General features: G+C 42.0%; 1 protein-coding gene, 1 non-coding gene and 1 pseudogene across 2 annotated transcripts; 2 read left to right on the top strand and 1 right to left on the bottom strand.

Annotated features, from left to right (window-relative positions):
* Positions 1–17,427: 17,427 nt before the first annotated feature.
* On the top strand, positions 17,428–17,568 carry LOC135274324 (U4 spliceosomal RNA). Its single transcript, XR_010342175.1, has one exon. It is a non-coding gene; the product is annotated as a U4 spliceosomal RNA (small nuclear RNA).
* A 933-nt stretch (positions 17,569–18,501) lies between these two features.
* LOC105707310 (transgelin-like) lies at positions 18,502–19,107 on the bottom strand. The gene has a single exon (XM_064374488.1). It carries the CDS (start codon positions 19,105–19,107, stop codon positions 18,502–18,504), a length of 606 nt encoding a protein of 201 aa, XP_064230558.1.
* A 4,493-nt stretch (positions 19,108–23,600) lies between these two features.
* Positions 23,601–51,137, top strand: LOC110569177 (putative transmembrane protein 183BP; annotated as a pseudogene).
* The last annotated feature ends 737 nt before the right edge of the window (positions 51,138–51,874 follow it).

Raw genomic sequence — 51,874 nt, 5'->3', positions numbered from 1 at the left:
TAACAAGCCCTCTGGAGAATTCTAATGTACCTTAAAGGTTAAAGCTACCACTGTAGAACACCACACCATCCCTAGCCTTGATTTGTTGATCTCCTTATAATCACAAAGCCACTGAGTTCCAGTAAACTATCTTGAAATTGAGAAACAGTGGACAAAATATACTTTAAAGTGTATTTGTATATCTAAAAGCAAAATTATGATTAAATAATGCAATTTTACAATTAAAATAGTGGCCTTGAAGCTGGTGTTATACATACCAGCTATTGCCAAGTTTTCATTTGTTTCCCCTTAAAGGAGACAGGAAAGATCTCTGAGAAAGTTTTGGAAGTAATCCCAACCTTTCTAACACAAAGGAAGATGTAAACATGGATAAAATTCCAATACCACATCAGTTTCCACACCAGCAAAGATCTGCTATGGTTTAATATAAAAGGATTAACTGTAATGAGGGTGAGGCGGATGGGGAAAAATGGAAACTAGAACCAGATACATGCATGCAATTGGAGGCCAACCCAGCTGGCGTGATAAACATTCAGCCAGAATGCGGTATCTGGAGGATATGGAACCGGCAGCGGGCCAGGAAGGCAGCCGGCATCAGGCCTGTTAAACAGAGAATGTGGGTGTTGGAAGCCAATGGACAGCTGGAACACACAGCCTTGGAAAATCCAGGAGTGGGCAAAAATTGGGAAATCATGGCAAGCCTTGAGAAAATGCTTATAGCAAAGCCCCAGCTTCAGTGCTGGGGTTTTCTAGGTCTGCCCTCTAGTTTCTACAGGAAACTGATGAGAATAAATAGAATTCAGATCTTAGCGCTACTAGGCAAGTTTGGGGACCCAATAGAACAAATATCCAAAGGCTGGATCTGGGGGGACAGAGTGAGACTTACAAACAAAGTGGGAGCTTGATATCTAGAACTAGGACCGAATTTCACACTGATTATGGTTGCCTTATGCTGAAGTCCCAAAGTGTTAATATAAAACTCTAGTTGCCCTCCAAAATGACTGGGATTGATCCCAGAACCTAGAGGTGGGAGTCATATGGCAATAGCCAGTGAGTGAAAAGGGGTTAGCAGGATTGGCAGGCCCAGAGAGTGGAAAAGGTAGTTAGAGACTACATCTTTCAGCTCTGGACTGGTAGGAACATATTAGAAAAAATGCTAATTAACTGACTTAGTAGCAATTGAAAATATCCAGTGAAAAAGCTGACCTTTCCAAATGACTGACTCAGTCACTGGGGTGAGGGGGGAGAGAAACAATCCTACAGTGCTCTCCGTAGCTCTCAAAATGTTTGTGAATGCTGCCACACAAACTTCGTATTTTATAAACTAGAAGCTAAGGCACAGAGAGGTTAAATGGTTTGTCTAAGGTAGCACACTCTATCATGCCCATAAAAAGCAGGACAAAAATCCAAGGAACTAATTTTGCTAAGTGTTAACCCTCTTAGCCGTGCATAGAAGCCATTAATAATGTTACACTTAGCATGTCAAAGTTAGCAGCCATGACATACTACCAAATCACCATTTGACATTTGCTCATCTTCAGCTAATCCTATTAAAATCATATTTTCTGACTAGCTCATAGGCCTCCTGGGGACTGAGAGTATTTGACAGCAGATGCTCTCTCCTGCCTGAAAAGGACAAAGCTGAATGTACAAAATCTAATAACCCTACCCAAGCCCACCTTGGAGCAGAGTCGTGCAAACTGCAGCTCTGATCAATTTTGTGTGTCAGTTATCTACTTTGGACATATGGCCCACATGTCCTGCCAATGATCCAGATGCAGTCAGTATCCATGTCTTCTCCCAGACTGACCCCTTTTCTTTCTCTTAGTGAAACCAACATTTCCAGCTCACTCAGACTTGGAACCTCATATATCCTTCCCATTGTCTATTCTCCGCAGTCTCTTCTGCTCAACCCTTCCTTTAGGTTGCCAGATCAACCATTCTGTTGATCTGGCAACGTAAGATCAACTCATACCCAGTAGTCTCCTATTACTACCAATGTCTCCTCTTCTAAGCCATTCTACCTTCCACCAACAAATTAATCTCCCTAATCCACTCTTAAAAACCTTTAATTCCCTTCAGGACTAAAGGGATACTCCTTAGCCAAGCAAAGTCCCCAGCAACCTGAATCACTTTATTCTGCCATTTCCCAGCATGAACCCTTTTTTTTGGTGAATATCAGTATAACTATATGTTTATCAGCCCACTCATTTATTAATTTCTGCCTCTGTGCTTTTACTGACACCATTTGCCTTACTTAGAAAACGTTATCCCTCCACCTGCCTACTAAAATCCACTATGACTACTCCAAACCCATTTTTCTATTTTTTGAACAGCCTAGAGCACTCACATGTTCCACTCATTTAGCACTTAATTGTGTGCTACTTCGTATCCCTCCATCTAAACGGTACATTCCTTGAGGGCAAGGCACTTCTCAGCATGTCCCACAGGGCCTACCAGAGAAAGCTGTTAGCATCAATTAACACTCAGTTCATATACATTGATGAAATAAAGCACAGAAACCAATGGCTTTCCAATTAGAGATTTTAATCTGTTTTTGTCATTCATTTGATAACTCTTCAACATTTCAAAGCATTTTACCAGTTTAGAAAAGCAGTTCAAGGAAGGAAAAAAGAGTATAAAATGAAGGTAAAGAGAATTTGGAAGAGAATGCTGGGCGTGGTGGCTCACACCTATAATTCCAACACCTTGAGAGGCCTAGCTGGGAGGATCACTTGAGCCCAGGAGTTTGAGATTAGACTGGACAACATGAGCAAAACCTCGTCTCTACAGAAAATACAAAATAAGCTGGGCATGGTGGCATGTGCCTGTGGTCTCAGCTACGCAGGATGCAGAAGCGGGAGGATCACCTGAGCCTGGAAGGTCAAGGATGCAGTGAGCTGTGATTGCACACTCCAGCTTCAGTGACAGAATTAGACCCTGTCACAAAAAAAAAAAAAGAAAGAAAGAAATGAAATGAAAAAAGGGAAGAAACAAACAATAAGAGAAGTGCCTTAGAATTCTTCCCTGGATCTCTTTTTGCCATTTGCTGGGTACTGCTTTATATCACATCAGGACAATAAATATCAAATGGAAACTTCCCAAATCTCACATAATATAATTATAAAATACCATCATCTGGATATGGAGCTAAACAAGTGAAAATAAAAGACTTTCTTACTGACTAGGAGATGATTCTTCTTGGAAATCTCAACCCAATCTCTCTTTTTTTTTTAAATGTCAACTCCATGTGATGAGTAATTTAAAATACGTTTTTAGAGACACCAACTAGTTTAGTAATTCTTGTTACAGTTTTGTGTCATCCTGAGAGTGTCTTCTGTTACGTCTCAAAAAACAAATTCACTTCTTAAACTTACCACACTTTGGGAGCAGGGCAATGAAAGGAAAGGGGAAGCATACAAGATATTGCAAAACTCCCCAAATATTGTGAATCCCTAAATTAAAAATAATATACGCAAGCATTGTTTTTCATCTTTTCTTTTTCTTTTTCTTCTTTTTTCTATTTTTTTCTTTCTTTCTAAAGAAGAATGTTTTTCATCTCTTGACATTAAAAGATTCTTCTATGTCAGTTTGATGTCTAATGTGGTTAACTATATCGTATGACAGAGCTTATTTATCTTTTTTTTTTTTTTTTTTGAGACAGGTTCTCATTCTGTCACCCAGACTGGAGTGCAGTGGCACGATCTCAACTCTGCAACCTCGGCCTCCTGGGTTCAAGTGATTCTTGTGCCTCAGCCTCCTGAGTAGCTGGGACTACAGATGAGCACCACTACATCCAGCTAATTTTTTTTTTTTTTTTTTTTTGAAGCAGTTTCGCTCTTGTTACCCAGGCTGGAGTGCAATGGCACGATCTCGGCTCACCGCAACCTCTGTCTCCCGGGTTCAGGCAATTCTCCTGCCTCAGCCTCCTGAGTAGCTGGGATTACAGGGACGCGCCACCGTGCCCAGCTAATTTTTTTGTATTTTTAGTAGAGACGGGGTTTCACCATGTTAGCCAGACTGGTCTCAAACTCCTGACCTCAAGTGATCTGCCTGCCTCAGCCTCTCAAGGTGGTGGGATTATATGTGTGAACCACTGCGCCCAGCCTTGTTTATCTTTCTATTTCAGCTAAGGTAGCAAAATTCCCGCAGGACCTACTAGGCCAACTTATGTGGCTGGATGATTCTCTGAAGAGTTCACCCCCTGTATTAGTAGCTACCAGTGTCATCCAAAGCACCTTCCTGTAGTTAAGTAGAAATGAGAGTTGTCACCTTTGGAGGCCAGATGTCTGGCTCCTCTGGCAAGGAGCACCAGGAACATTCCTTGGTGGGAAGGTGATGTTCATAATGGAAAGAGCCTGAGGACTGGAATCAGATGAACCTGTGTTTTAATCCACCTTCTGCTACTTTCTAAATTAGTCCTAGCCCCAAGTCAAGGAATCCAAGCAGAATTGAAGAGTCCTGGAGAATTCAAGGTTGCAGACTCATTGCATTTCATTTTGATGGCTGGAGCTTTTTTCTAATGACAAAAATGAACATTCCAATGACATCATAAAAAGATCTTTCCCTTGGAGACTTTTCACTGCTTCCTTTATGGAAACCTTGACAGTCCATGGGAACATATTTCCTACTTGTTTTTTTTGTTCATTTGTTCAGGGTTTTTGATTTTCAGCAGGGTTTGGTTTTGTTTTGCCTCACCTACTATCACGAGGATTCAGCAGCTGTTAATATACACAACTATTTTCTAATTATGTACAAATAATATATTTTGTATATACAGCATAGGAGGGTGATATGTAGCAGTATAAAATCTCTCAAATCAGAAAAGAGCATGACACAAAGTAAAACCTCCCTGTTCTTGCAGTTTTCTTGCTCCGTTTCTGTCAGTATTTCCTTCCTGTAAACTCATTATATTCTTTTTTTTTTTTTTTTTTTTTGAGACGGAGTTTTGCTCTTGTTACCCAGGCTGGAGTGCAATGACGCGATCTCGGCTCACCGCAACCTCTGCCTCCTGGGTTCAGGCAATTCTCCTGCCTCAGCCTCCTGAGTAGCTGGGATTACAGGTATGCGCCACCATGCCCAGCTAATTTTTTGTATTTTTAGTAGAGACGGGGTTTCACCATGTTGACCAGGATGGTCTCGATCTCTTGACCTTGTGATCCACCCGCCTCGGCCTCCCAAAGTGCTGGGATTACAGGCGTGAGCCACCGCGCCCAGGTACTCATTATATTCTTAAGTCTTATGACAAGTGTTTCTCAGTGTGTGTGTAGTCCATGGATAACCCCAAGTCAAAATCTTCTGTTAACAACAGACTTCTAGCCAGGCACAGTGGCGCGTGCCTGTAGTCCCAGCTACTTGGAAAGCTGAGGCTGGAGGATCGCTTGAGTCCAGGAGTTCTGGGCTGTAGTGCACTATGCTGATCGGGTATCCACACTAAGTTCAGTATCAATATGGTGACCTCCCGGGAGTGGGGGACCACCAGGTCACCTAAGAAGGGGTGAACCGGCCCAGGTCGGAAATGGAGCAGGTCAAAACTCCCGTGCTGATCAGTAGTGGAATCGTGCCTGTGAATAGCCACTGCACTCCAGCCTGGGCAGCATAGCGAGACCCCGTCTCTTAAAAACAAAAAAACAAACTTCTGGATCCAGGTGCCATGATGCATGCTGGTAATGCCAACTACTTGAAAGGCTAAGACGGCATGATCACTTGAGCCAGGGAGCTGAGAGTAGCTGAGGCAACATGGTGAGACCACATCTCTAAAAACAAACAAACAAACAAACAAACATATAATCTAAGTTATGGTGCTTTATACATAGGGTATGGAAAAACTTCCTCAGTGTTTAGGTATCCCTGAAATAAAGAATTAGTATAAACACCTATTGTTTTCTATCTTTTGGTATTAAAAGATAGAGTTCCAAGCATCCAATAGAATACTGAAGTATCTTTTAATGAACTAATAAAGATTGATCCTTAAAATATATGGTGAAGTGGCTCGGTGCTGTGGCTCATGCCTGTAATCCCAGCACTTTGGGAGGCTGAGACAGCCAGATCACTTGAGCTCAGGAGTTCAAGACCAGCCTGGGCAACAAGGTGAAACCACATCCCTACCAGAAAAAAAAAAAAAATACAAAAAATTAGCTGGGTGTCATGGTGCATGCCTGTAGTCCCAGCTACTTGGCGGGGGGGCGGGGGGGCTGAGGTGCAAGGATCATGTGAGCCCAGGATGTCAAGGCTGCAGTGAGCTGAGATCATGCCACTGCACCCAAGCCTGGGTGACAAAATGAGACCCCGTCTCAAAATAAATAAATAAATTATATATATATATATATATATATGTAAGGGAAAAAAGTATAGAACAGTATGTGTCATATGCTTGTATTTGTGTAAAGAGAAAAGAATATATTGTATGTGATTATATATGTACTGAATGTCCCTAGCAGAACATGTGAGAAAATGGGCAGCAGGAATTGCCACAGGGGTGAGAGACTTTACTTTTGATTGCATACCTTTTTTCTTAATGAATTTTACATCATACACATGTTATCCCTTTTCTTTTTTTTTTTTTTTTTTGAGACAGAGTCTCACCCTGTCCCCCAGGCTGGAGTGCAGTAACACAATCTTAGCTCACTACAGCCTCCGCCTCCTGGGTTTAAGCCATTCTCATGCTTCAGCCTCCCAGGTAGCTGAGGTTACAAGTGAGCACCACCACACACAGCTAATTTTAGTAGTCAGAGTTTCACCGTGTTGGCCAGCCTGGTCTCGAACTTCTGACCTCAAGTAATCCGCATGCCTTGGCCTCCTAAAGTGCTGGGATTACAGGCCTGAGCCACTGTGCCTGGCCCATGTTACCCATTTTCAAAAAGTAATAACCAAACAAAAATAAATAAATAAATAAGTAATAACCTGGGCCGGGGAGTGGGAGAGCCAATTCCTACATTGCACCCAAGGCTTGCTAAATTGAAATCTCTCACATGAAGCCCGGAGACATGCATTTTTAACCAGCTTCTTTACTCTTCTGCAAGCTGGTATTGAGAAGCACTGTCCTTGGCCTTTCCTTTTTAAACATTTCTTTCTTCTTTTATTTCCTCTGAGCTTCCTACCATCACCACCACCACCTCTTCTCCTCCCCTCATTTCCTCATCCATGGTAGATCTCATAGTTTTCCAACTTAATATATAGTCATCCTTTGTTTTCTTCTTTTCCTTTTGAGGTGTCGTTCTTGCCTAAGAAAATGACTTCATCTATGCTCTCTACCCCACCACCTAAACCCTACTGGGTTTGTTAACCTTGGTCCTTCAGGTACCACCAGCTTTCCCTTTCTACTGGCACTTTCCTCCAGCCCACAAACAGGTGCTCTTATCCTGAGGGCTACTTCCTCCTCTCCCTTGCAGCCAGCTTTCTTAAAACAGTGCCCTTCACCTGCCTTGACCTTCACTCTCATCACTGCTTGTGCCCACGTCATCAACGATTTCCTAGTTGCCAAATTCAGCAGGCAATTTTCAGTCTCCGGCTTATTTAATCTCTTTGCTTCTAGGTCACTACTCCCTCTTCCTGGCTTCCTCCTCTCTAATTACCCTAGACTTGAGTCTCATTTATGGAATCCTCATCTTCCTTCTACTTCTCAGAGTTGTCAGAAGATAAATAAGGGGGAAGAAAATCCCATCATCCATTTCCGGATTCTTTTTGATCCAGAAGATGCTGCAACATCCTCCCCACCTGAATTATGTAGTGGCCCTCAGCCTGTGGAATGACTAGGAAATGGAAATAAATTCCTTATGAGGAGTGATTAGAAATATGACACCTCAAAAATATTTGTAAAAATCACTGTCTGAAGAACAGAAAAATGAGCTCTGCCTTAATCATGACAGCTGTATTCTAAATTTGCTTTTTGGGTTTTGTTTCAAATCCCTCAGTCCTGATAGCCTCGAATTTACTAGGAATTCTTAAACTTCCTAATCTCTAATTTATGTAGAGGTTTTATAAACATTTATTTATCTATCCATTCTTCCTTTGGACTTGCATTTTGAAAACCTGACAACTTATTGAGAGTTTGCTCGGGCCAGCCTCTCTACCATTTTTCATCCAATTGGTCCTTCGTATTACTTTTTCATCCTAAAAGTAACACATTCATGGTATTTTTATACGAGAAAATATAGGAAAGAGAGAGAAAGCTTAGTTAATAGGCCCACTACCCAATCTCGACCAGTGTTAATGTGTGATAATGTTTGCCCTGGTCTCTCCAGCCCTTTTCCCCTCTGCTGCTGTACTCTATTCTAATAGGAGTTCAGAGCCTGATTTGGAAAGTTTTTATATCAACACATGCCATGTGCTTTGGCAGTTTGCTAAGTCTGAGAAACTTCAGAGACATTTTTTCCTTCTGACTTACCCATGTGTTTCACTTAGATTCTTGGAAACATTCTCTGTGCTACATGGCTACTAGCCTGCAGCTTCAAGTAACAGAAAATTCTATTCAAACTCACATCGACAATAAGGAAAATGATTGCTTCATACAACTGGAAGTCCAGGAGGCAGGCAGGCTTCAGGAGCAGCTAAATTTAGTGGCTCTGGATCTCTCTCTCTGCAGTGCCCTGTGATGACCTCTTATGTGTGTTGGCTTCAGCCTTAGGGGGCTTCCCTCATGGAGGCAAAATGGCTATAGTCATTACAGATTTCACATAGTGATGCCATCAATTAGCAGTTCACCTAAGAGCAAGGAAATTTCCCTCCCAGGAACTTCCAGTATACGTTTGGTTACATGTCTATTCTTCTTCTTTTTTTTTTTTTAAGACAGAATCTTGTTCTGTCATCCAGGCTGGAGTGCAGTGATGTGATCTCAGCTCACTGCAACCTCTGCTTCCCAGGTTCAAGAGATTCTCCGACCTCAGGCTCCTGATAGCTGGGATTACAGGAGCCCACTACCACGCCTGGCTAATTTTTGTATTTTTAGTAGAGACAGGGTTTCACCATGTCGGCCAGGCTGGTCTCGAACTCCTGACCTCATGATCCACCTGCCTTGGCCTCCCAAAGTGCTGGGATTACAGGTGTGAACCACCGTACCCAGTGTCTATTTTTGGATCAACCCCTGTCCTCAGGCCACTACCATATACTGACTCATTCTGGCCTGGGTTCCTGAACCAATTACTGCGCAGGGGAATGGAATTACCCTTAGACCAGTCAGTTCCAGATGTGAACTGAGGTGTAGGGGATATGCTGGGAGGGATAAATGCCTACATAAAACTGGATTGTGTTAGGAATCAGAGAGGAGGAACAGATACTGAGTGCCTGTTTCAGAACACCCTCATCAACAATGCATGTTGTCAGATTTTTGGATCTTTGGTAATTTGATAATTGAAAAATGATGTCTCAGTATAGCTTTAATTCGAATTTCTCTATTGTGAGTGAGGCTGAGCCATTTGCATGTGCTTAGGAGCCATGTGTACTTTTTCTCCTCAGGTCCTGCCTGTTCATATTCTTTGCCCCTTTTTCTTTTTTAAAATTTTTTTTTTTTTTTTTTTTGAGACGGAGTTTCGCTCTTGTTACCCAGGCTGGAGTGCAATGGCGCGATCCCGGCTCATTGCAACCTCTGCCTCCTGGGTTCAGGCAATTCTCCTGCCTCAGCCTCCTGAGTAGCTGGGATTACAGGCATGTGCCACAATGCCCAGCTAATTTTTTGTATTTTTAGTAGAGACGGGGTTTCACTATGTTGACCAGGATGGTCTCGATCTCTTGACCTTGTGATCCACCCGCCTCAGCCTCCCAAAGTGCTGGGATTACAGGCGTGAGCCACCACGCCCAGCCCCCTAAAATTTTAACTCTTATTTTGGATTCAGGGGGTACATGTGCAGGTTTGTTTCAAGAATATATTGCCTGTTACTGCAGTTTGGTGTATGATTGAGCCTGTCACCCTGGTAGTGAGCATAGCCCAGTAGACAGTTTTTCAGCCCTTGTCCCCCTTCTGCCTTCCTCGCCTTGTAGTCCCCAGTGTCTATCATTCTCATCTTTATGTCCATATGTACCTAATGTTTAGCTCCCACCTATTAGTGAGAACATGTGGTATTTGGTTTTCTGTTTCTGTATTAGTTGGCAGCTGTATCAGTGTTCCTTAAAAGGTCATGATTTCATTCTTTTTTATGGCTATGTAGTATTCCATGGTATATACATAGCACATTTTCTTTATCTAGTCACTGTTGGTGTCTTTCCCCATTTTTCTATTGCATTGTTGGTCTTTTGCTTTCTGATTTGCAGGAGCTCATTATATGTTAGGGAAATTAGTCTTTGGTCTGTAATAGAGCTGGACATATTTTAGCAGCTTGTCTTTTTTTGACTATGTTTAGGGTTTTTTCTACGCTGAAAATTTTGATGTTCAAAGATTGAATGTATTAATCTTTTCTTTTATAATTCTGGATTTAATGTCATCATTAGAAATGCCTTTTCCACTTAAAGGTGAATAACCCTCTTTTAGTTTTTTCTAATACCATAATGGTATCATTTTAGGAATTTAAATATTACTATCCATTTGGAATTTATCCAGGTCAGGTATAAGGAATAAATTCAATTTTGGTATTTTTCTCATTTGATTGACTTTCATTTTATACTGTTCCATGATGATGGCTGCTTCTTGTTTTGTGACACTCACGTTTTGCCAATATTCCCTACAGTGGTTTTAAACATCTAAGTTTTCATTGACTTTAATTAGCAAAACAGTAACTCACAAAGTTTCTGTAAGTTACTGCAGGTCATGATATATTTTAGAGGTTTGGGAGGGGATAGGGTAAAAATGTCTTGAAATAATATAAAGAATAATACTTGTTGCATTTTAATAATCATTGCTATTTGGAAATGTACTTACTCAGGTCCTTTACTCACTATAAAAATCATTAAAAACAATAAAGTATGGTTCCATGATTTAAGTTACTTAAAATTGGCATATTAAAAGTTCTACTTATCAACCTAGGCCCTTTTTAGTTGTGGAATGATGAGTCTTTTTACTCTCCTATAGGCTTGCGGGAGGTAGTGTGTTCTTGGTTGCATTCTAAGACTCTGCTGAGCCCCGAAGTCTTTTGTTGTTGTTGGAGATAGAATCCTGCTCTTTTGGTCAAGCTGGAGTGCATGGTGCAATCTCAGCTCACTGTAACCTTCCTCTCCCAGGTTCAAGAGATTCTCCTGGCTTAGCTTCCCAAGTAGCTGGGATTACAGACATGCATCACCATGCCTGGCTAATTTTTATATTTTTAGTAGAGGTGGGGTTTCGCCATGTTAGCCAGGCTAGTCTCAAACTCCTGGCCTCAAGTGATCCGCCCGTGTCAGCCTCCCAAAGTGCTGGGATTGCAGGCATGAGCCATCATACCTGGGAAGCAGCAAAGTCTTAATCAAGAAGCAGCCCACCATGGGGAATAAAGCCCCCTTTATGACCGTACAGGATAGGGGAGCCCACCAGCAAAGACAAACAGAGACAACTCTCTGTTCCTTAAGCTGTGAATTTTGGCAGTGGAACTAGCCAAATCCAAACACTCATGAATACCCAACTGCCTTTCACTGCAAGAAGAATGCAATATGCATTGTGATTCTCTAGTGGATAGAAACTAATGTCTATCCACAACAACAGGATGTCATGGTCACTGCTGAGTAGAAATCTTTTGACAAGTACAGATAGACCTTGGCTGTAGCACTGTCACATTGCATTATAGTTATTTGTTTACTTTTCTGTCTTTCCCAGGAGCCTGGGATTTCTTTAAGGGCAGAAGCTCTTTGTCTTCTTTGAACCCCTATAGCTTAGTACACTCACCCCTGTCTGTCTGAATGTGCTCATTGCATGCTCTTTCTCTATGTGGGCAGTCTGCCTTCGCATCCCACTCTTTAGTACTCGCTGTTGAGCAGCTACCATGTGTCAGCCACTGAATGAAGGCACTTCACATGCACTGCCTTTTAAAAATTCTCACAGTAGTTCTCTGGGGTAGGTACTTCTATTTTCCCCATTGTAATAGTGAGGGAACTAAGGGACAACAGATAGGTCAAGTAACTTACCCAAGGTCATGCGGATAATAGGTGACAGAGCCAAGACTCAAACCCCAAGTGGTCTCACTCCAGTGCCCGCTGCTCACAACAGCTATACTACATTGTTTCTCTCCAGTGTGTTGGGAAGAAAATAAATCCTATGTAAAACAAGTACTTACATTTTGCCTTCTAGAAGAGTGGCATAATTTATCTCCTGGGTTGTTTTTGTGATTGCTGTTGTTTGTTAGAAAAAATGTTTTGATGTTCCTATTTCAGTAATCCCACTCCCACTCCACCCAGGGCAGGGGAAGAAGAGAGTGAAACAAAGAAGGCTAAATTAGTTTGTGTGAGAAAGAAATAGGAATTTGTGGGGTTTTAGCTGGCTACTCAGAGAGACAGCCTAAGGATCTGAAAAAAAAGATTGAGACATGAGAGGGTGGAGAACTCTGGCCAACCATGGGCCAGCTAAATCCTACACAAGTTCAAGGGCAACATGAAATTTCCTTTGGTGAGGAAGACTTGAGGAATTCAAAAACAACCCTGGCCTATCAGCAATGGTTTGCAACCCACAATAAGCATACGTAAGAGGGATTTTTCAGGGAGGAAGAAAGAAAAATCATACCCAAAGTGAAACAGAATCATCCTGGGAGTCAGGGGGAGGGCAGCAGAGGCAGGGGCTGAAAGCGACAGTTTGGAACAGGCAGTGGCAGTGAATCAAGCGGCGTCTCTCAGCCCACAACTAAAACAAAGTCACCCATAAACCTACAGGAAATATTGTAAGTAACTTTCCACCATGGGCTGGGGGACTTGAACAAAACTGTCTCCCAGGCCAGGCACGGTGGCTCATGCCTGTAACCCAGAACTTTGGGAGGCTGAGGCCAGTGGATCTCCTGAGGTCAGGAGTATGAGACCAGCCTGGCTAACCAACATGATGAAACTCCATCTCTACTAAAAATACAAAAATTAGCTGGGAGTGGTGATGTGTGCCTGTAATTCCAGCTACTGGGTAGGCAGAGACAGGAGAATTGCTTGAACCCAGGAGGCGGAGGTTGCAATGAGCCAAGATCACGCTGCTGCACACCAGCCTGGGTGACAGAGTGAGACTCCACCTCAAAAAAAAAAAAAAAAACAACCAACAACAACAAAAACAAACAAACAAACAAAAAAAGACTGTCTCCCAAAATCTGAGGACACGGAAATATCTGCTTATAGTAACACTCTTTTTTTCCCTTCTATAATTGAACCCCATTGCGGTTTGCTCAGTTGCATCAGATAACAATTATCATTTTAGTGTCAGTGTAGATTAGGGCTTCGTTCACTTCAGCCCTGTTAACATTTTGGGGTGAATAATTCTTTACTGCAGGGATAAAGGCTGGGCATTGCAGGATGTTTACCAGCAACAGCATCTCTGGCCTCTACACACTAGATGCCAATAGCTTTAACACTCCAGTCCTAAACTGGGAAAATCAAGGTCTCCGGATGTTGCTGAGTATCTCCTGAAAGATAAAAATCTCTTCTCTCTGCCAATGAGAACTGTTATATAGATGTAGATCTTCATTTAGTGCACACTCATATCCTGTGTTCTTGCATCAAAACATGCCTTTTTTAACCTTCAAGAAAAGAAACAGCACAACATCACAAGTTTGCGTAAAAATGGCTCCCACCAGTCTGGCCAACATGGTGAAATCCTGTCACTACTAAAAGTCCAAAAATTAGCTGGGCGTGGTGGCTGGTGCCTGTAATCCCAGCTACTCAGGAGGCTGAGGCAGGAGAATTGCTTGAACCTGGGAAGCGGAGGTTGCAGTGAGCTGAGATCGCACCACTGCACTCCAAGCCCAGGTGATAAGAGCGAGACTCCATCTCAGAAAAAAAAAAAAAAAAAAAAAAAAAAAGGCTCCCAAACATTTCGAGTGTTTCTGTTATCATGCTAGGTTGTCCAACCTCTGAATTTCTCAAAAGTTTTTCAAAAATGTTTACATTTTATTTGTGTTGTAAGAATGTTACAGTTTTCTATTGCTTGTATCTACAGACATTGTAGTAGTATCACCATTAACAGAACACTGCAGTTTTGACCTTATATAAAAATAAGAATTGAGAGTTGGTTATACAAGCTTTCCCTATAAGCAATAGCCTATTAGAAGTTTCATTATAAGCAAAGGGTATGTGTTAGGGATGTGTACCCAGTTTGATGCATAGCAGGGCTGAAAGGTAGTATGTGTACTACCACAGTCAGATCAGGAAGGCGGCACAATGAGCCACAGTCATTCTCCACTGGTGTCTTTCAGAGATATTCAAAATGGATGATATTCACACAAGCAGGCACACAGTCATAGGAAAACTCAGATTCAAACTTCGGTGAAACCTGGTGTTTTCCAGTGAAGAAAGCAAGGCAATAACTTACAATCATGACAACTATTATTATCTCCACCAGCCATGGTCTGTTAGTACCATTGCACAGATCTAATTGACGTGTGTGATTCCCCAGATAGCTTATTGCAATTTGACCTATTCTTCCTGCTCCAAAAATCCACTTCAGGCTAGGGGCAGTGACTCATGCCTCTTATCCCAGCACTTTGGGAGGTCAAGGCAGGTGGATTACCTGAGGTCAGGAGTTCGAGACCAACCTGGCCAACGTGGCGAAACGCTGTTTCTACTAAAAACACAAAAATTAGCCTGGCATGGTGGTGCCTGCCTGTAATCCTAGCTACTAGTGGGGCTGAGGCAGGAGGATCGCTTGAACCTGAAAGGCAGAGGTTGCAGTGAGCTAAAATCATGCCACTGCACTCCAGTGAAAATCTGTCTCAAAAAAAAAAATAAATAAAAATAAAAGCACTTCAATACAAGAAAATGAGAGACTCTGATTTATGATTTTAAATTATCACTATCAAATATAATTCTTTTGTTAATGATGAATTCTTGTGTGAAACATCTCACAACTGATTGCCATACAGTGAAATAGAACCTGTTTACTGGGAAGGGTATAGGATTGGGATTCAGAGAGACTATATTCATTCTGGATTGTAACTCACTGCCTGTTGCTTAAGAAAGCAAGTCTATTTCCTCATCTGTGGAGTGCATAAAATAACCCCTTTGTCTCAGGCTTACTGAGAGAATTAAATGAGATTTGAAACAGTATGCTGTAAATTGCCAGACAAGTGTCAATCATTGTCATTGTCTCCCACAACTGCCAGTTCCTTGCATGGGCCACCATGTCTGTAGCATAGCCCTATCAAGTGTCTGGATTTTTCCTGCTATAAGCCCACAAAGGAGCCTCCTCAGTGATGCAATGTGTATGTTATTTTCTTGAGGTTAAAAAATAATTTCTCTAAATTGAGGTGAGTTGATACACTTTTCCAACCCAAATATCAGGTCTACTTCAGCAGCTGGTAAAGGAAGGAAATTATCCTTGCTCCTATTTCTCTCTGCTCCTGCAGAGTAAAACAGTGGCTAAAAATCAAGATTCTCTGAGACTATTTCCTTTTTAGCATTATCCTGGTGTCCTGGGATCTGACATTGACCATTAGAAATTTCTTAAGCAGCAGCAGACTGGGAAAAGCAACTGCCAGTAGCTAAGGAATACATTAAAACTCTTAGAAGAAAAGAAAAAGTCACAAAGATAGATGAATATACTGAGTTGACTCATACTCTTCAATAAAGAGTAGTCATCTTGATGGTGACATTCATCCTGACTATGCTAAACAGGTGACCTATTCTATCAGTGATGGCGTCCAGAGCCATTAAAACATAATGTATATCATTATGTCATATATGAGGGGAAAGTTGACTTAAGTTTCCAAGATCCCAAGGGTTTTATTTAATAGGAAAATTTGATTCAATAGTAGTCATTAAAAAAATGGAAGGAAAACAAGGGGAGGGAGTGATAAGAGTGGGAAGCATTAGACAGGAAGCTTGTAGAAAATGCCCTGAAGGCTTGAAGTTGGCACTACTATAAGTCAGGGCCAGATTAGCTAGGGGACTGGAACAGACAGCCATAGAGGAAGAGGCTGGGAGCTACCAACACAACCATTCTAATAATGTTCTTCTCTTATCAAGCAAACTCAACTTCCTTTCTTTATCGTCTACTGTGTTTTTTTGGTTTTTTTTTTGAGACAGAGTTTTGCTTTTCTTGCCCAGAGTGGAGTGTAATGGCTAGGTCTCGGCTCACTGCAACCTCCACCTCCTGGGTTCAAGCAATTCTCCTGCCTCAGCCTCCTGAGTAGGTGGGATTACAGGCATATGCCACCACATCTGGCTAATTTTGTATTTTTAGTAGAAATGGGGTTTCTCCATGTTGGTCAGGCTGATCTCAAACTCCCGACCTCAGGTGATCCACCCACCTCGGCCTCCCAAAGTGCTGAGATTACAGGGGTGAGCCACCGCACCTGGCCTCTATTGTCTACTTTCTAAGTGCTCACTAGTGGTTCCATTACCCTTGTAGAAATGAGAGGCTCGACTATTCCTGTTTGGGTGGAAATGATGAGAAAAATATGTCAGGATATTTCTCACTCTCCTCTCTCCACCCCCATGAACATCTCCCACCCCCAGGGCCCCAGTTCTGCTTTTCTTCACTTAAAAAAACTTCAGACCAGGTTGGGTACAGTGGCTAACGCCTGTAATCCCAATACTTCGAGAGGTTCAGGTGGGCAGAACTCTTGGGCCCAGGAGTTGGAGACCAGTGTGGGCAACATGGCAAAACCCTGTCTCTACAAAAAAAGATAAAAAATTAACTGGGCATGGTGGTGTGCATCTGCAGTCTCAGATACTCAGGAGGCCGAGGTGGGAGGACCAACTGATCTCTTGAGGTCAAGGCTGCAGTGAGCCATGATCACACCACTGCACTAGTTTGGGTGATGAAGTGAAACCCTGTCTCAAAAATTAAAAAAAAAACAACAGAAAACCAAAACCTTCAAATCATCCCTCTTCTGTGAAGCCCTCCTTGACCTCTCCAGCACATACTAATTTTTCTTTTCCTTAATACCTACAACTTGTACGTAACACAGTAAGTGGACACAGTAGACATATTTCTGTCTCATGTGTGCTGACCTTTTCTTTCCAAATAGAACATAAACACCTTGAGGATGGGAGCCACATTTTACACTTGTTGAAATCACCTGCCAAATGCTGTGATTTGGTGATTAGCCCGGCGGGGACCAACTTAGGCCCTAGAGTATCTCTATAGTCTGGGAGAATGTAAACAGCTTTGGAGGTACTAAAAATGCAAAAATGCAAAGCAGAGTATGAGTTTCTCAATGTGATAGCATCAAATCAGCCTTGCTATTGGACCTACACAAATCTTTTCTCTGATTCTAGTAGCCAGCCTTATTCCTGAACATCAAGTCCCTAGGTCTCTTTTCAGTGACCTTGTTGATATTCCATTTCCTCTAGATTGTGCTCTTTCTCTTGCTAATCCTTTAAAAAAAAAAAACCCAAATCAGCTTTGTGCAGTGGCAATATCACAGCCAATGAGGTTTACCCGAGGCGCAATTATTGCTAATTGAAAACTTGCCCCAATACCCCACCATGACAGCTTGAAATATAGTTGGCATTGGCAATTTTGGGCAGTCTCTACAGGGACTGAATTAAAACAAAAAGAAAAAATAAAACAAAAATCCACATCTTGCCTCTGAACCTCGAGCTCTGAGGTACAGTCTCTGCCACCCACTATCCTGAGCAGCCCAATTGGATTTCATGACTGCCCAGACCTCTGCAGTGTGTGGGTTGTGCTCCACCCAGATGTAGTTAATCTCACACCCTCCCCAGCACTGCTTGGCCAGTCTGCTTCTTTGTTCTGACTCTTTCTGCCAAGATCTTCTGGAAACGCCTGCCTTGCTCCTGGGCTCCTGGCTGGTCTCTGCACCCTTTCCATTTTGCCATCAACTGAGCCATCATTCTGAGATTTAAGAAAAAATTCCCCTCAATATTAAAGACACAGCAGACAAACACACGTGCAAATACCCATACTCACATGTTCCTTTATCACTGAGGAAATTTCTACTACCTTCCTAAATTTATATTTTCCCTTTTCAGGCATTTAGCATTGTCTCTAGGTCTTCCAATGTTATGCTTGGAATTTTCTTTTGAGAAAAGATTGATGTATTTTTTTTTCCTTTTTGAGTTTCAACCCCCAAAAATAATCCAGGAAAAGATAGGGGGAGGCTGGGCTGGTTCTTCTTCAACAGGCTTTTGCTGCCAAGGAGGACAGTGGATATGACCTACATCCAGGCTACCCCCAGCCCGCTTCTCCCCTCCTTTGCTCAGGGGCGAGACAGTAGGGGTGGCGGGGGCAGCTGGGAGGGAAGGTCCAGGGCAGTGATGCTTTGGGATAAGAAGTTGAGCTGGGGGAAGGGGAAGGAGCAGCCCATGTACAGTTACCATTGCTCAGTGACAGAGCCTTAAAGCTTGGCAAGGGCTGAAGGTACCACACGGCTGTGGGTGAGGCAGGCTAAGTGGGATGGCTGCAGCCAAGGAGCTGGGGGAGGGCAGAGCTTGGGGCTGGCCCTCTCCCCTCTAACTGATGATCTGCCAAGGTTCTCCGTAGCCTGTCATGCTGGCCTGGGAGGCCCCTCTGTTGCTGCCCATCTGAAGGCCAATGACATGCTTTCCCTCCTGCAGCTGGTTCTCTGTGAATTCTCTCTTATGCTCCTGTGCTTTCTTCATAAACCAGTTGGGATCTCCACAGTAGTGTCCATCATTCTTGGTCACTGCCAAGCTGCCCAAAGCCTTCAGGGTCCTCTGCACTGCTACCATGTCTTTGCCTTCAAAGAGGTCAACAGTCTGGAACATGTCAGTCTTGGTGACCCCATAGTCCTCAGCTGCCTTCGGGAACTGGGCCACCTGCTCCATCTGCTTGAAGACCCTGGAGGGCAGGTTCTCAGGCACCCTCACAGACTTGGAGTCATCAGGGTACAGGCTATTCACCAGCTTGCTCAGAATCACGCCGTTTTTTAGCCAGACCTGGAAGCCCAGGTGCCCACGGTCTGGGCGGCCCACATCAGGGCCACACTGCACTGTGATCCACTCCACCAGCTGCTCCTCCAGCTCCTTGTCATACTTTTTCTCGATTTTGGACTGCACTTTGCGGCTCATGCCATAGGAAGGACCCTTGTTGGCCATGTCTGGGGATAGAGGGCTTCCTTCGGACTCGCAGGAAGGAGTGAAGACTTGTACCTGGGCTTGGACAGACAAGACAGGGCTGTCTTTAAATAAAAGAATTTTCTTTATTTTATTTTAAATAAAGGGGAATTTTCTTTAAATAAAAGTGGCCCTTAGAGGTCATTTACTCCAACCTTCTTATTTTACTCCTAGTCTCTACTACCCTACGCATCTATTTGGAAGCTAATGGCACAGGATTTTTGCTAATGATGCCTTTATCAAGAAATTCTCTTTGTCTGTTAGTAAATTACCATGATCCTAGAAGATTTTATAGAAAGTCTCAGCTTACATTACAAAGGATCCTCATCAGGTATGAGCAAAAAAAAAAAAAAAGAAAGAAAGAAAGTCTCAACTTAGTAATCAGTTACCATCAAAATACATTTTTCTATTATTAAGGGAAGACAATTTCCTTCTCAGCCCCAGAAGGGAGGCACACACGCGCGCACACACACACACTCACAATATGATCAGCCAGCTCTCTGTCTGGAACAATCAAAATACCTCCCAGCTGGAATGACAGCATCATTTTATTGACACTGAAATAGGAGGGTGATAAAGCAAGTCTCAGTAGGCATAGCAGAAGTGCACTGCTTTTATGATTTATATTTCAAAAATGATGCCATGGGACCAAAAATGCAAAGCAGAGCTTATTATGTGCTAGCAAAAATGGAGTGAAGGGCAGTCACCTCAGTTGTACCTTTTAAGCTCTAAAGGAAGCAACACCACTACCAATTTTCCCTCCTCACCCTGAGGTTGCAATAGACATTTGGATTTTCCTACAGTCATCACTTCATTGTTCTCTATGCTGTGAGTGGGCTAAGAAAATGACGTTATTTCCTGTGTGATGATCTTGCTAGAACTTTGGAGGCATTAAGGAGAACTTCAAAGAAACAGAATCACTAGGACAGTCATCCTTCAGCCCTGGTTGGGGGCAGAGTCGGGAGAGATTCCTTCCAGGACCCCTGGATACCAAAATCTGGAAGATGCTCAAGTCCCTGATATAAAATGGTGTAGTACTTGCATATAAGCTATGCACATCCTCCCATACTTTAAATCATCTTTAGATTATTTATGATACTAATACAATGTAAATGCTATGTAAATATTTGTTACACTGTATTACTTTTATTATTTTTATTGTGTTTTTTGTGTGTTTTTTATTTTTGTTTTTTGTTTTTTTAAACAAATATATTTAAACATTTCTAAGTAATTCTTTTTTTTTTTTTTAAAGACGGGGTTTTACCACATTGGTCAGGCTGGTCTTGAACTCCTGACCTCAGGTGATCCACCTGCCTTGGCCTCCAAAGTGCTTGGATTACAGGCATGAGCCACCACACCTGGGCTTTTGAGTGTTTTTGATCCTCAGTTGGCTGAGTCTGTGGATGTAGAACCTGGGGATATAGAGGGTCAACTTTGTTGTCCTCCTTAGCTCCACCTCTTTATGAGGGGCTGTTGTTGGCTCCTGCAATAGACTGAATGTCTGTCCTACCAAACTTATATATTGAAACCTAATTCTCCACATGAATGTATTTGGAGGTAGGACTTTTGGGAGGTGATGAGATGTAGCCCTCATGTATGGGATTAGCGCCCCCATAAAAGAGATCTCAGAGAGGTCCTTTGACCCTTCTGCCACATGAAGACCAGGAAATGAAGAACCAGGAAATGCTCTCACTAGACACAAAATCTGCTGGCGCCTTGGTTTTGGATTTCCCAGCCACCAGAACTGTGAGAAATACATTTCTGTGGTTTATAAGCAATTCAGTGTATGTTATTCTGTTACGGCAGCCCAAATGAACAACATGGCCACACTTTCCAAACCCAGAATCCACAGGGTATGTGTGTTGCTTCTCTCTCTGCTTTGCTTGGGGAGAAAAGAACTCTCCCCTCTATAGAGAACCCCTGGGAATCCTCTCTGCCTGGAGGTTTCCAGCTGCTTGCTTTCGACTTTAACTTCTCTTCTGTCACATGCAAGTAAGGAAAACAATACTGGGTAAACATTTTCTAAGATATACAACCTTAGGGCTGTGTCACTGGAAGAAAATAGACTAGAAATCAGAAAAGATGGGCTTGATTCCTGTGATCTCAGTCAGATCTTCGACGTCGAGATATCACAAACTCTCCTTCTTCAAAGTGCAGGCACTGTTCATCAGCTCATGTCATCCGTGGGCACTTAGAGTTCCTTGAGTAAGAAGTACTGCCTTCTATAAACATCTCAGCTTCTGGAGACTTATTTCCAGACATTCCTAATGAGTCAGTGAAAAACCCCAAATGATCTATGTATCAATTTGTTTTACACTTTCAGTTTATACAATAAATGAGAAAAGGGCTAAGCTCAATTTGCTGGAAGTTGACAATCCTTTTTTTTTTTCCTGTCAACTTTAAGACAATCCATTTTTATTTTGAAATCATTGTTGGTAAATTTTGTACCAAAGGAGAGGCTTATAGCAAGAGAGCAGAAATGAAAGCAGAAATTAGAAAGCTTATATAGTCTCAATTTCCACGACTCTAAAAACATTGATCAATCAACAACACAGTCATCCAGGAAAACCAAAACGCTTTGTGGTAGGCAGAATTCTAAGTTGGCCCCTAAGGTTTCCTGCCCCTGCAATCTGTAAGCCTTCTCCCACTTATTCAATCAAACACTAACCTGGGTTCTGCTGTGAAGGGATTTTGCAAATGTAATTAAGGTACCAAGATAGGGAGATTGTCTGGGTGGGCTTGATCTAATCATGTGAGCCCTTTAAATCTGAGTCTGGAGGTCAAAGACAGAAAAAGTCAAAGAGGTTTAAAGTGTGAGAAGAATTCAACAAAAGGGAGATTCTCCATTGCTGGCTTTGAAGATAAAAGGAGCAGGTGGTAAGAAATGTGGCAGTTTCTAGGAACTGAAAGTGGCCCCTGGCTGACAGGCAGCCAGGAAACAGGGGCCTCAGTCCCCTAACCGCAAGAAACTGAAGCTGTGACAACGAAAATGAGCTTTGGCAAGGCTTGAGCTCCAGATAAGAACACTGCCCAGCTGACATCTTTTTTTTTTTTTTTTAAATAAAGATAGGGTTTCACCATATTGGTCAGGCTGGTCTATGAACCCCCAACCTCAGGTGATCTGCCCGCCTTGGCCTCCAAAGTGCTTGGATTACAGGCGTGAGCCACCATGCCCGGCCCCAGCTGACATCTTGATTTAGCTCTGTGAGAAGATGAGTGGAATCATGCCCTTCCCAGTTTTGGGGGAAAAGCTGTAAAGTAACACATGGGGAGTTGTTTTAAGGGGATAAATTTGTGATGATTTGGTATGCAGCATAGAACTAAAATCCATGCTTCCTGAATGGTTCTAAAGCTTCTTAACCTAACCCTAAGACCAAAACCCAACCTCCTTCAAAGAGAAACCTGCCAACCACTGTGAACCAAATCTATCAGACAAGCCTCTTGTGACTCAAAGTATGACCCATGGCCCGACAGCATACATGTAACCTAAGAAATGCAGCGTCTCAGGCCCCATCTGGATCTATGGAATCGAAACCTTCATTTTATTTTATTTTTATTTTTATTTTTATTTTGAGACGGAGTTTCGCTCTTGTTACCCAGGCTGGAGTGCAATGGCGTGATCTCGGCTCACTGCAACCTTCTCCTCCTGGTTTCAGGCAATTCTCCTGCCTCAGCCTCCTGAGTAGCTGGGATTACAGGTACGTGCCACCATGCCCAGCTAATGTTTTGTATTTTTAGTAGAGACAGGGTTTCACCATGTTGACCAGGATGGTCTCGATCTCTTCACCTCGTGATCCACCCGCTTCAGCCTCCCAAAGTGCTGGGATTACAGGCGTGGGCCACCGCGCCCAGCCAAAACCTTCATTTTAACAAATCACCTGGCGACTTGTATGCAAATTAAAGTGTGAGAAGCACCAGTTAGCATTTTAATTCAGAGCTGGAGATCTGGAATCAGCAAAACCCATGCTCCCAACCTGGCTTTACAGTTTTACTAGCTATGTGGATTTAGACAGGTTGCTTAACCTCTCTAAACTTCTATTAATAGGTAGAGTGGAGAAGATAATAGTAATGGGTGTATAGAGTTGTGGTGAGGATTAAATGGGACAGTATGTAAAGTGCTTGAGCCTTACATTTTGGCCTGTCATCAGCCTGGCAAACAATAAGTGCTTAATAAATTGTTGGTTATTGTTTGATTGGGCACTAATAGCATGAATTGAATGTAGAGGGAGCTGGTAAACCGAATCAAGTGGAAACATGTAGGATCACTGTGGCCGGCATCCTCATCTGATGAAATATGCTGTCACATGGCTCCTCAGAGACTGCAAAAGGTTGTGACCTTGGTTTTCTACCTAACACTAGGCTGGGTCAGCCATGCCATCCCAACTCCCGTAACCATCACTCTCTCCCGTATCAGCGTTTAACCTCCCTGGGCTTGACCTCACTTAGCTAATGAGATCTGGCCGGAAACCATAGAGATGGTTGTCAGCAACTCGGGGCAGGTGGTATCCCTGAATACCAACGGCAGCTCGCTCCACAGAAAGGATGAAGAGCTATCCCAGAGGCAGAACACAGCCTGTTAGCTGTTTTAACAGAAATCTAAGCTTCTTCTTATTTTTGTTGGAGGGAGTGATGGCAATGGTGACAATGGTGTTGGTATCACTGAGTATAAGAACAAATGCATAAATCAACAGTGACAACTGACTAATACATAAGCGAGAGAGCATTTGTGATCAATTCTGCAGAGGCCCACTCCCCCTCCTGGTGGTTTCTCTGTTCTTGGCAAAGCCTCTCACTTGCTTTATTTCTCAGCCTGAGCCAAAGCAATCCCTATAGTTCAATATAAATAATGAGGGTAACAGTGATAATAACAATAGCTCTCATTTATTGAGTGCTCCAAATGCTAGTCACTCTTCATATATTATTTATACTTCTTATAACAACTCTTTGAGGTAGTCATTATTATGTTCCTTTTTAGCCAAGGAAACAGAAGCCTCAGAGAGGTTAAGTGCCTTGCCCAAGTTTACACAGCACATAAGATAGTCTTGGACTCACACCTGAGTCTGCTTGACTCTGAAACCTGTGCTCTCTTCACTTTGTCTCTACGACACAGCTGTGATCCTTGACTGGGCTCTTGGCCCTTTGCCTGGACACTGTATCTAGGCCTTGGATGCTACTTTCCAGTCAGCTCCTGAGCTGCCTTGCTCCTGTCCTTCCCAGGTTTGCACTGCTTTGGCTTCTGTCTTTGCTAAGATGCTCACCTGTCTGGCCCCTGGAAACATATGGTGCTCACCTATTTCTTGTCAGTCCACATGGTTCTGCCCACAGGTTTTCTAATCTGACTGCTCATAAGCTTGCTTCCTGGGCCTGACTGATGAAGGAGTGACTTGATGCTCCCAGACTCTGGGTAACTGCCCCTCATTCTAGACCTTCCTGCCTCACAAGTAGAGTCTCCCATATCGTCCAGCCTGGCTCACCATTGCAGAAGACTGTTTCCTGCCTGTGTCAGAGAAACCAGCCCACCCAGGTTCTTCTATCTGCTCCTGCTGTGCTCTGTCTTGAATACTCTTCTTTTCCTTCAAAACCACATTCTATTGCCCAGCTCACACCTGACTCAAAACCCAACATAATGCCCACAGAGTAAGACCTCAACCTGAAATCATATCTTTTCACTATGTGACCTCACCGACCCTTTCAAGTTCCAACCTTATTTTCCAGCCAATTGTTTCCCATCCTTTCTCTGTGATTTTCTGCTAGGCCTTTTCTCCTGCTCTTCTCTGCCAGGAAATCTCATTTCCTCTGTGCTAGCTCAGGAGCATCCAAGATCTAGCATAAAATCCATCTTCTTTACAAAAATGGCCCTAATCCTCCCAGCTGGAAACGGTCTCTTCCATTCATTGATCTACTGTGGCACTGTATTTAGTGACACTTAACAATTTTCTGCATTTTGCCATTGTTAATTATGTACATATTTTTTCTCCCCTTTTATAGTATAAGGTCTCTGAGCACAACGAGCATCTGATATTTTTTCTTTTTGGTGGCTTTACAGTGCCTAGCAAAATGTCTTGTTCACAGTGAGTGCTTGATAAAAATTTACTAATCCATCAGATGGATGGATGGATGGATGGGAAGAAATTATAGGAATGGAAACCCTGGCTGAGTTTTTTCAGTCAGGTAGCCATGACAGGAGAAAGGCTTCACCTTCAGGGAAGCGTGTGATCGTAATCACCGATGGGAAAGAATAGCTTGAACCAGTTAACCACGCTGCAGGTAAAATCAGGCCATGTGTGTTTACCATGTTTTATGTTTACCAGGCTGCATCAGTAGGATGCTTTAAAATGTGGGACAGAAATCCCAACTCAACTTCAAACTAGCTTTTATCATAAGAAATGCATTGGCTTCAATATAGGATGTCAAAGGTTGGGTGGGGTTCAGCACTGGTGGATCCAGTGGCTCTTGCCAGCTCTCTGCTGTGCTATCCCCAGTGCTGACTTCACTCTGGGGAAAGATATCTGAGTTTTGGAGGGCTTCTAGTAGTTGCTGGGTTAATTGCTTCCCTTTTCACCTCCTACTAACTTCCTGCGATTCTTTCTGAAGGGTAAGAAAGCTTATTTTCCAGAAGTGCTTAGAAAACTCCTCTTTATGACTCATTGGTCCCAATTGGCCTTGGTCTGCCTACTCCAGGCCCGTTTACTAGCAAGGGGATGGGGTGGGGTTCAGATCACTCAGGGGCCACCTTGGAGCTGCAGTAGAACCTGTGAAGGAGAGTCACTACAACACCCCTTACACAGGAGACAATTTTATGGGGGCCACTTCAATGAAAGGTTGGCTCTTATGACCTCACTTTAGACAAGCAGTAAGCAATTCAAGAAGTGTCATCCAAGAGATCTCATTGTCATGAATTTTACAATATATCTGCTGGCCTAAGAGTCTTTTAGTGCTTCTTGTGCAAATCCATTGGTTAGTCAACAGGGTTTACGGAACACATGCTGTTTAGATAGTGTTGTTCTAAGCACTGTACAAAGTCAGGAAAACAAGACAATGTACTTACTTTTAAAAAAAGTTTTTTTTAGAGACAAGGTCTTGCTATGTTGCCCAGGTTGGCCTCAAACTCCTGGGCTCAAGCAATTCTCCTACATCAGTCTCCTTAGTCACCGGGATTACAGGCATGTGCTGCACTGCCTGGCTTATTTTTTAACAGTAGAGAGAGCATTGAGGAAAGTACTCCTATTTTGTTAATTCTGCTCAATTATTTTCCAGAGTGTAGAAACTGCTTGATGTCCTTCCTCCTTTCTTTGTCCCTCTCATTCAGCTCTCCCTTTCTTGTCACTAATTTACCCTTTTCTTATTCTTTCCTCATTTCAGGAAAGCAACATAGCAGAGATTAGGAATGTAGAATCTGGAGTCAGATTTCTTGGGTGGGAATTTTCACTTTGAGTTCTAGCTGTGACTTTCCAGCCATTACTTCATTTCTCTAAGCTTCTATTTTTCACTGGTAAATCATACCTAAAAATTATGCCTACCCTCCCTGGGTTATTCTGGAATTTAAAAAAGGAAGCACATTAAAAATGATTAATAATGGTTAATGATTTTTATTTTATTTATTTTATTTTTTTATTTTTTGAAAAGCCTACAGCATCCGGTATTCCCAGGCAGTCTCCCACCCAAGTATTTCATTTTCTTCTTTATTCTTTTTTAATTGTGTCACATTTTGTGTTCTCTTCCTCCCTCCTACATCCCACAGTGATAGGCTGATAGAAAATATTCAGAAATAGAGTGCACAGAATCAACTTCCTAGTGAGAAATGGAATGGAACCATTTCAGTTCCTTCTCTTTTCTTCATTATAATTCGAGTATTTAAAGAGTGCTATATGAATACATTTAAGGCAAAGATGGAAATGTACAAAACCAGTTGAGAGGAACACATATGTGATACATATGGAAGCAGAAGCATGAATGTTCTGTTCTGCGTAAGCATCCCCCAGCTGACAGTTCCAGCTTCATAGAGGCCTAGTTCATTCAACTGGTTAGAGCACCTTCTGATGTAACCAAGATCAAGGTTTCAATTCCAGAATGTGGTGAGCCTACTTTATCTATTTGATGGCTGCAGCCTGCTCTCCTGAACCTGGCCAGCCATCATCTGTAAATGCATCCATTGTTCAGAAGATGACCAATCAGAGGAATGTGGTTGAAACAATGCAAATGGATCACCTTACTAGGAAACCACACGGACAACAAAAAGTACATACTATCATGGGCGTGGGTTCGTTGTGTGATGTTTGTACATGAAAAAGGCACAGACCAAGACATCATTATAAAGTTCATGGAAAACCGATAGGTTTGAAGCTATAGGTTCCACAGCAATTGACAGCCTATAAAAAAGATTACTGCTACATCTCTTGTTTTTAATGCCCCTGCTCTCCTTAGAGACCATTTGGAGAATAACTTTCTGTTCCTGTAGACTAGACTCAATTGCTGGAAGTATCTCATATGGGAAGATTTTCCTGACATCTCCTTCTCCTCAACTGAATTTCTCTCCAACCCCCACCCCTTCTAGAGTTATGTGCTCTCTTTACTATGCTCCTTTTCTGTCATATTATGTTGGTTACTAAGTCAGCTTGGACTGCTGTAACATAACATGTTATGGCACTGGGTGCCATAATACCCAGTCTATGTTATGGATTGAGTGGCTTAAACAACAGAAAATTATGTTCTGACATGTCTGGAGGCTGGAAGTATGAGATCAAGGTGCCAGCATGGTCAGGTTCTTGTGCGGGCTCTCCCCGTGGTTTGTAGATGACTACCTTCTCTCTGTGTCCTCACATGGCATATATATGGGGGTGGGGAGAGAGTGAGAGAGAGAGACTGCAAGCTCTCTGGTGTCTCCTCTTATAAGGGTACTAATCCCATTATGAGGACTAATATGGTTTGGATGTTTGTCCCGTCCCAATCTCATGTTGAAATGTGATCCTCAGTGTTGGATGTGGGGCCTGGTGGGAGGTGAATGGATCATGGAGGTGGATCCCCTGTGAATGGCTTACCACCATTGCCTTGGTGATAAGTAAGCTCTTGCTCTGAGTTCACATGATGTCGAGGCCTTTAAAAGTGTATGGAGGCCAGACACCATGGCTTATGCCTATAATCTGAGCACTTTGGGAGGCTGAGACAGGAGGATCACAAGGTCAGGAGTTTGAGACCAGACTGGCCAATATGGGTGAAACCCTGTCTCTCCTAAAAATACAAAAATTAGCCGGGCATTGTGGTGGGCACCTGTAGTCCCAGCTACTGGGGAAGCTGAGGCAGGAGAATCGCTAGAACCCGAAGGGTGGAGATTACAGTGAGCTGAGATCGTGCCACTGCACTCCAGCCTGGGTGACAGAGTGAGACTCCATCTCAAAAAAAAAAAAAAGTGCACGGAAGCTTTCCCCATCTCTTGCTTTCACTCACACCATGTGATGTGCCGGCTCCTCTTCCTTTCTGCCATGATTTTAACTTCCTGAGGCCCTGACCTGAAGCAAATGCCAGCACCATGCTTCCTATACAGTCTATTGAACGGTGAACTAGATAAACCTCTTTTCTTCATAGATTACCCACAACTTCAAGTATCTCTTTACGGCAACACAAGAATGGCCTAGTACAAGAACCTACCTCATCACCTCATCTAAACCTAATTCCTTCCCAAAGGCCCCATCTTCAAATACTATCACATTGTGGGCAAGGGTTTCAATATATGAATTTGGGGAACACAATCACGACATAACAGTTACAATTCTTTTTGAGGCAATGCATGTTCCTTTGACATGAGTGATACTCATGTAACGTGGAAGTCACATTAATTCATACATGATTTTCCCGGCAACTTAGTATCAAGGTAAGCTTTTCCACATTTGCAGAAATAGCCTTAGCCATATATGAATACTTTCAGAACAGACTGGAATTGATAGTACAAGTTCTGCTTGGTTTAAGGGCTTTGAGTATTGCTGTCATTTCCACCAGGTAAACTATTCAAGGAAGCTAAGAGTAGAATGATGGAGCTGAGGAAACATTTCCCTCTACAGACACATTGAACAAAAGAAAGAGGCTACACCATGGATCATTCACAAATTTGATGAAAATGATCTAGAAGCTGTCTGGCCTAAAGCTGCCTCTGTATATATTTTAAGTCTGACCTAAAGGTTTCTCCATACACAGTGAACTGTAACCTAATTTGATGCATAAACAGACTGGTAACTGAGTCTCAGCCAATCACAGCAGCCAAATTTCAGTTAACCACAGTCCGCCAACTGTTCACACCAGGTTCAAATAGGGCAAATGCCCAGCTGTAGCCAATCCAGCCGTTTCTGTACTTCACTTATGTTTTCCACAGGTCACTTTCCTTTTTCTGTCCATAAACATTACCTGACCATGTGGCAGCCCTAGAGCCACTCTGATTCTGTTTGGGTTCTTGTGACTGTTCAATTCAATAACTTTTTTATTTTTTTGAGACAGAGTCTCGCACTGTCATCCAGGCTGGAATGCAGTGGTGCAATCTCTGCTCACTACAACCTCCGCCTCCCGGGTTCAAGTGATTCTTCTGCCTCAGCCCCCTCACCAAGTAGCTAGGACTACAGGCACTTGTCACCACATCCAGCTAATTTTTTTGTATTTTTAGTAGAGACAGGGTTTCACTTTGTTAGCCAGGCTGGTCTCAAACTCCTGACCTCATGATCCGCCTGCCTCGGCCTCCCAAAGTACTGATATTACAGGCATGAGCCACCGTGCTCGGCTGAGAATTTTTATTTATTCAATTAAACTTCGTTAAATGTAATTTGTCTAAAGTTTTTCTTTTAATCGATGGCATCAGAAGTGGATCCAAAGTAGAAAATTATAGTGAGATTTTCAAAATGGGGACAAGATCAAAGAAGAAAAAAAAAGACAAAGTAGAAAATTAGCTGGATGTGATAGCACGTGCCTGCAGTCCTAGCTACTAGGGAGGCTGAGGTGAGAGGATCACCTGATCCCAGGAGTTCAAGGCTGTTGTGAGCCGTGATTGCACCACTGTACTCCAGCCTGGACAACAGAATGAGACCCTGTCTCAAAAATAGAAAAAAAACCAACAAAATCCCCCACAAAGTAGAGCTTCTAATTACCCCCAGGAGGATGGAGTGACCAAGCAAGGTGCCCGCTGGGCCCGTGGTGTCCACTGCTCTCACAGCAACTGGGAATCCTGGACCAGTTCTGTCTTAGATTCTGAAGTACCACAGATGTGTGCTTTGTGCTATCTGAGTTTGAGCAAATTTTTTTATCTGGATTTGGTTCAGAAGTCACAACAAAAACTGGAGTCGGTCCAGGATCAAATCAGATTTGATAATTAACTGGACTGGATCCAGTTAGAACCCTCAGATGTCTGACTGGGTCAATGGAAACTGGCGGTAAATGGCAATTAGTGTTTTGTGTTCTTTCTCCTTTGTTTCTTTTTCTTACACACTTGGGTAGGGAAAAATCATGGGCTAACTTGGCCAAGAGGATCTTAGAGCCAAAGCCAGGAATCAACATAAAAATAGGATCTTTGGCTGGGCGCGGTGGCTCACACCTGTAATCCCAGCACTTTGGGAGGCTGAGGCAGGCGGATCACGAGGTCAAGAGATTGAGACCATCCTGGCCAACATGGTGAAACACGTCTCTTAAAAAAAAAAAAAAAAAATGGGATTCATAATTTTTGAAAAACTGAGTATTTCAAAACTGAGATCCCACCATTGCCCGAGAGCCTTGGCGACAGAGCGAGCACTCCACCTTCCTGGTATGCCTGCCTTTATGTATACATAGTATATAAGTATTAGGCAGCAGCGAATGCTTGCAAAAATGGAGAAATCTTGCTAAAGATGATTTAAAATTATGGTGGATCATTCAAATGAACAACACTGCACTTTAAGAAGTGCATTTAAAAATCAGGGCTCCTGAATTAGGTTCACCCGGGATGCCTATCGAAGCTTCTAAAAAAAATTTCAACATTTTCATTGCCTCTTTTAAAGGCTCTTTACAATAGACAACTAAAGGTCTCAAATGACTAATCGATAAGGGAAATGGAATTTGTTAACATTTTGGCTTAGTTACCATCCTGCCCCAAGGTGGAAAGTAAGCTGAATAAAGTGCTTATAAAAGGTAGGGCCTCAGGTAAAGTAGGCTTGTTTCTGTTTTTCAAAGCTATCCAGGCTGAGTCCAGGCATAGAGAATGCTTTCTCTGTCCTCTTCATTAATGGACACCACTCTAAACTCAGTAATTTAGCTAAGCAAGAGAAGCTAAGTTAAAAAGACCACCTATTGAACTAAATCCTTTCTGGCATTTATCTGGCTATTTTGAAACCCTTTTGTAAAAGAAAATCACATCTATGAAGGAAATCTCTATTTGTAAGAGTGTCTGCCTCTGTGCAACGGAAAGAGACAGAGAGAGCTAAGCCTCTGGAAACTCTTTAAATTGAAAAGGCATTGATTTAAATTTATCTAACAAGGTTTACCTTTGTTTAAGGTGCTTTTCCTGGTCATCTGGTCTTAGCTGGACCTTTACTTATACCCTCCTTCCTTGGTTTGGGCAAATGGTGGTATTTAGGCCTGAAGTAGGGAATGGTTGCGGGGAAAGATGAATGGGCCCTTAGAAAAATGAGTCATGGTCTGTGACAAGGTCTGTCTTGGTGTGATGCAACCTCCTCTCCAGTGATAACAGTCCATCTTCCCTGGTTTCTGGAACTCCCTAGGGGAGAATGTCAGAGGCATTTGAACCAGAGCAACTCCATCTTGAATAGGGGCTGGGCAAAATGAGACTGAAACCTACTGGGCTGCATTCCTAGACAGTTAAGGCATTCTAAGTTACAGGATGAGATAGGAGGTCGGCAAAAGATACAGGTCATAAAGACCTTGCTGTTAAAACAGGTTGCAATAAAGAAGCCAGCTAAAACTCACCAACACCAAGATGGCGATGAAATGCCAAGGCAACATCAGGAAGTTACCCTGTATGGTCTAAAAAGGAGGGACAATCCACCCCTTATTTAGCATATATAATCAAGAAATAACCATAAAAATGTGCATTTCTATGGTAGCCATTCTTTTGTTCTTTTGTTATCTTAATAAACTTGCTTTCACTTTGCTCTACGGACTCACCCTGAATTCGTTCTTGTACGAGAGCCAAGCACCCTCTCTTGGGGTCTGGATCGGGACCCCTTTCCTGTAACAACAGGATTGATGGCATTTGGATTCCTTTGGAAAATCTGTCTTTAGGCAAATAAGGAGAATTTTTAAAGCCTTGCTTTGCACACCTGTTAGTAGCAATAGTATACAAATGCAACATATTTTGGGGTCATATCTTCTGAACTTCTGAAACTGACTTTGCAAAAATTATAACCCAGGAAATTATGACAGTGAAAGAGATCAGACCTAACCGACTCCATCTTGCTTCTAACCATTAAGCTGTCCTTTTTCATCCCTGGGCATAGGCCGAACTAACCTTGGGAAGGAATTTAGTTTATAGTTTAACTCTGAAACAAAATTGATAACAGCCCTTTTCTGGAAAAAACAAAACAAACAAAAAAAAAACCCTTCAAAAAAAAAAAAAAAAAAGAAAGAAAGAGAAAAAATCTGGCTAGAGTCACAGAGGGAGCACAAAAATAAAACAAACAGATCAAAACCCTTCTTGTCTGGGAACCAGTCTGCCTTTACAGGACTAGTAAATTAGCCACAGGATTAGAAATTATGGTTTAGTGGCGATGTAGCCTCCAGCAGCAAGATTCTTAACCTCCCCAAATTGCTCCTGGGGAAAGCGTAACTATTGTAAAACCTAAGATCAGCGCTTTAGATGTTTTGCAGACCCTGCACTCCATGGATCAAGTGACACCACCCAGACTGGTAATCTGGTTGTACCAGTCTTGTGATCTCATCCAGGAAAAGAAGACAACAAGCAAGAAAACTCACTTGACCTCCCTGTGATTCCATCTCCAACCTGACCAATCAGCACTCCCCACTTTCCGAGCCCCTACCCACCAAATTATTCTTAAAAACTCTGATTCCTGGATGCTCAGGAAGACTGATTTGAGTAATAATAAAACTCCATCTCCCCCAAAGCCAGCTCTGCATGAATTACTCTTTCTCCATTGCAATTATCCTGTCTTTATAAATTGGCTCTGTCTAGGCAGCGGGCAACGTGAACTTGCAGAGCAGTTACACTTCTTCAATGGCTAGCTTTGTTTAATAAGCAATTCAAGCATAATGGTAAAGAATGAGTAATTTAGGTGAATGTGAATCACACAAAAATTTATAAATTAATTTATCATAGTTTCAAAAATCTTTTCCAGCAGCTTAAAATCTTAAAATTATGTTAAATTAATTAAAAGTCATCCAATGTCTGAATTATTTCTAAGTAAGTTAAAATACTGAAACATTTATTATTAAGCATAACTTTAGTTTACATACTTCAGCATCTTGTTTTTATAGAAGTTAAATACATAGAAGTTAAATATAGTTGGATCTGTTAAGAAACATAAAAATCTGGCTGGGCGTGATAGTTTATGCCTATAATCCTAGCACTTTGAGAGGCTGAGGCGGGCAGCTGAGGTCAGGAGTTTGAGACAAGCCTGGCCAACATGGCAAAACCCTGTCTCTGCTAAAAGTACAAAAATTAGCTGGGCATGGTGGCGTGCGCCTGTAATTCCAGCTGAGACAGGATAATCACTTGAACCCAGGAGGCAGAGGTTGCAGTGAGCTGAGATCACGCCACTGCACTCCAGTCTGGACAACAAAGCAAGACTCTGTCTCTAAATAAATAAATAAAAGAAACATAAAAAAATGAGGAAACCTAACTTTCTAAAAATTAGGAGATGGCCTTCATCTACAAATACTGATATAAAACAGTTCAAAATTGCTTCCTTGACTGTTCACTGGAAATTAATGTTACTAAGAGTTAAAATTATGATTAATGTATTAATTAAAATATAATACAGATATGTGTACTATATGTACTATATATGAAACAGGAGGAGTTCCCTTATCCCCTTCACAGGGTGTGTGACAGGGGTGTGGCTTGCTTCTTTGGTGCATTACTTCTCAAACCATAGGGGGAGCATGCAGGTGGGCAGGCCATGGAGAGCATTTTTTGGGCTCCAACCCCACAGCAGAGTCCAGAGTTGAGTGTTGACAGCTCTTGAAGCCCCAGTGGGTGTGTGTTACAGTGTGTTCTTTCAGCTTTGCCATCTGCTGGTGGCTTGTGTTAATCAGCTCAATTAGACCCTTCTCCTTATCGCAAAAACAGAGGGCTTTCTGTATCCTGGGTTCTTGCCCTAGTGTACTGGAAAAATCGGATCACATGTGGATTTGGAGAAGGAGTGCAAGGTTTTATTGAGTGGTGGAAGTAGCCCTCAGTGAGCTGAATAGGGAGTCAGAAAAAGGATGGAGTGGGAAGGTGGTCTTCCCCTGGACTTGAGCTGTCCAGCAGCCAGGCTCTCCTCCAACCGCCCCTGCCCGAATTCCCCTGGGCGTTGAATTGTTCTGCCATCAATGGCCTAGTGGTGTCTGTCTTCTGCTTCTCTCAGTATCCAGCTGCTTGTATGTGTACCCACTGGGGTCTCAAGTTTTTATGGGCACAGGATGGGGGGCGTGGTGGGCCAAAAGGCAACTTTGTGGGTGTGAAAATAGAAATCTGTTCTCATTTAGGTTCGTGGACACAGGGTTGAAGATGGAACCCTCACCAGGGACCCCACCCTTCTCTACCCAGCACTTCCCTGCCCCCCTCCTATATCATATGCACATATACAATAACATGTGTAATATATACATATAGTACATATGTGTACTATATGTATGTACTATATATGTATGTAATATACAAAATATATAGTACATATATGAACACAAAACACAAAGGTACTATACATATAGTATAGCATGCATGTAGTATAGTATGTACTATATATAGTATGGTAAATACTATACGTATACTACAAATATTCTGTATAGTGTAAGGTCTGTTCTCGCCAAGTTTAAAGAGAAGAAACTGAGGCCAGCACGAAAAGATCCAATGCGAAGGAATTTATTCAGGCTCCTGGACGAGGTTCTGAGGTGTGACAGGAGGGGCCGGAGAAGTCGCATGGACTCCTCTCAGACAGGGGGTTTTATAGGGAGTGAAACAGCTCGATTGGTTGTGGGAGAGCAGGACTGCTATTGGGTAAGTTACAAGCCTTTACCTAGGACTTGGCTTGTTGTTGGTTGGAATTACTCGGCTGCTATTGGTTGTTAAGACTCAGCTGCTATTGGTTGTTAAGAGGCTAGGGTTACCGCACCTTGTTTGCATACTGGGCTCTTTTAAGGGAAGGTCAGGCTGTGTGAGCATGGGAGAAGGGAAAAAGCCTGAGCATGCCTGAGCTTGCCTGAGCTCCTCCGGGCTTGTCCGAGCTTTTGAAAAAGAAGGGGGGGCGGTGTGTGTCCAAGCTCCCGGCAAGGCAACTGGCCTTACATATAGTACATATATTCTATATAGTACATATATATATATAGTATGTATGTACTGTACAGAATTGTTTCTTTTGTTTTTAGTTATATATATCTAAAATGTACTACTGATAAAGGCAGGAGGCAGACAAATGCTTAGGCAGATAGGGAAGAGTCCCCAGGCTAAAACCTCACTTTCAAGCCTAAAACAGCCTGAAGTCTGAAAGACTGGAGTGCTAGTCCCAAATGAAACCTGTGACCCAGAGGGAGAACTTCTGCCCTTGTTTGCTCACCCTTTTCCAATTGATTCTTCCCGAATAATGCCTTTTAACCAATAGAATGTTGCCTTTTCCAATACTACCTATGGCTTGCCTGGGCATGCCCACCTGTGCACTGGAGCATGGGGTGGGGCCATCAGGAATTCCTGCCTTATGCAGGGGAGGAGCCTGGCCTCATCAGCTCATGTGTGATGGCCCTGGTTTTCAATTGTAAGGGAGAAATCTGCTTGGAGAAACACTCTCTTTGCTGAGAGCTTTCCTTTCACTTAATAAATTTTGCCCCCCTCACCCTTCATTGTGTCAATGTGCCTAATTTTTCCTGGTCATGAGACAAGAACCCGGATTACGCTAACTAGGGAGCAAAAATCCTGCAACATTTTTGTGGCCTGTACAGGGATTTATCAGAAGGGTGAGTAAAATGCAGCCCCAAAAATATCTTTCACTTTAATTTCTGCGGTTTCTCATCCTCAGACTTCTTCTGAAGGCAGGGAAAGCTGCCCCCATCCCATCGCTCTCAGGGGTCGGGAATGTCAGCGTTGGTCCAATCCAGTCTTTTCTATGATATTTTCCTTTTTTTTTTTTGGAACTATAATAATGCCTTTTTTTCATTATTTTTTGTCAGAACCTAGTATAATGACACCCATCTTTTCTTTTATAATATTGGGAGTATTCTACCCTCACTCCAATGGCCACAGGCATGCACTTGGGACAGACAGGTGAGCAGCGGCTCGCCACCACCCGCTTCCCTCCCAGCTGGGGCACATGGCCATGTCTGCTGCGTACACGTGCTGTGTTCAGTGGTCACACAGTGTGGAACTGAGCCACAGCCACTGCCTGGGCCTCAGGGTGGTCTTGGGGGTCCAGGGCCCTTCAAGGCTGGCTGACCACTGTTCCCCAGCCTGTGCCCATGGAGTCTTCCCCTCCCCCAGCTGAGGGGTCCAGCTTGGTCTGAGCCTGAGGGAAGAAACGGGAATTAAAAGATTCTCTCCCTGTTGGAGAAACTATTTGCATTAGAATAAGAGGTTTCTTCCTCAAGGATCTTCCCCAGCCCTACACTTAAGCTGTTCTTTTTCCTTTTCTCCATCAGGTCAGGAGTTAATGGGTTGGTGGGAAGGTAGTTGCAGTTTTTGCCATTATTTAGCATGGTGGTGACCACAATTGCTTTTGCACCAACCTAATAACACAGCCCTGCAAATACAGGGGGCTTCTTCATGCCAGTTTTTTTTTTCTTGAAAGGTGAACTTCTGCATGCCAGACATTTTTTTTTTTTCTTGAAAGGCCTTTTAATAGGCCAGGACCCCAATTCACAAGACAGTGTTTTCTATCCCTTGTTGGAGGAGGACCCAATTCCATGGCTTCACCAGCAACTTAATGAGTCTGTGCACCAGCTGAGACACATTCTTGTCCCAAACTCAATTCCAAGCTTCAGGTTGAAGCTCTAGGAAAGAAAACTGGATCTGATGGCAATGGAAGTTAACAGACATAGCACAGGTAAGCATGTCTAAATTCTGCCAATTAAGCCAAGCCTCCTGTTTCATGGATAGAGGTTATGCTAGTATCCATGGCATAAATGAGGTCTAGGGAACTTGAAAGCTACTGCCAGCAGGGGGAAAGGCAGTGCGTAGATAAGAGTGGATAATCCCACCCCTGAGCCCCCCATTAACTTGGGTGTAAGGTCACGCTGACACTCATGGGCAGCACTCTGTCATTGTCACCAGGACTCAGGGATACAAGGAAAGAAACAAGGAAAGGGTTGCCTCTCTTGTCTCACCCTCACATACCCTGGATATTTGCTGGAAAGATAAGGGAACTAGGAATGATTTGCTCCCCTCTTTCCAGAGGAGTAGCCATTCATCTTCAGTCTTTACCCCTTTCAAATGCATCCTGAACCCCTGGGACTCCTTTGGAAAGAAATCAAAAACAAAAACAAAATTTCTTTATTTCCTTTTTTCACCTCTGTTCTCTCTTCTCAGATGGGTAAGTGTGTCCCCATACTACAGCATACTACCCTTGGATCCATCCTCCAAATTGGGAAAAATTAATATTCCAAACCTTAAACTGGTTGCCTTAGAATTGAACTCAGAGGAAGGGAACCCAGAAGGCTGACATTCTGGCAAAAGGGTTAAAGTTTTATCATTCATTCTTTTGGCCTCTCTCTCCCTGTACAAACCTAGAAAAGGAATGACAAGGATCACTGTTTATATTCTCTGTAAAGTTTTGGTTAATGAAAAAGGATTTGTGTGGTTGGTCTTAAGTCGTAGCCAATCTGGTGTGATTTGCATGCCTTTCTCTATGATTCTGTCAGGAAAGGGGTACCTTAGGACAGGATGTAGGCCTAGGACCCCATAAGCCTGCTGTTCAAGTCAGCCTGGCAAACTGGTCAGTAACAAACTTGGCTGCAGGACTCCATCTTGTTTTACGTCCTGTAACCACATGGCAGTACTTTGTTTTAGTCTCCACCATTTTACAGTGATGACCTGGTTCGGTCCTGACTTGAGAAATGAGTACTTTTGGGTTGATATCTGTGTGTGACTTTTGCCATTTGCTGATTCTTTTTCCCTCCATGAACAACTTCTAGCTCCGTTTCTTAAATCTTTCTTTCTCTGGGTTACTTTTAAAGGTCCTAGATTTTGTAAAAACTGCTTACTACCCCTTTGAAAATACTTCATACACTTGTGGTTAACTCATAACCTTAATTGAAGCTTGTTGTGAGGAGGGAGACCCAGGCATCTCAGATCAACTTCCCCTTTTTCCTAAGACTGTAAACTTCCCCTTTTCATTCCTAAGACTGTAAACCGAAGCCCTTTTCATATGTAATTCCTAAGACTGTAAACTGAGATCCTTTTCATATGTAATTCCTAAGACTGTAAACTGAAGCCCTTTTCATATGTAATTCCTGAGACTGTAAACTGAGATCCTTTTCATATATAATTCCTGACTGTAAACCGAAACCTTTTTCATATGTAATTCCTGAGACTATAAACTGAGACCCTTTTCATATGTTAAGCTATAAACCTAAGATTATTCCACATGTAACATCTAAAGTATAAGCCTATATAAAGATGGAACCTTCCTTTGTTGGGGGAGCTTGGCTGTTAGGCAACTATGCCACCTTGCTCCCGGCTAAATAAACTCCTTCCTCCTGTATTCGGTGTCCAAGAGATCCATTTCCCGTGGCCACTCCTGCTAAAGTTGGTTTCACCCATGGGGTTACTTTTGGTAATGTTCAAATGCCAGAAATATTGGCAGCTTGGCATGGCAAAAGTCAGGTTACAAGGGATTTAAAAGGACTTTAGGACTTTCTTAAAGAGCACTCAACTTAATTAAAAGTGGATATCCAAGTTACAGGTATATTTAAATGGCCTTTATGTTTCTCTCTTCTTGAATCTTGCTTTTCTGGAAAAAGGTTTTTTCCTAATTTGAATGAATTACTCTTCTCCCCCATGTCTTGCACCTCCTTTTAAAAAAAATCTTTTTTTTTTTTTTTTTTTTTTGAGGTACGGTCTCTCTCTTGTTGCCCAGGCTAGAGTGCAGTGGCACCATCTCAGCTCACTGCAACCTCCACCTCCCAGGTTCAAGCAATTCTCCTGCCTCAGCCTCTTGAGTAGCTGGGATTACAGGTTCATGCCACCATGTCAGGCTAATTTTTGTATTTTTAGTAGAGATGGGGTTTCACCATGTTGGTCAGGCTGGTCTTGAATTCCTGATCTTGTGATCCACCTGTCTCAGCCTCCCAAAGTGCTGGAATTGCAGGCATGAGCCACTGTGCCCAGCTTGTCTTGCACCTCTTAATGAGAGGCCCTAAGTTTACTTCTGTTGGCCTGGGACTCCTTGGGAAAAATGAAAAAAGGTGCCACAGATTCCAATTTGGGAGAAACCTCTCTTTCTTTCATGGAACCCCAGGAATTAGAGACAGGCCAATTTGTATCAAACTTTATTTTTGTCTTCCAGCTATACCTGTGTATCAGGCCCTGTTTCTAAAAGGGCTCCACCCTGAGACCAATAATCCAATTGAGAAACTGGCAAATGAAAAATCTTGCAAATACTGGATCTCTTTTTGTCTGTCGTATAGTTATATATGTATTATGTGTGTGATGTTTATATAAAAGAGCTCTAATTAATTGACCTAAATAAATAAATAAGCACTTAGATCAAATATTTTTTGAAGGAAAAGTAAAAGCTGTGATACCTTTTAGTTCACATGTGACTTTAATCTTTGAGAAATAAAACATCTTAAGGATTATTGGTAAAAGATGCAAATATTGTTAAAATGTAAATAGGTGGTCCAAATTATGCAGGTCAGATATTAGGTTTGCTAAATGTTTTAAGGTTATAAACTCCTTTGGCTTTGGAAAACTGTTTGACTTGCCTGCTTCACAATTGGTAAGGCCTGGGGACATATGGAATTAACCACACCCTTAACTACACTGGAAGAAGTCACATTTCATTGGCTCCTAGTGCATAATTTAAACAACTTAAATTGATAAGAGTTATCTTATAACATGTAATTGAAACTACAGATAATAGATTTACCTGCAAGGTGTGTAAGAACAGTAAAATGTGTTTTTCATAAGAGATTATATGAAGGTATGGAAGGCCGGGCGCGATGGCTCATACCTGTAACCCTAGCACTTTGGGAGGCTGAGGTGGGTGGATCACCTGAGGTCAGGAGTTCAAGACCAGCCTGGCCATCAGGGTGAAACCCCATCTTTTAAAAAAAAAATAAAGCTAAAGGCTTAAATAAGTTGTAGAAGGTTTCTAAAAATTAATCTTGCAAAAGAAATTCTGTGTGTAAACATTAAATACATTCAAAATGGTATAATATGGTTTTTCTGTAAATTGAGCATTGAAATAAAAGAATAAGTTTTCCTTAAGGTGCTAATCTGCTCTTTAGCAAAATTAGTAAAAAGGGCTATAAAAGAATCTTATAAGAATCTTACCTCATGGTCAAATGGTTAAGATTAGATAGACTTGTCTTTAAGGTTTCATTAGAAAATTGGGGTTGACATTAAGAGTAAACTAATGTAAGGGTAAAATTTGGCTTTTTTTCCCTTGTACAAGATTTTCATATAATAATAAAGGATAATGAGGTTGGTCACTGTGGCTCATGCCTGTAATCCTAGCACTTTGAGAAACCAAGGAGGATGAATCATGAGGTCAGGAGTTTGAGACCAGCCTCACCAACATGGTGAAACCCCATCTCTACTAATAAAAAATACAAAAATTAGCTGGGCATGGTGACACATGCCTGTAATCCCAGCTACTCAGGAGGCTGAGGCAGGAGAATTGCTTGAACCTGGGAGGTGGAGGTTGCAGTGAGCCGAGATTGCATCACTGCACTCCAGCCTGGGTGACAGAGTGAGACTCCATCTCAAAAAACAAGCAAACAAAAAAAATGGATAATAAAAGATTTTTATTTGCCTTGTGAATAGACTGCCAAGGAAAAGAAAGAGAAGACAGGAGACAAATTTTTTGGAACGCCACGTCTTTCCTCTTAATGAGTAAAGGTGTTTGCCTTGTTTCAAAATTTTTGAATCATAATTTTGACAAAATAAATAATTTATGGTAATCTGGAGTTCTGTTTTAAAGTACCAAGTACTTTGAACCTCTAACATGTTTAATAGGTTCCCCAAAATCAAATTTCAATTTCAAAATTGGCTTTCCTGACCCCTAGCTTTTGTGTGCTATAGAGGGCCCCTACTGCATCCAAAAGAGAGGTTAAATAGGATTATTTGGCATGTTTAAGTGTGTGGGATTGCCAAAATGAGGCTTAATATTCATCAGGTTATATTTCAGTAAATAACATTAATATATGTTCCAAAATTGTATGGGATTTCTAAAATTCTAATGTCTGAGTATATGCTACCAATCATAATTAAGATTTTTACAGTAAGTTATTATAAACCACAGAGATAACCAAATATCTTTGTCAATCATGTATTTACCTGTAATGACTCTGGACATTTTGTTATTCACAGACAATTGTTTCCTTGTTTAGATCTTCTTCAAAAGGTAGTTTATAATCAGCTATAGAACTTTGACAGGTGCTCTCAAATGCAGGTTTCTGATAACTTTGGAGATTGTGACATTTGAATGGTAGAAAAACACACAGGACTCATGAAGAATTAAAATGTTTAGGAATATCAAGCAGAACAAGGGTTAACAGAATGAACTAAATTAATAGAAAGCTGAAGTAATCTTTTTTTTAACTTTTGCTTGAAACATTGCTTATCTTTGTTTTGTTTTTCAGAGTTAAAGACACTTTCATTTTGAGCTATTTACAGTCTTTAATAATTGAGTAAGTTATATGCCTGTGAACAAAATTTGGAGCATGTTTGTTTCTCTTTGCCTGATTCTTCTAGAATTTGGAAACTATTTGGGAGTATTCTTAACTTAGAGCAATATAGTTGTTTGCATCAGTGCAATAAGAATCCATTTTCTTTTGCAACAGGATGCAATTGAGTTTGCTTTCCTTTAAGGAATCAAGCTCTACTTGCAGAGCTGATAAAAGCCCCTTGGGAAAACTGGCCTGATACCTTGTCTACACAGTCCCTATACAGGGTTCCTACTGTGTATGGGGGGTAAAGAATATCACTTTCTAACAGGCCCAGGAACCCCATATTCTTGGAACCTCAAGAAGAAAGGAATTTACCCAACTCATAGGTATTTGGAGTACAAACCCATGGCTGAGCTTGGTTTTAAAAGGTCTTATCTGAGATTCCCTGTGGAACAGAGTTCCATCAAAGCCAATTTGAAAAGCCTATGTAAAAATAATTATTCTTGCTGCCTTTATGCAAATAATCAGGCCAAATATAAGACTAAAGTTTATTTTGCAAACAACTCAGTCCTATCATGATGTGTTTTTAACAAAAATGAGGACTAGAGAGAGAGAAATTATGTCTCAAACCTTATCATACATCTGTCATTAAATTGTAGACTCATTGGTTGTTTTAAAGCTTTTTTGTCTACATTTTAGACTAACCCTGCTTATTCCTGTGAATCAACTAGTGACCTCCTCCTGCAGCTCAGAAAAAAACAAAAAGGGATGGTTAATGTAAAAATCTGGTTCAATATTCTAGTTCTAGGCAATTATCCTGCAAATCCTGCCAGGTGATAGGAGTAAATAGGGTGCCCATAACCTGGAGGTTTCCTTTTTGGGAAAACAAGACCAAGGGAGCTAACAAAAGTCAAGCTCCATGCACCCAAATCTTAGCAGGTGTAACTATAGCCACAAGTTATCTGGATGTGCTGGTAGCTTTGGGTTTTTGAGCTGCCCTTACTCCCCACCCCACCTGCCACCTTTTGTCTCATTTTGATACATGTCTTCTAATAACTCAGTTTGTCTCTTCTCATCTTCAGATCATCAAACTCCAAATGTTCATGCAACTGGAGCCTCAGATGATGCCCCCGCCGCCTTTTTTTTTTTTTACTGGGGATCCTTAGACAAGCCTCTGAGGGAAATCTGACTGCTGTTTTCTCAAAACAGCACTCCCTGCCAGCAGAAAGCAGTTAAGATCGATCTTTATTCTTATTCTAAGGGCAGTTAGATGTACCTCTTAGAGGGTGGAATGATTAATAGATGCTGAAGGTAGACAAATGTCTAGGCAGATAGGGAAGTGTCCCTGGCCTAAAACCCTATCTTCCAGTCTGAAACATCCTGAAGGCTGAAAGCTGGACTGATAGTTGTAAGGCCGGTTGCCTCACCGGGAGTTCGGACGCACACCCGCCGCCCTTTTTTCCAAAAGCTCGGACATGCTCAGACATGTTCCCTTCTCCTCTTCTTGCACAGCCTGGCTTTTCCTTAAGGAACCCAGTATGCAAGCGGGGTCTTGTGATTCTAGCCAATAGTAGCCAAGTCTTTCTAGCCAATAGCAGCTGAATAATTCTAGCCAATAGCAGCCAAGTCCTGTATGCAAACAAAGGCTTGTAACCTTAACCAATAGTAGTCCTGCTCTCCCAAAACCAATCAAGCTCCTTCATTCCCTATAAAACTCCATGTCTGAGAGGAGTCCGTGTGACTTCTCCAGCCCCTCCTGTCAGACCACAGAACCTCGCCCAGGAGCCGATTAAATTTCTTTATTCCAATAACTGGCCTCAGTTGCCTCATTCGAACCTCGCTTGCTTCATTCAAACCTTACACTAGTCCCAGATGAAACCTGTGACCCAGTGGTAGAACTTCTGCCCCTCTTTGCCCACTGTTTCCTAATTGATTCTTTCTGAATAATGCCTTTTAACCAACCGAATGCTGCCTTTTCCAATACTATTTATTGGCTTGCCTGGGCATGCCCACATGTGCATTGGAGGATGGGTTGAGGCCACTAGGAATTCATGCCTTATGCAGTGGAGGAGCCTGGCCTCATCGGCTCATGTGTGGTAGCCCTGGTTTCAATTGTGAGGGAGAAATCTGCTTGGAGAACACCTCTCTTTGCTGAGAGCTTTCCTTTTACTTAATAAATTCTGGCCTCCTCACCCTTCAATGCGCCTGCATGCCTAATTTTTCCTGATTGTGAGACAAGAACCTGGATTTAGGTGAACTAAGGAGCAAAAATCCTGCATCACTACATATATGTAATATATAGTAATCTGGAGTTCTGTTTCATAGTATTATGTAGTATGTAGTAGTACATATTACATATCTGTAACTAAAAACAAGAGAAAGAATTCTGTATGCAAAGTGTGTAAGAAAAGTGAGGTATGTTTTTGGTGAGCAAGTTTATAAGGAAGGTATAAAAATGAGGTTTTGTTAAAAGAAAAGTAATTTTGTCTAGTTAGGTCATCTAAAGGTTGTTTCAAAATGAAGGAAGAAAGAAGTAGTATAAAAAATAGAATGAGTGTTAAAAGTTTAAAAAAGAAAGAACAAGAGTAAAAGAATTTTTTTGTGTTTAAACTAGATTAAATTAATTTATTATAAGGATTGAAACAGTATTAAAAGTAAATCTAATATAAAACTATAATTTCATTTTTTAAACAAGAGTTTCGTGTAGTATTAAGATACAGTAAAAGATTTTTGTCTTCTTTTTGAGTAATCTGCAAAAGAGAAAGAGAGAGAGAGAGAAACCAATTTTGTGTGCCCTATGCTACCTTTGTTAGGTCTTTGGAAAAACGAGTCTCCTCTCTATCAAGGGGTAAAGAGTTGTGCTTTTTAAAATCTTTTTTTTTTTTTGAGATGGAGTTTTGCTCTTGTCACCCAGGCTAGAGTGCAATGGCACGATCTCGGCTCACTGGAACCTCCACCTCCTGGGTTCAAGCGATTCTCCTGCCTTAGCCTCCTGAGTAGCTGAGATTTAGGTACCTGTCACCATGCCCAGCTAATTTTTGCATTTTTAGTAGAGATAAAGTTTCACCGTATTGGCCAGGCTGGTCTCGAACTCCTGACCTCAGGTGATCCTGCCCGCCTCAGCCTCCCAAAGTGCTGGGATTACAGGTGTGAGCCACCATGCCCAACCAAAATTATTTAATTTTGACTTTGGCTAAATTAGTGACTGTTATTTTAGAATGACCTATGATTTGTTTTTGATCAATCTTCTAAACCCTTGACATATTTGGCAGGCTTCTCAAAATCAAATTTCAAGATCAAAATTAAGCCTTTTTAACCTCAAACTAACTTTGAGATGTTCCAGAGGGCCCATGAAGCATACTAAAGAAAGATAATAAACAGGCTTACTTGATATGTTAAATTTATAAGAAGTATTGTCATATAAAAAGTGGTGTTTGCCTGGTGCTGTTGCTCACACCTGTAATCCCAGGACTTTGGGAGGCTGAGGTGGGTGGATCACGAGGTCAAGAGATCAAGACCATCCTGGCCAATATGATGAAACCCCATCTCTACTAAAATACAAAAATTAGCTGGGTGTGGTGGTGCATGCCTGTAGTCCCAGCTACTCAGGAGGCTGAGACAGGATAATTGCTTGAACCCGGGAGGCGGAGGTTGCAGTGAGCCAAGATCACACCACTGCACTCCAGCCTGGCTCCTGGTGACAGAGCAAGACTCCGTCAAAAAAAAAAAAGTGGTGTTTAATCTTTTTTTGAGTTATATTTGTATGGATATGTTATTAATATGTGTTCCAAAATTGTACGTGCTTCCTAAAATTCTGATATATCCTGGTATATTATCAATCATAATTATGATTATTATGTTAAATGATTGTAGATGACAAAAATAACCAGATTTCCTTGTCAACTGTGTCTTTAACCATGACGATTTTAAGTCTTGTTGTCCATAGTTAATTGATCAATTCTGATACTTTATCCCGAATGTTCTTTAAAAACCATTGTAATTCTATTTGTATATTCAAATAGGTTGTATATTCAAAGAGCTTCATGAAAAAGATGGTGTTCACAGTCTGGATGTTTGTAACCCCCACATCTCATGTTAAAATTTGATCACCCATTTTGGAGATGGGGCTTAATGAGAAGTATTTGGGTAATGGAGACAGATCCCTCATGAGTGGCTTGGTGCCATTTCTGTGGTAGCAAATGAGTTCTTGCTCTATTAGTTCACATGACAGCTGATTGTTTAAAAGAGCATGGCATCTTTCCACTGTCTTTCTTTCTTCCTCTCCTGCCATGTGACATGCCAGCTCCCCTTCTCCTTCTGCTATGATTGGAAGTTTCCTGGGGTTCTTACTAGGGCAGATGCCAGTGCCATGCTTCTTGTATAACATCCAGAGTACTGAGCCAAATAAACCTCGCCCTAAATTACTCAGCCTCAGGTATTCTTTTATAGCAATGCAAAATGGACTGATACCAATGGAAAGACTTCTGATAGCCTTAAATTCATATGACTGGACTGTGTAAGAATCCCCCAGACCTCTAATGAAGAGATTTACTGGTTTATAAAACTGCTAAGCAGGACAACAATTAATTAAATACAAAAAAAAAAAAAAATACAAGTCATCCAGTACTGAAATTGTTAAGATATGCAATTTAAAGGAACTCCATGATTCAAGTCAAATTATTGTATGATAGCACATTCAGTAAACAGTGCTATGCACCTGAATTAAAGAAATAAAATTGGTATTTAAAAGGCTATAAATGGCTGGGTGCAGTGGCTCACACCTGTAATCCCAGCCACTCTGTGGGGGCCAAGGTGGGCAGATCACTAGAGGTCAGGAGTTCGAGACCAGCCTGGCCAACTTGGTGAAACTCTGCCTCTACCAAAAAATTAGCTGGGTGTGGTGGCATGTGCCTGTAATCCCAGTTACTTGGGAGGCTGAGTCAGGAGAACTGCTTGAAGAGGTTGCAGTGAGCCGAGATCACACCACTGCACACCAGCCTGGGCAACAGAGTGAGACCCTGTCTCAAAAAATAAAATAAAATAATAAAATAAAAAGGCTATAAATCCAATTTTAAGCATGGACTCATGGAGAGCCAAGGTGGCTGCCTGGTCCTTCCTGAGTACTTAATGCTTTCATTATTAAAAGCTGTGCACTCCATGGCTCATCATGGAAGAGATAAAATAATCCAAATAATGAACAAATATACGCATTGGTGTGGTGACTGTTCTAAAATTGTTAAAATGGTTTATGACCAATGTTTGGTTTATTACATTTAGAATCCTGGAAAGACAAAACTTTAGGTACGGGCAGTTTGGACATTTAGAGTGCTCTTCTTTCTTTTTCTCTCTCTCTTTCTCTCCTTCTTTCTTTCTTTCATCCGTCTTGCTCTGTAGTCCAGGCTGCAGTACAGTGGTCTGGGCTCACTGTGACCTCTGCCTTTTCGGTTCAAGTGATTTTCGTGCCTCAGCCTTCTATAGCTTGGACTATAGGCGTATACCACCACACCTGGATAATTTTGGTATTTTTAGTAGAGATGGGGTTTCCTGATGTTGGCCAGGCTGGTCTTGAACTTCTGTTCTCAAGTGATCTGCCCATCTCGGCCTCCCAAAGTGTCGAGATTACAGTTGTGAGCCACTGCGCCCGGCCTCAGTTGCCGTTTTCAGTGCATGTTTCTTCGTTGTTTAGAAGCTTTCCTGGGGCCAGGCTTGGTGGCTCATGCCTGTAATCGCAGCACTTTGGGAGGCCGAGGCGGGCGGATCACAAGGTCAAGAGATCAAGACCATCCTGGCCATGATGAAACCCCGTCTCTACTAAAAATACAAAAATTAGCCGGGTGTGGTGGCACGCGCCTGTAGTCCCATCTACTTGGGAGGCCCAGGCGGAAGAATCGCTTGAACCCAGGAGGCAGAGGTTGCAGTGAGCCGAGATTACGCCACTGCACTCCAGCCCGGGTGACAGAGCAAGACTCCATCTCAAAAAAAAAAAGGAAGCCAATTCTATAACAGTAGCTAAAAGTTATTAGAAAATGTTTTCTCATGGGGTATTCTCAAAGAACTCTCTAGGGATAAAGGTACTTGTTTCACTGGGCAAGTTGTAAAACAGTTAAATAAAGTATTACAGATTTAATAACCTTATATGAAGCTAACTGATTTGACTGAATTGCCTTGGTATTGCAGATTTATAAAAGATATTGCAGATTAATAAAAGTCAGATGAACTTACAGTGGAGATCGTAAGTTGACCCACTTATAAAGGGTCCTAAATTCTGATATAACTAAATGATGCAAGGCTTTGATTCATTATGTCAAAGTGTAGTTTCACCAGGTAAAGGAAGCTTTTCAGAATGCACCGACCAAGAGCAATCAAATCCTTCATGATCTAGAACCCAGAGATTTGGTTTTCTGGAAATGGTATCAGAGAAAGACTGCCTTTGTCACTCACTCTTCAGCCAAACTTGGGGACCTTGATACTTGAATCCATATCTCACAATTCAAAAAGGGCCCCTCCAGACTCTTGGAACTATGTATACCCAATGAGACTTTAAGGTAAAGCTAACCAAGGAAGTTTCTCCCCAGAAGCAGATGGCATCCAAGACATAAGCAGCTTCCCCAAGATCACAGATCAAAACTTCTCTGCCATCATGAAATTCTTACTTCTCTTAATCTTTCCTTACATATGCCTACCTCTTGCACTTGGCAGGATAATGCCATAATTAGAATTTCACAATGAGGAGCTTTTATGGGTAACTTCACGGAGTGTTGAATCTGTCATGCCAAACCCAGATCCTTACATGGCCTAAGGGATCCTTTAGTTAACCTGGTGGGTAATTTTGGCAACGTTCCTAATATAACTGTTGTTCAAATTGTACTAGTAGTAAGATTTCTAAACTCACTTGCTCTCACTCCCTGTTTTGATTTCACCCAGTAATGGGAAACTAAAACCATGACCAATGAGTATATCACAAGACAGGTTTACACCAAAGCCCAAATGGAATTTCTTGCAAACTGACTTATGTGTCAGGATATTATAGAACTCTTTTAACCCATAACTCTTCCTCAGGCCCTTAGTTTGAAGTTACTAATTTCACCATTCCAAGTAATACATCCATGAACAATAGAACTGGAAAAGGGACCTTGTGTCTATCCATGGGGTACACCTTTATCTGTGGAGGATTTTGCAGCCAGCCTTACACATGGGCAACATATGCCTTGATGGACTGAGCATGAAGAGCCACTGTTAGATCTCTTTTCCATGGCTTGGAGTAAATATAAATGAGGCAATAATTAGAAATGTATTCCTGGCTGGGCATGTTGGCTCATGCCTGTAATCCCAACACTTTGACAGGCCAAAGTGGGAGGATCACTTGGGTCTAGGAGTTTGAGACCAGCCTAGGCCACATAGTGAGACCCTGTCTCTACAAAAACATTTTAAAAACTTAGCTGGGCATGGTGGCACATGTCTGTACTCCCAGCCACTTGGGAGACTGAAGTAGGGAGTATTGCTTAAGCCTGGAAGTTGAGCAAAGCCCTGTCTTATTAAAAAAGAAAAAAGAAAAGAAAAGGAAAGAAAAAGAAAGAAAGAAAGAAAGTCCTTACATTCTATTGCAAATTCTATTGCAAAGGCTATGGTTGCATAACAGACTTCTTTAAATTCTCTTGCTAAAATTGTACTAGATAATAGAATTGCTTTAGATTCCCTACTGGCTGAACAGGGAGAAATGTGCAGTTACTGACACTTTTTGCACATGGATGAATATACTGGGTATTATAGAGACTCATTTGCAGAGGATTAATGAACAGGCTGCTTGGTTAAAATAGGTACACTCTTTGTCTGGCTTACTCTTTGATCTATTTGATTTTTGTTTGTTTGGTTCATGGGGACCCTAGCTGAGGAGTGTACTGCAAACTGTTGGCATTATCCTCCCAGTGACAGTAGTCTCCATGGTGCACTGTATCTTCTCAAAAGTTTTAAATGTTTGTTAACATGGCAGCCATCTGTAGAATGTCAAATTGTAGCTCTTTGGCTAGAATGACAAAAACTCAAGAAATGCATGATCATGAGGATATCATAACCTATGAATGACATGCTGAGATGATGGTAATTGAAAGTAGTTCTCTAAATTACCAAATGATGGTAATTGAAAGTAGTTCTCTAAAGCCTTAGGTTTTGGTCATAATCTGACCTAGGAGAGAACCTGACCAAAAGAAGGGAATTGTTTTTTTTTTTTCATTTCATAAATAATGTACTTTATTTTATTGCATATGGCTATTAAGGAGGGCATCCATGATCAATACAGACTAAATACAATGCACTATTCTAGTCCAGTTTATTCTCGTCTCCAGCAGCATCACATTGACCCCTATATACAGCGTGTACAGTGGGGGAATTGTTAAATAAATTCATTGTTTTGCACTGAGATCCTGTCACTTGCACTGCTGCCTTTTGGAGCAGGTTGTACTGAAGGCGTTCCACTCTGGATGCTTCCTGCCTTTGCACCTGCGACCAGAGTCAATGGAGAAACTGTACTGTCTCCAGGCTTCTGTGATCTGATCTCTGTAGCATATGTATGAACCATTTGCTGCTCAAGTCTCTGAGAGTCCAACCATTTCAGAAAACACTTCCAGTTGGGAACAGACAGGAACCAATGTAAGAATTCAACTTCAAGTTCAAAAACCAGTCCCCTAGGTTACAGAGCAAGAGTATAGGAGAATTGCAACCTCCTTATCAGCCTGAACATGTTCATACCAAGCCAGACCAGGACTGCTGCCCGCTGCAGGTCACCACCCTCAATTTCATCTTTATTCCAATTGTCAGGAGAACCATATTTACCCTGTTTACTATTAGTGTGAGTATGGACATGCAGCATCATCAAAACTTGTGTTCCAAGGTTCTCCTGTTCATGGTGGTGGGAAACTGCACAGTGCTCAGGGCATGCCAGTCATCCTGGACCCAGTGCACAGCATTTGACTCTTCGGTGGCATCCTCAGTACCCGTTCTCCCTGAGACCATAGTTACTGCTTCCCATCCCTTGGGGGCAGCCCTGAGTCTAGTCCAGTAGTAATCAGATTCCAATTTGGAAGGGGCAGCTGGATTGTATATCTGGTTAGTAATGCATATGCTCTTCACGTGGCTCCTGTTAGAGGAGGCAGAAGTGTTGAATCAAGAGGAAGAACGACTATGGTTTATAAACATTTTAATGTAAAAACTTGCATTTGAATGGAGCGGTCCTGTTTTCCATATCACAACCTCATTTGATGTTATTGAGTTTGTTATTCTTTATTATTTTATCTCAGTGAAAACTGTTGATCTTGTTCTAGGAAAAAATTAAATTCTTTAAGTTTCCCCCCCACCCAGAAAATTTTCTTTTAACAAATCAAATACCAATGTATAGGTCTTACTGTTATAGGAAAGGGGTCCTGATTTAGACCCCAAGGGAGGGTTCTTGGATCTCACGCAAGAAAGAATTCAGGGCAAGCCTGTAGTGTAAAAGTGGAAGTAAGTTTATCAAGAAAGTAAAGGAATAACGGATTACGCCTGTAATCTCAGCACTTTGGGAGGCTGAGATGAGCAGATCACCTGAGATGAGCGGATCACCTGAACAGGAGTTCAAGACCAGCCTGACCAACATGGAGAAATCCTGTCTCTACTAAAAATACAAAGTTAGCCAGGTGTAGTGGCACATGCCTGTAATCCCAGCTACTTGGGAGACTGAGGCAGGAGAATTACTTGAATCCGGGAGGCTGAGTTT

This window comes from Aotus nancymaae, unplaced genomic scaffold (assembly GCF_030222135.1).
Source record: "Aotus nancymaae isolate 86718 unplaced genomic scaffold, 86718_ANA_hifiasm-v0.15.2.pri h1tg000011l, whole genome shotgun sequence".
Taxonomy (NCBI): Eukaryota; Metazoa; Chordata; class Mammalia; order Primates; family Aotidae; genus Aotus; species Aotus nancymaae.
This window is presented reverse-complemented; position numbering and strand designations above follow the sequence as displayed.

Bases quoted from the DNA above. Each gene is read 5' to 3' on its own strand.
- LOC105707310 (XM_064374488.1), bottom strand. From the start codon at position 19,107: ATGGCCAACAAGGGTCCTTCCTATGGCATGAGCCGCAAAGTGCAGTCC.